This window comes from Cynocephalus volans, chromosome X (genome assembly GCF_027409185.1).
Source record: "Cynocephalus volans isolate mCynVol1 chromosome X, mCynVol1.pri, whole genome shotgun sequence".
Classification (NCBI taxonomy): domain Eukaryota; kingdom Metazoa; phylum Chordata; class Mammalia; order Dermoptera; family Cynocephalidae; genus Cynocephalus; species Cynocephalus volans.
In genome coordinates, this window is record NC_084478.1 from 144,109,249 (window position 1) to 144,181,337 (window position 72,089).

General features: G+C 37.1%; 2 protein-coding genes across 2 annotated transcripts; one reads left to right on the plus strand and one right to left on the minus strand.

Annotated features, from left to right (window-relative positions):
- Positions 1 to 4,720: 4,720 nt before the first annotated feature.
- Positions 4,721 to 5,644, minus strand: LOC134368436 (olfactory receptor 5AR1-like). Its single transcript, XM_063084915.1, has one exon. It carries the CDS (start codon positions 5,642 to 5,644, stop codon positions 4,721 to 4,723), a length of 924 nt encoding a protein of 307 aa, XP_062940985.1.
- A 10,038-nt stretch (positions 5,645 to 15,682) lies between these two features.
- On the plus strand, positions 15,683 to 30,497 carry LOC134368437 (olfactory receptor 1468-like). Its single transcript, XM_063084916.1, has 2 exons — positions 15,683 to 15,752; positions 29,524 to 30,497. Exons 1-2 carry the CDS (start codon positions 15,683 to 15,685, stop codon positions 30,495 to 30,497), a joined length of 1,044 nt encoding a protein of 347 aa, XP_062940986.1.
- The last annotated feature ends 41,592 nt before the right edge of the window (positions 30,498 to 72,089 follow it).

Sequence of the window (72,089 nt, forward strand, 5' to 3'; positions counted from 1 at the left end):
TGGCCATCTGATTCCAGAGCTTGTACTCTTAACCACCACCTATACTGCCTGATAAAGATTAAATTTTAAAAAAAAAACTCTCTGTAAGCAGGGCTGGCTTTGTTGGCATGTGATCAGAGCAGCTGAATAGGGTCTTGAGCTCAGAAGGGCCCCACACTTGGGGTTTAATGTCACTGTCTTGACATTTTTAATAATTTGAAATGTTTTTGTAAGGGAAATCTGAAATCCAATGGTACAATTCAGTATGTACTGGGAGCCTGGAGTCCCTGCTAGCACACAGTCCCACTCTGCACCACATTCCCACCTCCCTGAGACAGATTCTTAGCTGCCCACTCCCCTATCCCTTAGTACCCAGGACTCCATCCAGTCTCTCCCTCTCTGTCCCACATAGTAACAGCTGCAACCCTCCATCCTCAGGGGCCTAGGCATGGACAAAGGGAGGATTGAGGTCAGGCACATGTAATCTGCAAGATCTCAGGGTTGGACATGGTGACAGCCATCCTGCCCTCAGGCTAGCAGTGCCATGGTGAATTTGGCAGGAGACTCAATGGGGTCTATTGCCCACCCTGATCCATGGACCTAGTGTGTCCTTTGTAAAAGTTGTAATACCCTCGGTGGTCACCTATCCACAACGGATTGGGGCAGCCTGCCCATGAGAAGGGGATATAACTGGTTCTGCCTTCTCCCCCATGACCAGGGTATAATGCATCTGTCCAGCAGCTGGTGGGAGGAGGAACTGAGTAGCCAATGAAACACACATGTGCACTGAGTCACAGGGCAGGGTCCCTGGGCACCTATGAGGATCTGCTCTTGCCCCACAAGTAGTATCCCTGTGCCTGAGAGGGTGTGGCATTAAATAGCAAACTAAATACACCATGACAGATTAAGAGAGAGACTCCAGAAGAAAGAAAAAAGCTTTATATTTAAGTACCTTTTTTTAAAAGGGGGACTGCATCTTTTATTTATTTTTCAATTATTTTTGAAATAAGTTCCTCTCTCTTTACATTTTATTTTACTTTATTTTATTTTGCCATTACCCAATGTAAACATTTTTTGAGTACCTTTAGAGGCAATTTTCCTGTCTTTTGAAGAAGGGGCTTCAGATTTACATTTTGTGCTGGGCCTACAGATTATGTAGCCAGTCCTGACGGTAAGCACCATTCATTTACTAAAGCATTTTGATATTCCCTGCTTCTACCACTTCCAATAGAGAAATGATGAAGGATGATGAGGTTGTAGCTGTCTCTGGTTCTTCTCGGGCTATTTGGCGATTGGGGGACACATTTTACTGGCCAAGGAGATAGAGGCTAAGTCACTGTTTGCATTTCACTCTGACAAAGTCTGTTTTGTGCCACCCTCCCAGCTGTGTTAAGCATCACACAACATGAAAGGGTGGTATTAGTATTCTGGGGTTGCAAATCAGGAAACCTGACTACTAATTCTACCTCTGCCACTGACTAGCTGAGTTTTCTCCAGGTTAGATTAATTAAAGTTTTCGGACTGTCAATGAGTTTCCGGAGAGGTGCCTCAGTAAGAGAGAGGTGAGTGCTAGGCTATGAGTACCTCATACTTGCCAAACCTCTTCCACTTTTATGTTTTCTATATTTTTGTTCTGCATTGAAAATCACTTAAAGAAATCATTCAAGTGTTTAAAAAATTAAAATCTATAATTCTCGATTTTCCTTATGGGCCATTCTGATTTCTGATTCTGAGAGTCTCTAACCTTGAACCCCACAAAGAAGATGGTCTTGTATTCTAGAAAAAAATCTTCCATGTCCTTGGGCTAGTGACCAGAGAAAAGCAGATCTCCAGGGAGGACAAGAAATTGACCTGAATGGCATAGAGCTGAAAGGTAAAGATGAAGAAGGAAAAGACATTCAGGATACAGCCACAAAACCAGGAAATTCAGCTGAAAGATGGTGCCCCAAGAGGTAAAATTTTCTACCTTTCCTCCATTATGCAACATGATATAACAATGCCTGGTGGAGAAAATGGACTGAATAAGGAAGAATGTTAGTTGTGAGTGAATTTCAACTCTGCTAAAGTTTTTTGAGCTTTTACTAGGTAACCAAGCCCTATGCTAGGCCTAGGGTGGGAGATGAAGAAATTAACCAACTATGACTCCATCCCTCCAAAGGGTTTCAGTCTAGGCGGGCAAAAGAGAAATTCAGAAAAATGCAGAGTACTCATATTTCATTAGAAGGCCAAGTGTCATAACACTACAACAGATGTGCAAAGTGCAATGGGAAAACAGGGGATGAGTACTCACTTCCTTCTGAAACATCAGGAAAAGCTACCTAGAAAAGAAGATTGGATTTAAGTTTGGACTTTAAAAATGAATAGAACATAAACAGTCAGGGCTTGGAGAAAATTACATGCCATATTTAGGAGTCTGAAATTGATCTAATAGGCAAAGAAAGACATGAAAAATTTTAAGCACTGTGGAGAGCAGAAGAGGGCTGATGTAGTCCAATTTACATTTAAATGACTGTGGTGATTGCACAAAAAATAGATTTGCTAGGTCCAGGGTGGATTCAGGGAGAAAGGATAAAAGACTATTTAGCTACTTCTGGCAAGAAAGGAGTGTGCCTTGATCTAAGACAGTGCCAGTGCAGTGGAGAAGATACTAATTCAAGAGTCATTTGAGAGGTAGAATTGACAGGATTTGTAATTGGTTGAACGTAGGGAGTTGAGGGAGAGGGAAATGTCAAGAATTGACACTTTTGGGCTTAAAAAACCGGGTAGTGCCATTCACTTAGGTAGGGAGCAGGGTAAGAGGAGGAGCAGATTTAGAAGGGTTGGGTTTCTGAAACATTAAGTTTGAGTGCCTGAGGGACTACCAAGTGAAGTTTCCAGCTGGTAGCTGGATATAAGTATCTAGAGCTCTAAAGAAACTGGCTTTCATATGGCTACCAAGTAAGACACACCTTCTGAAGGAAAGAAAGACCACAGTGCTGCATTAGACTTGCAGGGGAAGAGAGCACACCAAGGAATACAAAGTGGAGTGTGGGAAAAGGTTATGGGGAGGGAGGTCGGGGATAATTGGGTGGGGGACATGGGGTATAATCACAATTTGTGGTAATGGGCATGCTGCCAGTATGGATCTGGCCATCACATCTTGGGCACAAGTGGTGACAATCAACTTTGTGTCTCATGAATATTCATAAACAATTTTTAAAATGTTCTATGCAAAAAACAAAACAACAAAAAAACCACACCTTCTCCCTTGTAGCTAGGGTTTAGGAGTTCTTGGGAGAAGGCTACTAAAAACGGCTACTAAGGCTACACAGTCTCTGGGAGTAGGGACAGAAGAAAATGTATTCTTGGGGCCCAAAGCTTGTGCCTGACCTAGATGTAGATACATACTACTTTATGTTTTTCCTTGCAGCTTGAGCCAATTTGATTATTTCTTCCCAACTACTTGTTTGATTTTGGTGACTTTTCTCTAGGCCTTAGCTTTTTCATCTGTAAAAGTAAGACATTAAGGTTTTATATTCTTCAGATATATGATTTTATGGTTTTATGCATAGCTTGTTGTTCAATATATTTAGACAAAATAGCAATATCCATGAATTTCATGCATTTTTACAAATTCTGAGGACTAGCCATGGACTAATGAATTAATTGGAGTTATACAAAAAATTTGCATTGCTTGTTGGAAGTATATTCAAGAATAGCAATGGACCTGATACAGGTCCACTCAGAATTTGCATACAAAAAAATCATAACTGCAATTCAGGCCTGGCATTCCTGCTAACCAATGACCCACTGCCCTTTACAAAGGATCTTCAAATTTTAATTAGTGAACCCAGTATATTGTTTAGTTGAGTATCACCCTGTTTAAGATTTACCCCTATAAATATCCAAAATCGCGCGTGAGAATTCTTGTATATGAATTCTTCATGTATATAAAATTCTCAAATTTTATAGCCTCACAGTTGCAGTGGTGGCACAGCATTTGGAAGACACAAATCTATGAGTCTCTTGAATCCTTGTGAGAAGAACGAACTGAACTTAATTCTGCCTGTGAGGCACCAGGTAAATCGTCAATATAAGCACATACGTGATATAGTAAAATTATTTACATCCAGTTGCCATCCATGTTCTCTTCTATAACGTATAGTCACATTATATTGCTTTTTTTAAAACTTTTTTTGGCTTTATTTATTTATTTTTGATTATACATATTTATGGGGTAGAGTTGACTATCAGTATTTGTGTACAGTATGTGATGATCAAATCAATATTATTAGCATGTTCATCATTACAAATTGTTCTTTGTAATGATCTGTGTGCTTTACCCAATTACTCGGTAACTCTCTCCCCTTTTCCCACCTCTAGTAACTACAGAGCTATTCTCTCCTTCTTATAGTTCACCGTTTTATTTTGGTCTGTTATCTTGGAATTATTTTAACTCATGGCTAATGTTATCGTACACATTCATCATTCAGATTGACATATTTATACCCACGTACTTACATATTTCCTTCTTAAATATTTCTTATCAGACATTTGTTTCATAAATTATACATTATTTTGTCCATATAATTTCCACTTACTATGTTGCTGTTAATCTGAGCAACTACTTCTAAACACTTAGCCAAAGTAATTCAATTGTTCTTAACAAGACTTCATTTGCAGGCAAGGAAAAACACTACAAATAAAACTGTGAGCAGATCTTCATAGAACATATTACATTCTTGAGGAACACAATGGAAGATTAGGAACTGTGCCTCAATATTTTCTGTAGGGCAACTTTCACTTCCTGGTTTCTCAAACTGTAGATGAGAGGATTTAACATGGGAATCACCATTGTGTAAAACACTGAGACCATCTGATTTCCTGTCTGGGATCCACGTCGAGAAGGCAGCAAGTAAGTGTACATAGTTGTTCCATAGTACAGGCCGACAGCAGTCAAGTGGGAAGCACAGGTGGAGAAGGCTTTCCGTTTTCCAGAAGCTGAGGGAATTCCCAGAATAGTCAGGAGGATAAACATGTAGGAGGCAAGGATCACCACAATGGAGGTGACCAAGGTGAATCCCCCGCAGCCAGCAACCAAGATCTGGGTGTCCCAGGGATCTGAGCAAGCCAGTGCCAACAGTGGGGGAATGTCACAAAAGAAGTGGGGGAGGATACGCGGTTGACAGAACGATAGTTGTGTGATGGAAGTCGTCACAGCAACCATGTTAACTAACCCACCAAGGTAGCATCCTGCTACCAAGAGGAGACAACGGACTCTTGTCATGGTAATATGGTAGAGAAGTGGGTGACAGATGGCAGTATAGCGGTCATAGGCCATAGAAGCCAAAAAATTGCATTCAGCAGAGGCAAAGACAATGAACAAGCCCATTTGAGTCACACATCCAAGGAAGGAAACATCCTTCAGCTTAGATGACAAATTTGCTAAAGTCTTTGGGATTGTGATGGAAGAGAAACAGACATCAAGGAAGGACAGATTAGAGAGGAAAAAGTACATGGGGGTGTGGAGGCGGGAGCTGAGTCTGATCAGGACCAACAAGCCTAGGTTCCCCAATACGGTGACAATATAAACAATAAGGAAGAACCCGAATAGCAGAATCTCAAGCTGAGGGTTATCTGTCATGCCAAGAAGGATGAAGTCAGTCCCTACAGATGAATTCTCCATTGACACAAGCGGAGAGTTATTCTTGACTACAGTTAAAAACTCTTTAGACATGCTTTAAGTGAAGAGATATTCTCACTTTAAACGCCTTCCCAAATAGTACTATCATTTCTCAGGCATAACATTAAAGATGTAAAGGCTGAAAAAAAGGGGGAAGGAACAAAAGGAAGTAAGGAAAATTCAGAAAGTAAAAAGACAAATGGAGAAAAAGTAAAGGCCTAGGATGCAAAAGGCACTGGACAGTATTTGTTGAAGTAATGAATTAGTGTGGGAGAAAGAAAACGAGGTCATTAAGAGAGCTCTTTACTGATACAGGGCTATGAACTCTTAGAAAAAAATTGGTGCTATGGAATTCTATCTCACTCTCCCTCCTTTTCCAAATCATATCCAAGGAATTATTTGGAATGAGGTAACAATAGGGTAAATGTGTCAACTGATTTCATCTTCACAAACAGCCCCTCCCTTCCGCCACCTTTAGTATTTGTGACATTTTTTTCTGAAACAGTAGAAATCACCAATACTCACTATTCTGCTTGGTCAGTAGAGGGTTTTCCAGGACCATGATGATCTCTTCACCGGTAGATTTTTGCAGAAATGAGAATGCCCAAAATGACTATAAGAAACTGAGCTCAAGTTTAAAGTTATCACATGTATCCTATGAAAGAGCAACCAAAGAAGGAAAAAACCATCAGGAATCTCAAAGATCATCAACTGAATGATTCCTTTAACCATGCTTGAGGCTAAGGTAATGCAGCTGCAAAACTAACTGCAACCTCCACAAGGACTTATGGAGCAGATATGTCTAAGCAAAGGACCAGGTCACACAACGGTTGAAGTTAGGTGAAACTGACTGCAAGGGCTCTGTCCCTCTCTCTTATGGTCACAGGCTATCTCTGATGCTGGTTTGCTGCCTCACAGAAGTGCTGGGGCCTTGCCCTGGGTGAAGCACCAGACAAGAGAAGGGACGAGTCCTTGCAGACCCATCTCCATTTATAGAATCTAAACTAATTTAGAGCCCCTATGGCTCACTGGACAGTCATCAGTAAGTTGTATCTGGAAGGGATTCATGTATTTGGCTAGAGGCTGAATAAGGGGACCTCTGTGGGCTCTCCCAACCTTGATTAAAAGAAATGTCATGTCTGTTTCAATTTACCAGAAAACACAGGTTCTTTACTTGGTGTAGTGGTTAAGATCTCCAGTTCTGGAGCCATATGGACCTACTTGGATCCTGGCTCAGGAGATCACTGGCTTTGTGACCTAGGACTTAATCCTTCTAAGCATTAGTTTAATAATCTGTAAAAGAGGGGCACCTGTAGGACCTCTGTCATTGGGTAATTGTGAAGACTAAGTAAAATATTGTAAGTAAAGCCCCATGAACTCTACTTTTTCCATTCCTTCATGACCACTCGCATTTATATATTTACTACCTTTTTTTCTCCCTCTCTATTTTACCATATGGAGGCAGAGGTATTGTGTATCTACATTATTATCATTTTAGACGGGCAGAAGTGAACCTTAGAGAGACTAGATAAAGTATAATCTCCATGCTCCATTTCCTAATAGACAGACACACACACACACACACACACACACACACACACACACACACACACACACACACACACACACACACACACACACACACACAGTCTGGCCAGAGCAGATGAAATAAGGGTCTTTCACTTGTGGTAGTAATTCACTCCTTTTTGCTCTACCCAAACTCTTGGAGTCAATTCCTGCTGCTGCCTCTGCTCCCGCTTGACATAGCAACCTGCTGAGGCGAACATTCAGCAACTTACACCTCCAAATGGGGAGAATGAAGAAAAAAATACTGGGCTGAATGGAGGTAATGGAAAGAGAATTGCTTTCAGAGACAAAGACGTGAGTTCTAGTCCTGACACTAATTTATATTGTCATTCACCTATAGGAAAACCACTTCACCTCTTTGAGCCCCATATTTCTCATCTCAAAATGGAAAAAACCAATACCCTTTTTGTCTCTCTTTTAGGGCTGGCATGAGGATCAAATAAGATAATGAATGTGAAAGCACTCCGTAAACTCTGAAGCGTGATATAATACACATGGAACGGATCCCTGTTATTATTCCATCGTGGAAGGTGGGAGAGGGAGGAGGAATGTGTCAATATGATCATTTGCTGCCACCTGCTCCAGCTCCAGCTGCACTCTTTGCCCTCCCACTCACCCCCTACACACACATCATCTGCTCTGCTTCTCCTCTGTGAAAGTTTCAACCTGCGAAGCTTTAAACAAACAGCTCCAGGTTGTTCACATACCTTGTATCATAAGAAAGACAGGTTTTTAATGTTAGTTTCACGTTTTTGTATAATTTTTAAAATCTCCCATTTTAGGGTAACTCTACTGTTTCATGTCTGTGTGCCTTTTAGGTATTCAATAAATATTACTAGAATAAATAAGTGACTATTAGTCCTTAAACCATGGTGAAATCTTTTTTTTATTTAAAATAAGATTGAATTGCTTTTTCTTCCCAAAGGAAATAAACATACAAAATTAAGACTTTATGAAGGGAAGGAGTTTATACTTCTATCCATACATGCAGCTGCATTAACTACTGTCGTGATAGCAGCCAGAGCAGGTTTATTATCATCTTGGCAAATGTGTCCTGGATATTTACTTGTTGGAAATAATCAGGCACTCGTATTTGTTGAAGAAATGACGTTTTGTATTTTTTAAAAACGTATTTATGTATTTGTCCCTACAGGCATTTAAATTTACAGTACTGGTTTCTTTAAAAAAAAAATAGTTACCCCTTCTTTGAGTTCTTCAGTTATGTAGTTCACTGTGAATCTTCCAAAAATAGCCTAACATTTAGAATTTAAGTAAAGGTTCACTTATTTACCTTTTCAATAAAATTTCCAAAGAGTTTAATAAGTGCCAGGCTTCCAAAAGATCATCTATTACAACCCACCCATAAACAGAAGTCTAGAGAGAACAAGTGACTTGTCTAAGGTCTCACAGTGAATTAGTGGCAGAGCTGGTTGTAGAACTCAGATCTCCTGACCTAATTCGGTGACCTTTTCATAACACTATTTGCTTTCTTAATTCATTTTCTGAAGTTATTCTGGAGGGGACTTTCACCTTTAGTACGTTCATTCTTCCAATAACAGATAAAAGGTCATTCTCTGTCACTATATTTGAGCTATATAATCTTGAGCAAATTGCTTGCTCTTTCTGGGTCCCAGTTTCTTCATTAATAAAATGGAGCAACTAGACTAGGTAGTCTCTGAGGCTCTTTCCAGCTTTGAGCTCTAATTTCCCATGGCTCTGGGTCAAACTTTATACAGATCTCTGGTTATTCTCAATATCTGAAGGACAGAAGATGGGAGAGCAAATTTCTGTGGTCCCATGAGTCTATGCTATACAAATCACTCCACCTCTCTGCTCTTTTAGCCCTCACAGGGTCAGAAGTGTTATATTGGTGTTTGTCTCTGACGCAAGAGCACGGGAGGGATGATTCCCAAATTTCCTAACTACCTTAAGGCAGAAAGAAAGTGCTCAAAAGATCTGGTCAAAGCATCCAGGCACATCCTAACAGTATGATTAGGCAAGTTGCTCAACCTCTCTGACATCAATTTCCTCATCTACAATGGACATAATATTACCTAACTTAAAAGACTATCTTGAAGATTAAATAAGAAAAAATATAAAGTGCTTAATAGTTATTTAGGTGCTTAATAAATGTTACCTTTGCTTCCCCTTTAAAGTCTATTTGTATTGTATGAATCAATTTATATGAAATGTCCAGAAATAGGCAAATCTATAGAGACGTAATGAAGATTAGTGGTCTCCAGGGTCTTGAAGAGTGGTTCAGAAATAGGAGGTATTGGATTTCTTTTTTGGTGATGAAAATATTCTAAAATTGATTGTGGTCATGATTGCACAGCCCTGAATATACTAAAAACTATTGAATGGTACACTTTAGATGTGTGAATTGTATTGTATGTAAATTATATCTCAATAAAGCTGTTACCAAAAAAAAAAAAAAAATATGATGAATACTGAGAAAAAAAAGTCCATTATAGGTCAGTCATCCTTGGCTGCATCTAAATCCTTCTACTGACCTACAGCAGTGAGTCCTGGTAAGCATCAGATGACATCATCAGTTTAAAAGTACTATGAAAAAGTTAACAATAACAAAAGAAATAAAGAAAATGATAAAATCGTAATTGGAGAAATAAAGACAGACATGAATAAATGGACAGAAACACCTTATTTCTGGCTAGAAAAGCTAAAATATAAAGATGACACCCTTTAATGTACAGCTTTAATGCAATATCAATTAAAAATTCAACAGGATATTTTACCTACCATGACAAATTTATAGTGATATTTACCTAGAAGAATAAGAAGACAAAAATGCCAAAAGATATTATTTTAAGGAATGATAGGTGGTCAGATTTTAAACTTTATTACAAAGCCATACATATAAAAAGACTGTTTGGCATTGGGTTAAGAACAAAAATTGATCAAGGAAATAGCATATTTTAGAAAATGAGAGCCAAACTCTTATAAAACCTTCTCTGGTAGGCTAGAACGAACACACACACACACACACACACACACACACACACACACACACACACACACACACACACACACACAAGTAAAGAGAACACTAACAAAAAAATATTGTTGGGAAAACTGTATTAGTAAGAAGAGAAGTGAATTTGAATATGTAACTCACATCATATGCTTTAATAAATTTCAGATGGATCAAAAAGTTTACCATAAAAATCTAAGCTATCAAACTAGAAAAAAAAAACAAACCCCTAAATCCTTAGAACAGCATTTTTCTATCTACTATTGTGGCTGTTGGAAAAAAAATGAGGTCTCATTAAAGCCAGAATAATGGGTTCAGAACTGGGATAAATAGGCTAGCACCTTGATCTTGGACTTCCCGGTCTCCAGAACTGTAAAAATATAAATTTCTGTTGTTTAAGATGAAAAAAAAAAGAGAAGAACCAGAATGATGTGTTTAAATATATAATTAAAAATCTTTTGCACACTGCACTGTAATAAAACGGTCAAAAAGGAAATAACCAAAAGTGAAAATATATGGAATGAGCAGAACTTTTAAAACACACTGTTCAAAACATATAAAGAAATAATAAAATATATGCTATCAATGTATGAAGTTCCCTCGACACATTCTTTTGGTCAAAGGGAATAGACAGCATGCACAATAGAGAACACATTGAGTATGTAATCCCATAATAAAACATATAATCTCAGTAAAATACAAATTAAAACACAAAGTTTCCCCCAACTTGGTAGATATGTATGTAACAAAGACTACTGTTAGGAAACAGGTCACCATATAAAATGCTGGTGGCAATGTACATTTCCAGAACATACTATGACAATGTGTAACTGCTGTTTGCCCAGGTAATTCCATTTTCAGGAATAAATCGTCAGGTACATTAATCCAAAATAAATGAAAATAAATTATACAAAAATGTTCATTACATTGCTGTTTAAATATTCTTCTACTGTACATCTGTAAATCACCATATTATATGCTTATGGTATTCAGTTATGTATAAGATCCAATCCATGCCCTCAAGGAACCTATAATATATAGGAGGGAGGACAATTGTTTATATAACATCTTCTTTCATGGAAATAAAGACAAAGAGCAGGAGGAGCAAAGAAGAGGGACTTCCTTCCTTCCATGGGAGTGGAACAGGCTGGGGGTGGGAAGAAGAAAGGTTTCATGGAGGTGGTAGCACTGAATATGAACCTTTAAGGTGAGTAGAGTTTGATGAAAGATGGGAGTTGTTAAAAAAGGAAAGGGCATTCCACGAAAAATTCCAAATACCCAGTAATTAGGGGATGGCTCGATACACTATTAGATAGTTACAGGCTAGATGGCTATGTAATTACTAGAAACAATCAAAAGAAATCTATTCGTGAAATAACCTCAAGACACATAAAACCATGACCGTACCTTAAAAAGGTCAGACAGGCACTCAGAGTGCTGGATATCCACAACGTTTGATTCAGTAAAGTTGTTCAAGTTCCACAATTTTAAAAAATCAACAACACTATATAAAGGTGAGTGCTCACTCAAACCTACAAGCATTTGCTCTGATCCTCCTCTGGGATTAAACTCCCAGAGTTGGGAGAGCTGTGAGCATTGGGTTCCTGCAGTGTCTTCAGGACAGTAAGAGCGGTAGTTGCTTGTGGTTACTGCAGGGGACTGGACTCTGGGCTTCCTACACTCTCATATCTCCTAAGAACTCAAGTCAGGTGTTTGATGTGCTGCTCCCCCTTCCTGCAGCCTCTCTTCCCCTCACACCTTAGCCCACTAAATCCTCTTCTATTTCAACAAAGCAATCACAATGCCCAGTCTCCAAAATCCCTGAGTAATGGGACAGGAGTTAGGAGGACTCAGAACATCTGTCTTGTTTTACTAAGCCTACTGACAGGGAAAAAGAAAAGCACCTAGGACTGGGAACCTTAGTTTATGTAAGCTTAGAATTCATCAGCTCTGATTTCTGCCTGCTACATTCTTATCCAAATTTATTGTGTTCCCTCTGCAGGCATAAAATAGAAATGTGAAAAGCAATTTTGAATTACTCAAAGAAAAACTTGTCTTTCTGTCTGAAGTTTTTCAAGTTATAGGCCCCAGGCAGACACATCAAAATAGATCAGTTTTTATTGTATGGTTAAAATCAGTGGCTCAGTGAAAGCGTCCACCCCATTGTTTGCTCCCCTCCGCTCTCTCTGGGATTTCAACAAAATGCACAAGGACACTATACTCACCTGCAGTTTCTTATTTTTTTTCAAGGAGACCCTCAGCATTTCACTTGTCTCCCCGAATTGTTTCTTTTAGAAAAACTGTGACATTTAGCTTCTTGGACTTCTCTCCATATAAATGGCCACTCATGGGCCCACTGTGTGATTTTCAGCACAAGCAATGAACATATATAATAAAGAATCATTCTCTCCTGAGGGAATCTGGGGCTAATTGAAAGGTTACTGTGTAAATAGGCTCTCTTTCCTTAATCACATCTTATGTTTATGCAAACTTTAAAAAATACTCCTTCCACCAATGTTTTTCCATCCAAATGCCACTCAACTCTATTACAACACTTTTACTGTCCTAACACCCCTGAGAGATTAGTAGGCTGGTGATGGAACACACTTACACATCTGTGCTGATTAGAATCAGGCACTATCTTCAGGCTCCTGAATTAGAAAGAAAAATTGGGTAGAATGCCTGAAGAGATGGGCCCTGGTCTCAGCTCTGACACTAACTAGCTATCTGATTCTTGGCCAATAACACCCTTTCTCCAGTCCTCAGTTTCCTCATCTATAAAACAAGAGCTTGGACAGACGATTTGCAGAGATTTTTCCCATTTCTAAGATTCAATGAATAAAAGTTCAGAAACTTGTTTCAGAGGCAGCTTGCTATGCACTAAAGGTATAAAGTAAAAATATATTGGCCTTGTAGTAAAAAAAAAATAATAATAAATAAGGGTCTAAGTCTTGGATTTAACACTAACTAGCAGTGTTACTTTGACCAAGTTACCCTCTCTGAGCCTCACTTTTCCTCTATAAAATGGAAATAGTAACACCTTATGTAGTTATTGCAGTGATTACATAAGAAAACATAGGTAAAGAAAATGGCACATGATAGACTCTCAATAAATGGTAGCCACTGTCAGCTGCTTTTATAGGTCAACACATTGTAACTTTCATTTCTCTCTAGAACATATTTGTACATTACTTATTTATAAATACTCTTTCTAGATCTCAAAATAAATATGGATCTTCACTTTCTCAGAGAATAGATTAGCAAGAGTGTAAGTACTATATTAGTAACCTTACTTTCAATACAAGTAAAGAAAACTGAAGTTATATGACTAGCCCAAAGTCATACAATGAGTTAAAGACAGAGCTGTCTAGAACCCAGGTCATCTAATCCCAAGGTCAGTAGATTTTATGTATCCAACTGAAAGGGACCTTAGCCAGAGAACAGCCAACTTTGGGATAACTAAGACCAAGCAGAACATTTCAGTTAGCTATTAACTTGGGAACTGATAATCATAAATTTCTGAAGTTAATAGAGGAAACAAGAAACTAACCATATGGCTGAAACTGCCCTGAGATGAAATCATGATCCATGATCCAAAAGGATCCTTCTCAGAGGTTTATTTTGGTTTACTTCCCATTACACTCTCCTATGTTGATTTACTTTATATGTTGTGCACCTACAATTAAGGATTGAAACTAAGTTTTGTCGTTTGTCTTACTTCCCTAATCAACTGCAAACAGAGGAAATACAAGAGAAAGGCAAAACACCCTAGCTGATTATTAACTCACCTTTTTGCTTAAAGGAAAATTGCATCCACATTAGTTAGAGGTACATATCAGGTATTTTTATGTTCCAGTGATGCTTGACTGAGGTTATTGTCTTTGAGCTCTCCCTAGGAGATAAGGACTCCAACCCCAACATAATATCAAGGGTTTAAAGCTGACCAGTCCGCCAACTGTAGACTTCATGACACCAAAGCACCCAGTCCATCATGGGACCCTGACATCTGACTCAGACCCTCTGATCATGTGACTAGCCTCCCCCTTTTCCCTGTAGGACAAAACCTTTACCTCACCTTTCCACCTCTTCCCCTTTATAAACCCCAGAACAGGCATTAGCAGGTGGAATGATTTTAGCCTGGTCATCTCCCAGATGCTGGTTATCTGAATAGACCTTCCAATCCTTGCACCAACTTTTGGCCTTTTGAGTCATTTGTTTAGTGCAAGAGGGCAAGCCGCTCCTGTCTGCCAGTAACACGACTGATACTGAGGAGTACCTAATGAGATTAGGCTACACTGCTAGCTAAGTCTGTGGTGTTAGTCAAAAATAATATTCACTCTATTGCTTAGCTAAGCACAATAGAATACTGGAAATCTGAGTAACTCAAGCTAAAACATTTTTTCTAAATTTTGAGGCAAAATAGCCAAATGAAAACATTTGGGCATTTGAGGAAGCAGCAGGGGAAATTAATGTCACTATTTGTCTCCCGTATCTATTCTTGTCTTCTTCCAAGTTAACCTGACCATCTGAGAGAAGGGTACAGCAACCATCTAGCCAGAAACCTACGAGTCATTTTTAATACCTCCTTCTTTCTCACCTCCTACTGTACCCAAAGGTACCCAGATTTTTCTAACTCTAAGCTTCTAAGTTCCTCTTGATTCTGGTCAATTCTTTCTACCCCCTCTCACAAGTCACAATCTTTTCTCATCTGGACTACTGCAACAGACTGTTAACTGCTTTCCATTTGGCTGTTCTTACTTCCCTAAAATCAATTTCTTATGTACAGCCAGTTGATTTTTTTAAATAAAAATCAGAACATGCACTGAAAATTGAAATGTTATGTACTATTTTTATGTATCTTGTCTTGTACACATTTTTTTCCCTTGAGTCACTAATTATCTCATTTTATTTGACTAATTTACTTTATACCTATTTTTATTTTTTCCCACAAATTCCATCAAGTGTTATGACTACAAGCATGTATATATTTTTTCAAATAACAAAATATACAAGATTGATTTATTCAACAATTATTTACTAAATGTCTTGTATGTCCTAGGTGCTAAGGGTGCATAGTGAACAAGACAGACAATGTCTCTAGTCATATAAGCATGTATACTAATGGACAGAGACAGATCATAAACAAACATATGAATAAATAATATAATGGAAGTGCTATAATAAACATGTTAAATTCCATGATGAAAAATAAATAAGGATATTTTTGAACTTAAAAAAAAGAAAAAGAAAGAAGGGTTTATAATTAAAGAGAGTGGATTCGGCACTCATGTTTATCTATACATGACTAGATGCATAGACCTGTGAGGGGGAAAAAGCAAAAAAAAAGAAAAAACCAGGAAAGAGTATGAAGACAGCAACATTTTAGGACTAGGAAAGCAGTAAAGCATATATTAACTGATTAGAACAGCCAAAAAACCTGAGTTTTCTTGTTACCTGAGGAAATGAATAACACAATTTGCATCAATGAATTCCCCAAAGGCTCAGAAATTGGCAACATCAGTTCAGCATCAGGTAAGTCTGTAAGTGAGGCTGAAAGTGGAACTGAAAACAGAGGGACTGGTGGAAAGATGGCTTATGAACCAAGAGCCTCAAAATCCCCTCTTTCATTCTTCATAGGTGGATAATTCCCCCAAATACTTCCCTCTCACAGAAGACTGGAGATTTGTTCTCTGATAATTCAGAAAGACGGTGTTTGGACTGGGTGTCTCAAATAGAACTGAGTGTGAGATTAAGTGGTAGTCTAACTATATACTACAAGCTGAGACCACCAACCCTTCTCTCCTACTTGGTTCCCAGAAACCTATAGTCAAGGCTTATATCCCCCATGTGGAAGATTGGAAAATGATCTTCTTAGAGAATATGACCAGCCTTACAGAAAATTATCTAAAAATAATTAGGAATTCACCAAAGGAAGGGATCCAGCCAAATCATACTGTAGTGAGGCTCACCATGACAAAAACTTTTAATCAGCCTTTTTGTATCCCATTCGAATGTAACCAAACATCCAAGGATTCCAAGGTATGTGATTTTTAAACATTCTGTCATAAAAGGAAGAGATCAAAACAAATAAGAAAAAAACTTGAAAAAGGAGATTGCAGGAAGATGAGCACTTTAAAAATCATTAAGATTATCAGAAATAAATGATAGCCCAAATAAAATTTCAATGAGTAGTGGAAAATGAATTTGAGAAATTATTACAAAAACTAGACCAAAGAAACAAAAAGATAGAAAATAGAAAGAAAATATATATTTTTTAAAATTAGAGGATCAAACCATGAGGTCCAACATAGGAATTACAGGTTTTCTTGAAAGAGAACAGAGAAAAATGGACGGGAGGAAATCATCAAAGAAATCATTTAAGGAAAACTCTGAGAACTGAAGAAACAGTTTTCAGATTAAAAGGGAGAATTTCAGTGCCTAGAAAAACTGATGAAAGTAGACCCACACTAAGACACATCGTATTACAATTTAAGAACACTGGAGGCCAAGAGAAGATTGTATTTGAATGTCAGAAGTTGAGTAGAAAGGCAAAGGTGAGTAAGGGCCACAGAGATGATCATAATTACATGGCAATGAATGCCACTTCTAGATCTAGCCCATTAAATTCTGCCTACTCTACTCTAAAAGAACATCCAGTATCCAAAGACTTCTATCTCCAATTCACCATCTTAGTCCAATCCACTATTACCTTTCTCATGGAGTACTAGAATAGCCTGTAACTGGATTCTCTGATTTCACTCTGACTCCCTATAGCCCATCCTCCAGACAGCAGCCAAAAGCATCTTTGCAAAGTATAAATCAGATCTTTCCTATCTCCTTTTTAATCCCCTCTATGACTTTTCATTGCATCCAGAATTAAATCCAAACTCTTCACCATAGCCTTCTAGACTCCCCATAATATGGCTCTTGACTAGCTTTGGCCCTCATCATCTGTCTCTCTTAGTACTTTTAGCCACACTGATCTTCTGTTCTATGTATATGCCCAGCACATTTACAATGTAGGACATTTTCACCAGCAATTCTCTTACTTAAGATCTTTGCATGGCTAGCTCTTTCTCATCATTTAGGTCTTAGCTCATTTGTCACTTCCTCAGAAAGATTCCCTAATCAGCTTATCTAAAGTAGTCACTGACCCAACAATTCTCTGGTCTATTTTATTCACAGCAGTTATTACCAGGTAAAATTAAGTTTAAATATATGTGCCTATATATTTATTGTCTGCACTGCACTGTACTGTCTGCAAGCACTGTAAGGGCAAAAATAATGAATTCATTTTTCTTACTCATCATTGTATCTCAGCATCTAGAACAGAGACTTGCATGTCATAGGTGCTCAATAAATATTGGCTCAATTAATTTCTTAATAGATTATCCAACAAGAGTTCATAGTTCGTAAAGAACATGGTAACAGAATACAGTTTCAGGATACACATGGTGACATAGTGGCCATATGCCTGCACTCCCATGTTTACTGCAGCTCTATTTACAATAGCCAAGAATTGAAACACAACTAAATGTCTATTGTCAGATGACTGGATAAGGAAAATGTGGTATATATACACAATGGAATACTACTCTGCCATAGAATGAATGAAATTCTGCCATTCACAGCAACATGGGTGAACTTAGAGAAAATTATTTAAAGTGAAATAAGCCAGGCATAGAAAGAGAAATACTGCATGTCCTCATTCACGAGTGGGAGCTAAAAAAAATAAACAAACAAATAGAAAGAAAGAAAGAAAGAAAGAAAGAAAGAAAGAAAGAAAGAAAGAAAGAAAGAAAGAAAGAAAGAAAGAAAGAAAGAAAGAAAGAAAGAAAGAAAGAAAGAACATTCACAATAATATGCTGAATTTTCAAAAGGAAAGAACAGAACGGAGGTTACCAGAGGTGGGAAAGGGGAAGGGGGAGGAGGGGTAAAGGAGGAACTGGAAAAGGGCCATGAAGAGCGATTACACTGTGTAATGCTGAATACACACAGATATGTACAATCAACTATGATTTGATTAAAAAAAAAGAAAAACCTAAAACAAAACAAAACAAAACAAAAAAATAAAACAAAAGTAGCCCATGGCGGAGGAGAAGAGGATAAACAGACTCACCATGGCCATGTCCAGAAAGAAGCCAATAGTTTTGAACTTGGCTATAATGTCCTCCATCTTTTTTGTTTACATGACTGAAGAATAGCAAATGCGGAGAAAAGAAAAATTAATGAGGCTTAATGGACACAAAGAATGATTACATTTTGTAATGAAGAACATGCTAATTATCCTGATTTGATCATCACACATTGCACACAGATATCGATAGTCAACTCTATACCCCACAAATATGTATAATCAATTATGCTTTAATATTTTAAAAAAAGAAAAATTCGTGATGGAGAAATACACAAATGGAGGGAAATGGAGTATGTGTGTGGAAGGGTTGTGTTTGATTAAGAGGAGGGTGATCAAGCCCAGTTTCTCACTTCATGGAACGAATAACTTGGATTGCCCCTACAAAAGAGACCCCTGAAGAGACAGGCTCTCCTGGATTCCCAAGAACATAAACTTAGATTGGTGATATTGGACTGCCTTTCTACACAGGTCACATGACAGGCCCTGTCTAGGAGATAGCAATTGCCTTACTCTACTTGGGCTGCCATAACAAATATCATAGACTGTGTGGCCTAAACAACAGAAATTTATTCTCTCACAGTTCTGGAGTCTGGAAGTACAAGATCAGGTTACTAACATGGTTGGTTTCTGGTGAGGGCACTCTTCCTGGCTTGCAGATGACCACCTTCTCAGTGTTCTCGCATGGGGGAGAGAGGGAGAGAGAGAGAGAGAGAGAGAGAGACAAAGAGAGACAGAGAGAGAGCACAAGCTCTCTGGTGTCTCTTCTTATAAGGACACTAATCCTATCATAAGTGCCCCACGCTTGTGAACTCATCTAAACCTAATTATCTCCCAAAGGCCCCAGTCTCCAAATACTATCACATGGGGAGTTAGGACTTTAACAAATGAATTTTGGGGAAACACAATTCAGTCCACAACAGTAATGAAACTGACAGAGGAAAGAGGCAAAGTGACAGGATGAACTATTAGGGGATGCACTTGACTGGATAGTCCATAATCCTATTCCCTTCTAGATTTGTCTATCTGTGGAGCTCTCTGAAGCACTTCAACATTTCTAATTTTCCAACACCCAGCACTTCCTTTTCCTATCCTTCTACTATCCTTCCAAACTAGTATATGATAAAATAAAGATTGTTGTATTCTAAAGTCATCCAATGGGATCAGTTTTATAGCCAGGAAAAGAATTTCCTTGTGTTTAATAGGTATGAAATCCAATACCCATATTAGGGAAGTAATGCATTCAAAGTCACACTGAAAATAGATTTCAAGCCAGATTTGGGATACATGGCTTCCGTCTCCCAGCAGACAGCTTTTCCCTCTAAGGACTTGGCTATTGTCCCAATAGACCCAGGCCTCAGGTTAATTCTAAGGAAATTCAACAGAGATTTAAGGACTGCTAAAATGCTGGGTCACTGTGACACTCATTCTGTACTTTACTGTTAATTCCATCTTTCTGGACACTCTATACAAGTAACTGAAAATCAGGAAGACCCCCCACCCCCCAACCTTCTCCACCAACCTTTAAATCTCATTAGGGAAGAAGTATACTGTGAACTTGTTCCCTTGGCACTTCAGGTAGCAAAATCTTATCCTTTCCCAGGCCAATTAGAAGCTTGCAAGCACCTTGTTCCTCTGCCAGCTGTCTTTGAGGACAGTGTGTTCCCTAAGACCCACATGACAATAAATATTACTTAACATAGACCAGTAATTCCATGTCACAATTGAAAATATCAAGATTACTACTGAGATTGAAACGTTGAGTAGAGAAGAGCCCCAATGATCTTCTGCTTATGAAGCAATTGTGGGTTTTGGAACCGTCACCTTCCCAAAACTCAAGTTTTTTAGGAAGCTTTTTTTTTTTTTTTTTTTAAATTTTTATTTTTTATTTTTTTATTTTATTTTATTTTTTTTTTAAATTTTATTTTGTCGATATACATTGTAGCTGATTAATGCTCCCCATCACCAAAACCTCCCTCCCTTCTCCCTCCCCCCCTCCCCCCCAACCATGTCCTTTCTGTTTGTTTGTTGTATCAACTTCAAATAATTGTGGTTGTTATATCTTCTTCCCCCCCCCCCCGGTTTGTGTGTGTATGTGTGTATGTGTGTGTGTGAATTTATATATTAATTTTTAGCTCCCACCAATAAGTGAGAACATGTGGTATTTCTCTTTCTGTGCCTGACTTGTTTCACTTAATATAATTCTCTCGAGGTCCATCCATGTTGTTGCAAATGGCAGTATTTCATTCGTTTTTATAGCTGAGTAGTATTCCATTGTGTAGATGTACCACATTTTCCGTATCCACTCATCTGATAATGGGCATTTGGGCTGGTTCCAACTCTTGGCTATTGTAAAGAGTGCTGCGATGAACATTGGGGAACAGGTATACCTTCGACTTGATGATTTCCATTCCTCTGGGTATATTCCCAACAGTGGGATGGCTGGGTCGTATGGTAGATCTATTTGCAATTGTTTAAGGAACCTCCATACCATTTTCCATAGAGGCTGCACCATTTTGCAGTCCCACCAACAATGTATGAGAGTTCCTTTTTCTCCGCAGCCTCGCCAGCATTTATCGTTCATAGTCTTTTGGATTTTAGCCATCCTAACTGGGGTTAGATGGTATCTCAATGTGGTTTTGATTTGCATTTCCCAGATGCTGAGTGATGTTGAGCATTTTTTCATATGTCTGTTGGCCATTTGGATATCTTCCTTTTAGGAAGCTTTTTATGATTTAAAAAAAAAAAAAAATCCACCCAACTCTGACTATTCAATTGCTCCACTTTGCATTCTATCGTTTGCTCTTGTTCAGTTGTTACCTTGAAAACACTGTTTCATGATGCAGAATTATCAATGTGCAAATGTATGCTTTCCCTAACTTATGCGTTCCATATAACCGCTTCTGAGTATGAGCTTGACTACCTGTGCTTTACGTGTTCTAAATTTCACTTTCCTGCATCTCTTTTCACTGACATAACAATCTGAAGTGTGGGGAAGCATAACAGCTAAGGATTGACAAAATATGTCTCATGCACCAAGTATAGCATGCTGAACAGTAAAATGTAATGATTCTCTTCAACACTGGGAACTAAGTAGTTTAACTTTGATGCCCAAATACTTTACTACCCTTCAATAGTCTCCCTATGTCTTGGTGTCTCCCTTGTGTAGCTGCCAATAAAATCTTGATAAATCTGATCATTACAGAGTGACCTAAGAATGAAAGAAAAAATGATTTTTCTCAAGGACATGTACACGTGGAAACTCTTCTGTATGGAATGGTAAGCAGTAAACTTCATGTCTGGGACTGGATGGAGCAGAAATGCTATAGGTAATCTGGCTGTTGCTCTCCCACTCTTCCCACTGTTTTTGTTTCTGTTTTTGTTGCTTTGGGGTTTATTTTGTTTTTTTTTTGTTTTTGTTTTTTGCTGTTAAGAATGTTTGTGGGAGAGGAAAAGAAGAAGCTAAGAAGGGGAGTTATTGGATCCTTGGGCCTCCTCTGCCAACTGGGTGAGAGTTGAAGGAAACAGAACACCTACGGGATGCTTCTCTTGCTTCATTTCCTCTTCCCTAATCCTGAACAAGAGCTTCAATACACCTTGTTCCCCCATTAATGAAGCAATGAATAAATAGATATCCTGGTGGCCTGCCTCAGAGAGGTAGCGATGTGGGTTCAAGCAGAAATTGGCTCTGATTTAATTGACAAGCTGACAACCATTTCTAGTGTTTTTCACAATCTTTCATTGAGCATATTGCTTAAATTTGTTTTATTCCTTTTCTCCCCATTCTCCTGTTTTCTCATCCCAGACAGAAGCCTACCTCCACCACCACCTCCAGGTGACCTCTCTTAGCTAACACACTCTTTTTGTTATAAGTCCCCTACCCACACACAATAGCATAAGTGAATGGATTAGGCAGAATGTGATTTTATTGTCACAAACCCTCTCCAAGCTGGAAATTGGGAAACTTCATGAATTATACATAAAAACACATACACAAAACTCACTGTGATAGTTGAAAGAAATTGTGCTATCTCTACTACCCACCTTCTAGTCATATAAGATCACATTTCCACCACGACATGCATGAATGTATCCAATTAGAAATCATAGAATTGTCAAATGTCAGAGTGGGAAGGAAGTGTAAAGATGATTTTATTGTAACCCCTTCATTTTACAGAGGATGAAACTAATACCCAGAGAGAGGACTTTCCAAAGGTCACTCAGGTAGTTGAGAACAGAAGTGAGACTAAAACAATGGGCATATTTATGATCCTCTGTGTCAAAACAAACAAACACATATTCAACCAAGATCTTAAGTGTATATGGATCCATCCTCCAAATGAGGAAGCACAAATCTTTTCAAAGCAAAAATGATCCCATTCATCATCTCTGAATGTCCCCGTTCTTTTCTGCACTGCTTTGCTGCTTGTTGTCAATTCCCAGGACACTTTCCTTTCCCTGCCTCTGAACAGCCCCCATGAATGAGCAATTCCTAAATGCATTTGCTATGACGTATGCAAAGACAGCCACTCAGAGAAAAGGTCAGTGTCAGTGTCCTCTGTTTCCAAATATGTCTCTTTAAAAAAATCAGACATTACAATACTGAATACCAATTGCCTGAAGACTTACAAATCTCCTCTAGGAAAGTCCAAGGATCCTGAAGAAATAGAAAATCCAATGAAAGTTGTAGTGTGATTTACCAGACTGAAAAAGGAACACAAGAGGGGCATGAAGAGACACCGTTTTTCTACTGGCCTGGGGAATTGTGCTGATGGGTCTGTAAAAGCGAAACATGACTCCTCATTCCCCTGTCTTTATACTCAGCCATTTCTCTAGTGCCTTAGAAAGCCAGGCAGGTCCCAGACATGCTCTCTGGTCACTAGAAATAGGGAGTCAGGTCTCTAGGGAACCTCAGAACAGAAAAGTGGAGCCACAAAGGAAAAAAGCAATTATTTCTAGTCATTTTGCTTTGTATTTCTGATGTTAGCCTTTTCCTGTCAGTGTGCTCAGAACTCTCAATTTTCCACAGCACAAAATCACACTTGCTGTTTTTCTTAGATGTTGCCAGATGTTATTACTCAGATGATACACACAAAGACCTTCACATCATGCCCACCCCACTTTGCTAGTCTCATCTTCTATCACTCTGTCTTGTGCTACAGCCATACTGAACAACTCTAAGTTCCTGCACACATCGTGTATTTTGAGGCCTCAAACTTGCTGCCTCCTGTATCTTTACAAATGGTGTTTCAAATCCTAGAATACCCCACCCCCCCTTTTCATTCTTCAAGACTCAGTTCAAGTCATTTTCTACTTAAAGTCTTCCATGATCCCTACTGTCACCCCAAATTAATTCTCCTATATATAATTTCTACTTTTCTATTAAGTAATTCACAAATAATTGAGTACCAACTATTTTTTAGGTATGTGCTAAGCATTGGGAATAGCAGAATATAAACATGATTCGCATCCTCACAGGAATTTTTGAATAATGGGAAAGATAAATAGCTGCAATAAGTATTTTTTGTAGGATAGGTATAGGTGGCCATGGGTATCACTCACTTCAAGGGATCTATCCTAGTTGTGAGAGGTCAAAGAAGGTCTATTTGAAGAAGGAGCATTCAAATTGAGTCCTGAAGTTAGAACATGAGTTAGTAAGATGAGGAGGTTATTACCTTCCAGGCAAACCATACAGGCATAGGAAAAAACAATGAGGCAGGAAAAAACTTGGGCTGTCAAGGGAACTTAAAGAAGGGGAGGGGGTACAACATAAGAATTCAGAAAAAGGCCTGGCATTATAGTCTAAACTAATAATTCTGGACCTTAAACTAAGAGGAACAGGAAGTTACTGAAAAGTATCAGCACAGGGGCTGTTTGGAGGGAACAAAATTACACACAGAGGCATGATGATGGCTTGGAATAGGATGATAGAAGTGGATACATTTGAGAGATATTAAAGATGAAGAACCTATAGGACTTAAAGAGAGATGGAAGGTGTCAAAATGACAAAAATCAATAGTGCTATAATTTACTGAGGTAAGAAAATATGGAGAAGGGTCAAGATTGGTTCCAGGCAATGAAGTGGGTTGACAATGAGTTTGGTTTTGGAAATTACTGAATTTGAGGTGCTTTTGAGATATACTAGAGGACTTCAAAAGCTTCTTGGAAAATGGAATTAAAAGATAAAAATTAAAAATATACACTTTTTTACTCAATATAAGTTCCATCAAGTTCAAGACACTTTTGTAAGAGGTAATTCCAGCCATTTAGTCCATCCTTAAAGAACTGAGAATCCTGGAAATTTAACCATGTCAATGCAGTGTTTTCTACAGTATTAAATGGAGAAAAATGGGTACCCTTTAAAGATTTTTTAAGATTACAAAACAAAAAGAAGTCAGAAGGAGACAAATCAAGACTGTGAGGTACACGCCTAATGGTTTCCCACTGAAACTCTCACAGAATTTCCCTTGTTTGATTAGAAGTATGAACAGGAGCATTGTGGTGAAGGACTCTCTGGTGAAAATTTCCCAGGTATTTTTCTGCCAAAGCTTTGGCTAACTTTCTCAGAACACTCTCATAATAAAATGCCTTGAACATCCCCCAAAACTGTTGCCATGACCTTTGCTCTTAACAGGTCTGCTTTTGCTTTGACTGGATCACTTCTACTTCTTGGCAACCATGGCTTTGATTGTGCTCTCTCTTCAGGATCCTACTCGTAAAGCCATGTATCATCTTCTGTTACAATTTTTCAAAGAAGCACTTCAGGATCTTGATCCCACTTGTTTAAAATTTCCATTGAAAGCTTTACTCCTGTCTGCAGCTCATCTGGGTGAAACAGTGTTGGAAGCCATCAAGCAAAAAGTTTGTTCAACTAATTTTTCAGTCAAAATTGTGTAAGCTGAACCCATTGCCATGTGTATGGTGTCAGCTATTGTTTCTACTGTTAATTGCTGGTCCTCTTCAATTAGGGCATGAACAGGATTAATTTTTTCCTCACAAATTGATGCAGATGGTCTGCTGCTGTGAGTTTCATCTTTGACATTATCTTATCCCTTCTTAAAATGAGTTATCCATTTGTAAACTGCAGATTTCTTTGGGGCATTATTCCCTCAAACTTTTCTTAAAGCGTCAATTATTTCACCATTCTTCCACCCAAGCTTCAGCATAAATTTGATGTTTCTTCTTGCTTCAATTTTAGCAGAATTCATGTTGCTCTGAGAGGGGTCCTTTTCAAACGGATGTCTTATCTTTCTCAGTGCCTTAAGCAAGATCCTGTTCAAACATAACAAGTTTGTATGAGTTTATTTTGGTGCAAAATTTTTTGGAAATCCAGGCATAGCTTTTTAAAAAATAATATGTGTTTTCCATGAACTTTTTGAAGACCACTTGTACAAGTGGAGACAGCAAACAGTAAATTAGGTGTATGGCTTTGGAGCTCAGAAGAGAGGGCTAACCTAGAGATATAAAACTGAGAATTATCAGCATAAAGACGCTAACTGAAGTCATGAAATAGGTAATTTTATTGTAGGGAGAGAGTAGAGTGAGCAAGGAAAGCTTTATGACATCACAACAAACACTTAAAGGTTATATGGAAGAACCATGAAATGAGATGGAGAAAGAATGGTCAGAAAGAAAGAAGGAAAACCAGGGGAGTGAAAGTTCTACAAATCAAAGGAAAAAGAGTAAATTAAGAAGGAGGATTATCATCTGAGGTGAATGCTGTTGAGTTGCCAAGAAGGGTGGATTTAGCAATATGTGTCATTGTGACCTTATCAAGAACTATTTCAGTGGAGTTGCGTGGGGCAGAAGACAGATTGGAGTGGGCTGAGGTGAAGAAATGAAGATGTAAATGTAGACAATTCAAGAAAATTGTGTTTAATGGTAGGAGTGAAATTGTTCAGTAATTGAGGGAGCTGAAGAAACTGGGGGGGGGGTTACTTGTCTGTTTGTTTGAACATTGGAAAGAGTAGAACACGTTTAAAAGCCAAAGGAAGAATCCAGTAGAGAAGGACTCATTGAAGATCTAGACAAATAAGAAGTTACCTGATGACATAAGTCTCCTGAAGGCAAAAGTGTATGGGACCCAGAATATAGATTGAGGGATTACCCTTTAATAGAAGGAAGGATATCCCTCCATACTAACATGGAATGTTAAATGTTGAAATGTCTGCAGTCTCCAAGTTTGGAGGTAGAGTTGTCTCTAGGTTTAGTAGTAGAGGTTTGGAGGTAGAGTTGAGTAGGTAGTGAGGATATTTGCTGAGATTGGAGGGAGAGAGAATGATAAGAGGGAAGTTTGAGAAGATAATTTTTGGTCAAGTTTTCCACACGCCATTTTTTTTCTAGAGCTCCCCCATGATTATTAAGAGATAGTGCAATGAAGGGGTTAAGAACATGGGATCTAGAGTAAGAGTGTTTTGGTCCAAACCTTGGCTCCATCACCAATTACATGTATGACCTTGAGTAAATCACTTTACCTTTTTGTCATAAGTTTCTTCATTTGTGAAAAAGGGATCATAATTTTACCTACCTCATAATTTTATTATGGAAATAAATTGTGTGTTGATGCACGTGAAGGGCTTAGAACAGTGCCTGACAAATAATAGTGTTGCTGTCATTATTAATGCTCTCTAAATAGTATCTGAGTCCATTTGTTATTGGAATTCATGGAGATGCAAAAGGCAAACTACTGGGTATGAAGGAGGGTGAATTTTTTCTCCAAAAGTTGATATTTTAGCTTTATAATTAGATCAAAACTACACAAGGGATATTCTTAGTCATATATATTTTTTACATCCCAGGATATCAGCGAATACCAATATATCCCAGTAGGGAGGACTTGGTCCATAGAGGATGGGACTGAGAGTGGTTTCTAATAAGGAGCCTTGAGGATTGTGTCCTGAGCCATAGAGTGATAATTTTTCTAAATCCAGAAGCATAGACAACACAACCAGTTGAGGTTTTCAGTCTTGCTCCAGCTCTCTTTTCTGTCTTTTTTTTGTTATATTAGGAGGAGAAAATGTTCACATCTGTGCCTGCCTGGAAAAATCACCATTTTTTTTTTTAAGTCGATGAAGTGGTACTGCTGCTTTCTGGAACAGCTTTGGAAATAGCCACAAAACATCTAGGTAAGTTCCATAGGAGGGGGGACCTCAGCCCCCAAACACAAACATTTGCTCCCTACATTCACTGAAAAAGTATTGTGCCAACTTAGTGACTTGAATATAAAGATTGAAAGACTGAAGATAAATATACGCTTGGTTGTAAAAGATGTGGCCAGCTTGGGAAGAGTAGATGAGAATAATCAGTTAAATGCAGCTAGCTGATATAGTGCCTTGAAAGTCAAATCAGGAACGTGGGCTGTCAAACTTTGCTAATATAATCTGCATTAGTGGAAAGCCTAAATTACATGTACATAATAATATTCCACTTTGTTATTTTCAGAACATCCTGTACATATGAAATGGCGAAGTGTTGCCTAGCAGAGGTTCCACCAGACCTGATCCTGCCTGATTTATAATTAGCACATTTATTTGTTAGTATGCAAATGAGTACTGCTATAGTACTTAGGAAAAATTGTGTTATTAAATAAGTGTAGCATTCTTCCCGCAATCTTGCTCCAAGTATTCATTAATGCTACCAGCCTTTTTATTTTGTAGATGGTACAAAGTTAAACAGCAAACCAGCAAAAGTATGTGAATTTACATGATGGCAGTCTAGTTGTGTTAGACTGGGAAAGCGGTATTAAGACACGGCAAATCTTTGAGTGAGTAGCAATCGTGTAAAATGGACCTCACAGCAGCATATAATACAGTTTAGAGAAGGTGCACACTGGAATAAGCAAATACAAAACTTCCCATTTGTAAGCCCATTTGTTCTAATTTAGACTGTTACACAGGTAAGGCAAAAACTCTTTGGAGTGAAGATTCAAAGCCTAGCTCCACCACTTACTCGCTGTGTGACTTCAGCTGAGCATGATTTTATGTACTTAGAACATAGGTGATTCTCAACAAATATTAATTGTTGACTTCCTCTTTATATATATGAAGACATAAGCAGTATGGGGCAATATAGCATAGTGGTTAAACAAGAGGGCTCTGAAGGCAGAGTGACTGAGCTCAGAATTTTGACTCCACTACATTGACTATATATCATTTTGATTTACTTATTCAACCTCTTTAGTCCTTGATTTCCTCATATGTAAATTGAGCATCTTAGTAGTCCTACTTAACTCATGAAGTGGTAGTGAATATTTGATAAGATAATCCACACAAAGCACTTAGCAGAGCTCCTGCAACACTGAGTCCTCAATAAACACTATCTCAAAGTGTTATCCCCAAACTTTGTTTATTTTGGCTTAGGCCCAATCACCTCCACTATAAATGGTCTTCTTAAGGACACTTAACATTACCTCTATGTTGCTTAATCCAGTGGACATTCCCACATGACTTTTCTGCAGCATTTAATGTAGGTGACTCATTTCCCCTTGTTTAAATGTGAAAACAAGGAAGATTTTAAGAAGATATGAGGAGGTGGTAAATTACTTTGAGGATAAAATTTTGAATCAGATGCTGGAAGGGGATTGTGGAGTCTCTGTCTCCAGAGCACTAAAAAGTGACCAGCTAAACCATCACATGCGTTTTGGATACTTACCTGCCCAAAGGCGGGGGCTGGTTCAGATCTTCTCTGGAGTTTTCTTTTTGCCTTTAGAGTCTGTGATTCTTCCAAATTAGTGAATGGTAGCAGCTTCTATTTGTGCAGCAATAGCTAAAATACAGACCTAGGCATTTTGCATGTGTCCCTGCAATCCTCACAACACCCCTCTATAGTAGATATTCTCCACATCTTAAAGTTGATGAAATAGACTTAAAAAGGACAGATAACAAGGTCATGAAGACAGCGAGTTATAAATCTAGAGTGTATATTTATTTCATGTATTCACTCATTCTTGTATAAATTTAACTGATTTGTTGGTCACCTCTTATGTGTCAGGTGCTGTCTTTAGCACTGATGTACAGCATTGAACATACAAGATAAAATTCATGCCCTCATGAAATTTGCATTTTAGTAAGGGAAGAATATGACCTAGGACTGTCTGGTCCCAATACCTCACTCTGTTCTATAATCTCGTATAATGCAGAGGTGCCTTTGTGTCATGTTACCATTTTACAGTGAAGTTAAATTTTTCCCTTTTTAGACACAGCAGAATGTTGCACCAAGAAAACCGAACTACTATCTCCAAATTCTTCCTCCTGGGACTAATGGTGGGGTCTGAACAGCAGCAGCTCATCTTCATGCTGTTTCTATGCATGTATCTGGTCACCATGGTAGGAAACTTACTTATCATCCTGGTTATTATCAGTGACACTCACCTCCACAGCCCCATGTACTTCTTCCTTGCCAATCTATCCTTCACTGACATCTGCTTCATAAGCACTACAGTCCCCAAAATGTTGGCCGACATTCAAAGCCAGAGTCCAACCATCTCCTTTGCAGGATGCCTTACACAAATGTATTTTTTTATGTTCCTGGTGGACCTAGACAATTTCCTTTTGGCAGCTATGGCATATGACCGGTACATTGCCATCTGTCACCCATTACACTATGCTGCATTACTGAGTCCCGAGCGCTGTGCCCTGTTGGTTGTGACTCCATGGGTTATCTCCAACCTTGTGTCAGTACTGCATCTCAGTCTGCTGAGCCACTTGACTTTCTGTGATCAGAGAGCAATTCCACACTTCTTCTGTGACCTGGAACCCATTTTAAGACTTGCTTGCTCAGACACCCAAATCAACAACTTGATAATCCTAGCCATTGGGGGAGCAGTTATCTTCATCCCCTTCACCTTAATTCTTGTCTCCTATGCCCTTATTGGCAGAAGTGTGCTTGGGGTTTCATCTGCCAAGGGGAAGTGGAAAACATTCTCTACATGTAGCTCCCATTTCTCAGCTGTGTCCCTTTTCTATGGATCCATTGTTGGGGTCTACTTTCTCCCCTCTACTGCAGAAAGAGATAAGGTGGTTGCTATCATGTATACAGTTGTGACCCCCATGATGAACCCCTTCATCTATAGTTTAAGGAACAAGGACATGAAAAGAGCACTGAGGAGACTACTCAGCAGGAAAAGCTTTTTCTGGAGATGGTGAGCCCTACGATAAGAGATACCTATGTCAGCTTCCTAGACTTGGATGAGCACGTGGAGGATCCAGAACCTCAGGCTACTGTGCTTCCTTGGCAGTTTCCTTTCCGTCCATTTCCTACCCCCAATCCAGGCCCAAGACTGTATATTAGAGATTCATCTCCCCTTAAAACACACACACACACACACACACACACACACACACACACACACAAAACAAAACAAAAACTCTCCTTTATGCCACAGTCTTCACCACTTATGTACAGAGTTTTCCCTGAATTAGCTCTCAGTTGTGTAGTCAATGCTTAATAATTGTTCTCTAATTTTTGGTTTGTGTCTCCTTTCTCCCTCTAGCAAACATTAAATGGTAGATCATAGATAGGAAGAAAAGGAAGAAAGGAAGGAGGGAAGGTGAAAGGGAGGAATTGATGATAGCTCAAAATACAACTACGAAACAGTAACTTGATTTTCACAGTAACACTTTGGGGTAAATATTATAGTGTTCCCATGTACTAGGAGAAAAAAAATGTACTAAGAGAAGAAGAGAAAAAAACTGAGGCAAAAATAATCATGTCACTTGTTCTGCTCTGAGCCCTTCAGAGGCTCCCCACCAAAGTTAAAGTTCTTCAGCATTTAAGATCCTCTATCACCTGGATCCTCCTACATTTTCAGGGATATTAGCCATCACTCACTACACCCCATCATCCTTGGCTCACCCTGCATTCCACCTACACTGGACATATTGTCATTCCTTGAGAAGTCTATGAACTTGCATGACTCTTGTCTTTGTACATGTTATGTCCTTTCACTGTGTCTCCCTCTCCATTCTCTCTTCCTACAGACATTCAACACTTTCTTGAAGGCTCGATATCAAGTGTTACATCTTCTGTGAATTCTTTCATAATTCTCAAACCTTTCTAGGTAAAATTACTCCCTTTTCTCTTCTAGGCTCCTATTGCACTTTATTTTGCTATTATGTCACTTATTGCTTATTATAATTATCAGGGTATGTATTTCTCTTATCCAAGATGCCCTGAGCTCTTTGGGAGGGGGGCAACACTATGTTTTATTAATCTCTGTCGCACTAGCCTAAGTATAATGCCTAGAACTGAGTAGGTACTCAGTAAGACAAATCGAATAAAGAAGCTGTCATTTTTCAGAACAGAAAATTTAGCTTTAGTTTATTTTCTTCTGGCTTTTTGAATAATCCTAGATGAATCAATTAATGTCTTTGAGCCTCAGTGTCCCGTTGATATAATCTGTGAATCAGTTGTAAACTTCTGACTCCTCGATACCCCTTTTGACCATATAGGACACTCTGGTGTTAAAATGTTCGGATAGAGGGCTGTGAAAGTGCCATAATGGATAGGTGCCAGGAGTCCAAAATAAATCGAGAGATATAAAGAAAATCAGGCATTAAAAATACACAAGAAAGGCTGGCCCGTTAGCTCACTTGGTTAGAGTACAGCCTTATAACACCAAGGTCATGGGTTCGGATCCCTGTACTGGCCAGCCACCTAAAAAATAAATAAATAAAAATAAACATACACAAGAATATGAGGGCTAGAGGAATCTAAGAATTATTGTTCGAGTATGGGAGTTAAGACATAATGCCTTGGCCATTTTATGCAGTCCCTATATAATATCCTAACATTTGATCATGGAGGAAATTTCAGGCTTTTCATTCATGTGGTATTGCCACAATGTATGCCACTGAGTTATACTCTCCAGGTTGAATGAACCTGGTTCTTCTTTTTATGACATCTTTCAGGGCTGAGTTTGTGGCTTTGTGGTTACACAGGCACCACAGTGGTCTAGTCACTGCTACTCAAACTGTAGTTTGCAGACCTGTGCTAAACATAAAACTACTTTTTATTGGTCCACAGAGATATTGGGGTGAGATAAGTTTAGAAACTGAGGGTGAGCATTTGGAAACACAGAGAAATTTCACATTGCCATAAAATTTTTATTTTACTTTGCAAGAGTGTCAGTCGACAAAAATTTGAAAATTAAAAAAAAAAAAGAAAGCTGGTCATTTAACACCATTTGACTAACACTGGATTCTTCTTCTCCTTCTCCTTTTTCTTCTTCGTCTTCCTCTTCCTTTTCCTCTCCCTCTTCCCCTTCCCTCCTCTTTCTCCTTCCTCTCCTTTGTCTTCTTCAAGATAAAAAGTTAAGCAGCACCCTGTATGATGAATACCTTTTTAGCCAAAACAGTCAGGATTTGATATTTGCTGGTTAATTTTAAAAGTCAATTTACGCAGTCTTTAAACATCCACCACACACACACACACACACACACACAAACACACACATTTATTTTTCTGAATATTCTATTTTGACTTACGTCATGCAAAGATTCATTCTTTAGCTAACCTTTGGATGTAGGGCCAAGACACTTTCTTGACTGTGGGTCAACTGACTGAGTTCTGTGTAATCGTTCTCACATAAATCTCACCCATAATGCATTATCTTTAACTTCCAATTTTAGTTTCTTTAAAGTGAAGCAAGAACTTAAAGACACTCACGAAGCAAGCGAAGTGTGTAGTCTTCCCTGGGTAATTTTCAATTTTGTCCCCATCGTTTTGCATCCAATTCAGCAACACTCTTTTTAGTAGCCTGCCTTTATTGGGTCTTTTCAACACATCTTGTGCAGTTCTTACCCAGACCAGCCTTGAACTTTATAAAGGAGCCTTTTCAAGAAATACATCATTTCCATTTTTAAAAAACAATAGATAATGGGGCTTAACAAAACAATTATGACCATGTAGAAAATGGATATGGCCTGCTCTTGGTCTGGAGAAAGGTTGACAGAATGTCACATATGCATAAATATAAAGGCCCCATAGAAAAGAATGGCAGCAGTCAGGTGTGAAGAAAAGTGGAAAGGCTTTGGATTTGACTGGAGCTGAGAGAATCCTCAAGAGAGTGACACTGATAAACATGTAGGCAATAAGGATCACCAGTAGAGAGCTTATCTGGATGAAGTCCCAGTAAAAAAGAACAAATAATTTATTATGTGGGTGTTTCAGCAAAAGAAGACCAAGAGTGGGGAAGTGTCACAAAAGAAGCTGCTCCTAATTTGGACCCATATAAGCTAAATGTAAAGGTTCAACCTCCTAAAAACACAGTATGATTAACTCCATGCTTGTAGCATACAGTCACTGTTTAGATGCAACAAACCTGGGACGAGGTGACAGGATAAAGCAGGGGATATCTGATTGAGATGGAAAATAGCATTCATTTGTCACAAAGAGCAAAAATACCAGCATTTGGATCACACAACAAGAGAAGGAAGTGGTCTTCTCCTCCTGTGGCAGGGGACAAACAGAAATCTACGAAGAATAAGCTTCAGAGGAAGAAGTATGCGGTAGTATGGAAATGGGACTAATACTGATGAGGACCAGGAAGCCAAGGTTTCTTACCAAAGGGACTCATATACCAAGACAGGGGAACACTTGGATTTGAGGATCATATGTGATTCTAGATAAAAAGAAAAAAAAATTCTGTCGCCAAACTTTGTCAGCAAACTGTGATTTTTTTTGTGGATCCCTGACCACAACTGCTACATCTTATTAGCTCAACAGAAGAATGTTCCATTAGTAGAAATAGCAACAGTTTGAATTTTTGTACACATACACACACACACACACACACACACACACACACACACACATACACAGACGTCGATGGAGATGTGGAGTTATTACCCTGGAATATAGACTGTTGCTAAATACAAGAGTTCAGGTCTTTATTTCTGGAAGCCTGAAGCATAGGCCTCCTATAGATCTCTTCTGGGAAAACAGTCATTAAGGTTGTCTGTGATGTCAACCAGATCATTTCATTGTCTCAATACATTAGTTCCATAGGCTCTTAATCTCCTACATAAAACATAGCCCAATGTTTTGTGTGCAGTAGATGATTTGAGAAATTTTCATACTATTTTGGCTATGCAATCCAGCTTTGGGAAGATAACTAAAAAAAAATACAAAAGAAGGAAACAGTGTTTAGTACAAAGGCATTAATTGCAAAGGTCACTGAATTTTGTAATTCACTTCTATTTTATATATTCCAATATGTAGTTACGAGCATTTGGCTTCTGAAGTTCATTAACTCATTCCACGTGCGTTTATTTATTCAGGATTTTGCCTAGGCCATGCACTGTTTTACGAGCTGATAGCACAGATATAAAATATACAGTATAAAAGAGCTCACAGGTTTGAGGTGAAGATAGTCACAATACAGAGTAAAAAGAGCATGTAACTCAGGGTAAATATGAGCACTGAGTCCAGATAACTTGTGCGAGGCTTTGGGACCCAGTGACTCAAGATTCCTTAGGATATTAACCGACATTCTCACTACTTTGGAATGATATCATTCTGACATAAAGTATCTGCTATTCAGCAGGACCATGGAATTGAACTAATCAATGTCCTCTAAGACCTTGTGACAAAGTACTTTCATATATAGTACCCTACTTACTTCTGCTAAAATCTTACACTTTAAAAAACTGCATATTTTCTTAGGATTAGGGAATTCTAGCACACCCCCCAAAATGCCCCTCAAATACTCAGCATTCACTTGAATATATTTTGTATAATTGGAACAGTGATAGGAACAGAAAGCAATGAAAATGAAGCAGTAATCCAGGATAGGGCAATAGCCTACATCCCTGGGAGAGGAGCACAAAGCTAAGAGAGGGGGGAAAAAAGACATGTTCACTTTGGATTTCACAGTGGTCAAGGAAGTCTTTGCTAACACTATAATGGTAGGCCAATTAAGTTAAATGTGCCTCTGAAAATGATGTTTTATGGTGTTAAATGTACAAGGTAAAAACACTTGATATGAAATCTCACAGGGAGAGAAAGCTTACCTTAGACTCTAGTATCTAGAAGAGAAGTTCTCATCAATGGCTGCTCATCAGAATGCCATATGCTGTTACTAGAAACCCATTCTAGATCTATTTATTCAGAATCTCTGTGTGTGGGCCCTCATCACATGTTGTTTGGTTTGTGGGGTAATCAACTTTATTGAGGTATTATTTGTATCCAAAAATGCACCCATTTTAAGCAAACAGTTCAGTGGATGGGGACTAATATATACACCCATGTAACTAACACCCCACAATTAAATATAGAACATTTCCATCACTCCAGAAAGTTCTCACCCTCCCCATCCCAGTCAATTCATCCCGTCACTGGTCCTAGATAATCACTGTTCTGCTGTCCATTACTATAGATTAGTTTGCCTAGAATTTCATATGAGTGAATTAAGTCATACAGTATCCCGAACATATCATTTAAAAAGTTTCCACAAGAGATTCTGATGGGCCGTCAATGTCAGGAACCACTAATATAGAGGACAGAGTCAAAGGTGACCAGCATAACCTGGATATAAGCCAAAGAGTTTGGATTCTAGAAGCATACGTTTATTTAAATTATGATTGGAAAAATCATTCCCATAAAATGCCTATGGTTCAAAACTGAGGGCCACAAAAAATTATTGGATGAAGATTGAGATTTAGATTTAACTATATTTTGGAAACCTATAATGTGTCAATTACTACAGAACTAAGTGAAACACCTGTCTCTCAGATTCATTGTCAAATGCAAAATCCGCCCCCCTTTTTAAAAATTCTGCCTCGAAGGGAAGTAAACCAAATACCAAAGCACATTATTTAGCAGTATAAGACTACAGTGTGGCAAAGAAATGAGATCTGGGGTTGAGGATATATTTTAATAGACTCAGCCATGAGCACCATAATAGGGCTTACTGGCGTGAGAGGAATCAGTAAGGATGTATAAAAGGCCGATTACCTGTTGTCATGGAGCAATGGTCTGGACTCTGCCACTCGCTCCATAGGTAGGTATCTTAGCCTCTTTATTCTCAAGATTCCCCATTTGAAAATAAGAAGATTAAAACACATGCTTTCAAACATTGCTTCTGACTCCGACATTCCAGGATTCAATTTTAGTCAATTTCTCGGTAAAACTATTGCCTAACACCAATGCTTAGTATTAGTTTGTAATGTTTGTAAGAGGAAGCTGAACAAAAATCTCATTGCAAGAGGTTGTGAGTTCAAGTTATCCCAGCTCCTAGGGTGACTGCAGCATATGTGTCAGAAATAAAATCTTAACGCCGGCTCTCTTTTCTTGGAGCTAAAAATATGTTCTTTGAACATTACATAGTATATCATTTTAATATTCTTTTAGGAGTCAAATAGAAAGCCAAACAGGATGTCAAACTTTATTTGAAGAAATTATGCCATCAGGCATTTGCCTTGGCTTTACATCTTTTCCTTGTTATCATGCAAGAAGAGAAAGGCCTACAAAAATAACAGATGAAAGTTTTGAATGTGTTTAGGCAAGAGCATTTTTCTCTCTTCTCCCAAGTGAAGCAGAATTTTATGAACCATTCGCAGAATAGACATTTGAAATCCAAATTCAGGTTAACTTAATACAGATCTTCCAAGAGTATCCATAAATTCACTGGGTCATCAAATTCACATACACAAGAAAGTCTATGTAACCCCCAAAATTGTACTTCTATTTAGGTAATCGTCTCAGAGATCTGTGTTCACAGTAAAAGAAGGGGCCAATCTAGAGAATTAGGCCAACGTAGATTAAAAAGAAAAAAATTCCATATGCACTTAGGTCCCAATGTAAAAAGTCCATCCAAATGATAGTGGTATTACAACATGTAACTGTATCCATAGTGATAAGAATATCACACAACTCTATTAAAACCAAAAGACCATCTTCAGCTCTGTGCTCATTTACCTGTGACATAGCTCCCTGCCCCCTCAGGCTCTGGCCTTCTCCCTAGAGAAACCCTCCTCTCTGGAGAAAACCTCTAGATCCCTACAGTACAAAGACAGAGCCCAGCTCTGCGGGACTCCTGGTAATTGCTGGGGGTCAGGGGAGCGAAGGGGGATGGAAGCGAAGGGAGGCGGAGGATGCTGCTGTTCGTGGGGATCGCACCAGTGAATTCGGTGAAGGGAGCCTGGTGCCACTGGGAGAGGTTGGGGCAGGATGTCTCTCGTCTCCTCCTGCGTCTGGGTGGGGCTGTGTCCGGTGATGGCTGCCCTTTCAAAAAACGTCCTTTGCCAGAAAGCACCAATTTTCTTGCTACGTGAACAAGAGCTAAGTGACGCAGTGACAAAGCAAGGGCGCTGCTCCTGGTTCAGTCTCTCTCGTCAACAGCGATAATGTGCCACATCATCTTACCTTCCCAGACACGAAGCATCAGAGGATTGGCTATTAAAAGAAAGACATTTTCTCGCTCATTACAGCCTGCAATGTAAAACGTCCAGAGATGCAAGGAGGCCTGTTTTCACCATTAAAGTAGAAATTATTTCCAGCAGCTTTGGGAGAAAATGCAATTATGTTCCTTCCTGTCACAGTGTTTCCACACTCACCTGGAGATGAGAGTGCCCTATTAAAATGGACTCATCTTCTTTTGAATAATGTCAATAAATGGTCTTCTCTGACCTGGAGGTGGGGAGCTGCTCCTGGACTCCTCATCCCTGGGGATCCAGGGTCACCAAAGGCAGAGGTAATGAGACAGCACTGAGTCACTGCCATTGGCATGCAAATTGCAGGAAGAAGAAACTTTTCAGAGAAAAAAAGTGAACGGTTCCAAACAGAGCCCATCTGTTTGCCAATGGCCAGAGCCCACTCCGGCCAGAGTGCTACAGACGTTTTGGGCTGCTTTGCTGGAGAGGACCAGTACCCCTTGTCCCCCATGAAACCTCATAGTTTGAATCTGCTTAGCCACAGGTCTTTTCCCACTTGTCTGCTGCCACAGGGAGAGACGCCTGGAGTTCCATTTCCACTGATACTGAGCTCATTGGCTTAGTGCAGATCTCTTAGCCAACTTGGCTGTTAAACAAAGTTGGCTGAGGTGGCAATTTGCCTCCCTGCAGATCCACTGGGATTTGTTCTGGCCACTGGGCTGGTAACAGTCTCAGCCCCTGACGCAGACCCTCTTCCCCTCTGTATCTTGGAGAGGAACCTGGTGAGAGAGTGTTGATATCTCAGTGCAATTTCATCCTTATAGATTTAGGATCAACATTCCAAAGACGAATCATTGACACCATCTGGCATCATGGACACTCATATCACCACCCAAGATGCATACCCAGAATAGGTGAGCAACAGAGCTCCTCCCTACACGCGCACACCTTCTATGTTTTTACTTTGGTATTTTCTTATAGTGGAGTGAGAATCTTTCCACTGTTATAAGCATAGCAGTGATGAATTGTGATATACGGTTTTTTGAAGATTGTTCTTTTTTTGTGTGTGTGACCGGTAAGGGGATCGGAACCCTTGGCTTGGTGTCGCCCGCACTGTGTTCAGCCAGTGAGCGCACCGGCCATCCCTAAATGGGATCTGAACCCGGGGCCTCGGCGCTCCCAGCGCCACCCTCTCCGGAGTGAGCCGTGGAAGATAGATTCAAAACGAAGGGAAGGGAAAAATTAGAGCTGCAATGGTTGAGGTATGTATAATAGTGTAAGAGAGGTACATAAAGAGACATGTCTGTATTCAAGACAAATTTTATAGATAAATATACAGTATTTGCTAATTAACTTCAAATAAGAGGTAAAGGGAAAGGAGGGTAAAAGGATGACTTCTGGTTTTCTTGCTTCAATAACCGATTTTATGAGCATTTCATTTACTAAGATACGAAAGACTTGACTTTGGAATAGGTTTTAAGGTAAAAATTGGAAGTTCCATCAGGCAACTATCTTTCTTACCATTCCCCTTCACTCTTAGAAATCGGGTGTAACAGATCAACTCCATCTTGTTAAGGCCAGCCATGCACGACCCAGTGTTTACAAAAAGTAGTGCTGTATTATCATTTTCAGGTGGATATAGCACAGACTGTGAAGGGAATAAGTCACCAGGCTGGCAATACGAACACAATGACAAATAGGTTGATGCATAATTTGATCCACCATGCAGAAGTTTCCAATTAAAAAAAAACACAGATGTGTAAAATCACATGTTTAGATGTATTTTTTCTTTTGACCCAGATATTTCGTATCCTGTGGACCATATCTTGCGCACATCAAGGAAAGCAAAGAATTGCATAGTCATTCTAAAGACCACTCAAGAAAAAAAGGTTTTCTTCCTGGAACACACATAAAGCAAAGGATCAGAGTTATTTGGCCACCTGCTTCACCAGTGATGCAAGTGCCAGAATCTCAAGTTTCTGGGCACATTATTACACTTTTTCACGTCAAGGGAGAATTTGTCGAAGCTGTCACTCTTGAAGACATGTAATAAAAAGTCATGATCTGCTTCCTTCTTAAGCAAGAGACAAAGCCTAGGTTACCATGACACTAAACAATTTAATAAAAAGTAGAAAATTCAATCAATCAATCAATCAGTTGGTCATTTTTTTTTCACTTCCAGAAGGATCAAGCAACTTACCAGGCATAATATGACCTATTCTTTTAATGTCTTGAAGGGACAACCAGAGCTTTTCCATCAATTTTCTGTATGATGATACAAATAATTGAAACAAACAATCATACTTTGTTTCCTATTTAACCGGATATTTCAAGCAAAAAATGTTAATGTTGCTGAAATGAGCTGATAAGTGTTCTGAAATCCCCACATCACTTGATACTTCTGGGCAATTTAAGCTGTCTTCATGATTAAAGCTTATAATACTAATGGAAAACATGCCTACAAAAACAGAGATTCACTTTCTGCACCTGAGAGCCCAGCTTCCCATCACTGATTAATAGGACATAATATGAGAATGCTGATGGTAAGACGTATATGTGAGTTGAAACTCCTGTCATGTTATTTCGATGCACTAAGCCAATCATAGAATCTTATGCTCACCCCCCTTTAGGCAACAGTATGAATTTGTGAAATGTTTTTTGCAGAGTCAGAGTAAGTTTGTGGTTAGCTTGTTGAATCTTTCTAACACCATGGCCAGGATCTGTTTGTCCACCCATCTTCTCTATCTTAATCAGTCAATCCATCTATTAGTCTATAGCAGGAAAAATTATTTGAAGCAGATTACAGAGCTAAACATAATACATTATATACATAAAGCTACGAGTAAGGTTAATGTGCAAAGTGCATATAACAATATCTATACGGTGGTAAGTAATGTCCCACAAATTTGGCTTGGACCTACACAGTAAGTACCAAAAGCAAAAAGGAAAATACAATCAATGATGCGTCACAATGTTCACAAGAGAATTATGAAACAAAATTGTCGTGAGAAACAGTTTCCCTGGTATTAAATCCAGAGAGAAATTTGTGCTGTGGGTCTTTATAAAATTGGAAAATGTATTATAGAAAACAACGTTCTCAAAAGCATCTCGCAGTCAAGTACAATATGTAACTAGTTTCGTGGGGCTCTTTCTGATGAGATACTTTAGCGCAGGCTGATAGCATTATGTCAAAGAGTAATTTCATTAAAGCAATTCTCCAAAAGACAAAATAATGTGGTCTAAACATACATCTCTCTGATAATTTACTTTGATTACTAAAATACAAATCTGGAGAAGTGAGTGTAATGTCCTTTATTTAAGCTATTATACTTAAGCTGTTCTTGCTTAAGAAGGAAGCAGATCGTGCTCTTCTCTCACGGCTCAGCTTTAGATGAGATATAGCAGCAAAAATTCAAACTCTAGTATCTGATGACAAATTGGGGTAAAGATTTTTCAGGCTGCCAGTTAAGACCAGCTATTGAGTTTTAATAATTGCTTAACTAGCTTTGAGGTAGCTATCATGGCAGGAAAATTATTCAGTTTATTTAACGATCACTTCTGAATGACACATTGGGTATTCTCCAAAATATAAGAAAGTGGGCTGACAAGGTCACACAGTTCTACGACAGGGGCCCAAAGTATATATTTTAATTAAAACAATTTTAACCTGTATAATTCAGTGGTTTTAAAATATATTCACAAGGTCGTCAAAGCATTACCGTTATCTAATTTTAGAACATCTTCATCACCCCTGAAAGCCACCCCAGACAAATCAGCAGTCACTCTCCATTCCCCCATCCCCCCAGACACTAATCTACTTTCCATCTCTGTGGATTTGCCTATTTTGGACATTTCATATAAATGGAATAATACAGTATGTATTTTGTGACTAGCTTCTTTCACATAACATCATGTTTTCAAGTTTCATTCATGTTGTATGTATCAGTAATTCATTCCTTTTTATGGTTGAATAAGGTCCCATTGTATAAACATACCATATTTTGTTGATTCATTCATTAGTTGATGGACATTTAGGTTTTTCCCACTTCTGGATGTTTATGATTAACATTACTATGAACATTCATGTTCAAATTTTTGTGTGAATACATGTTTTCAATTATTTTGTATACATACTCAGATGTGGAATTGCCAAATCTTAAGATAACTTTGTGGTTAACTTTTTGAGGAACTGTCAAACTATTTTCAAAAGTGAATACATCATTTTACACTCCCACCAGAAGTGTATTCGGGTTCCAATTTCTACATTATTGCCAACACATGTTATTTTCCTTTTTATTATAACCATTCTAGTAGGTGTAAAGTGGTATCTTGGAGCTTTGATTTGCACTTCCCTAATGGCCAGTGATGTTGAGCGCCTTCTCATTTGCTTCCTGGCCATTTGTATATCTTCTTCAGAAAAATTTTTACTCAAATCTTTGGCCCATTTTTAATTGGGTTATTTGTCTTTTTATTATTGAGTTGTAGAAGTTTTTTTATATATTATGGACACATGTCTTTTATCAGATAAGTAATTCGTTAATACTGTTTTTTTCATTCTATCCACTGTCTTTTCACTTTCTTGATGGTAGTCTTGGAAGCACAAACATTTTCAATTTTGATGAAGTTAGCATTTATCCTTTCTTGTGTGTTACTGTTGTGGCTTGTACTTTTGGTGTTATATCTAACAAACCATGACCTAATCCAAGGTCATGAAGATCTATACCTAGGTTTCTATCTAAGAGTTTTATAGTTGTAGCTCTTATAGCAAGATCTTTCATCTGATTCGACTTAATTTTTGTAGGTAGTGTGAGGTAACAGTCCAAGATCATTCTTTTGCATATGGATATCCAGTTGTCCCAGCACCATGTATTGAAGGACTCATCTTTCATTGAATTTCCTTGGCAGCCTTGTTGAAAAATAAATTGATCATAAAAGTATGCCTTTATTTATGCACCCTCAATTCCATGCCATTCATCCACATGCTTATCTTTATCCTAGTACCACACTGTCTTACCATTACTATAACTTTGTAATAAGTTTTTAAATCGAGAAATGTGACTCCAACCTTGTTCTTCTTTTTCATATTGTTTTGATTGTTGTGGATCCCTTGTACTTCCACATGAAATTTAGGATCACCTACTCAGTTCCTGCCCAAAAGGCAGGTGGGATATTAATAAAGACTAGGCTGAATCTATAAGTCAGTTTGTGAAGTATTGCTATTTTAATATTAAGTTTATAAAAATAGTTAATAAAACATTGACTTAGGTCTCTTGAAATTTCTTTGGGTGATATTTTGTGGTTTTCAGTATAAAAGTCTTGCACACATTTTAAAAATTATTCCTAAGCATTTTATTGTTTTTTATACTTCTGCAAATGAATTTATATTCTTATTTCACTTTTTGATTTTTATTGCTTGTGTGTAAAAATACAGCTGATTTTGTATATTGATCTTGATACCCGTAACCTTGGCTTTACTACCTCTAATAGTTGTTCTGAGGGTTCCTTAATATTTGCTATATAGAAGATCATATCATCTGTGAATAGAGGTAGTTTTAGTTCTTCTTTTCTAATCTGTATGCTTTTTATTTAATTTTATTGCCTAAATGCCCTGGCTAGAAGATCTGCCACAGTGCCAAATAGAAGTAGTGAAAGGGAACATCCTGGACTTGTTCCTCATCTTATTGGGACAACCTTTCATTGTTTCACCATCAAGTATAATGTTAGCTATGGGTTTTTCATAATTCCCTTTATTAGGTTAAAGAAAGTTCCCTTTTATTACTATTTTATTTTATTATGAAAGGATGTTGCATTTTGTCAAATACTTTTTCTGTGTCAATTGAAATGATCTTGCAATTTTTGTCCTTTATTCTCTTAATATGGTGTACTAATGTATTAGTCAGGGTTCTCCAGAGAGACAGAATCAATAGGATATGTTATAAATATATGAGAGGAGATTTATCAGGGGAATTAGCTCACGCGATTGTGAAGAGGAGTCCCACGATAGGCCGTCTGCAAACTGGATGCCAGTAGCGTGGCTCAGTCCACGTCTGGAAGCCTCAGAACCAGAGAAGCCAATGATGTGATTCTCTGTCCAAGGCCAAAGGCCTGAGAGCTGGAGGTGCCACTCGTCCTGGAACCCAAAGGCTGAAGAGTCTCGAGCTCTGATGTCCACGGACGGGAGAGAAGAGTGTATCCCAGCGCCAGCGGATAGAGGGAGAGCTTCACCTTTTTTCTCGGTGTTTTGTTCTCTCTGGGCCCCCAGGGGATTGGATGGGTCTTGCCCATATTGAGGGTGGATCTTTCCCACCCAGTTCACTCAGGCTCTCGTGCTAATCTCTTCAGGAAATACCCTCATGGACACACCTAAAAAGATAACTTTACCAAGTTTCTTGGAATTCCTTAATCTAATCAAGTTGACACCTAGAATTAACCTTCACAAGTACATTGATTAATTTTCATATGTTGAACTACCCCTGTATTAATGGAATAAACCCCACTTGGCACAATATATAATCCTTTTAATATATTGCCAGATTTGTTTTGCTAGTATTATGTTGAAGATTTTCTATCTATCTTTACAAGGGATATTGGTCAATAGATTTTTTTTTTGTATCAATGTATTTGTCTACTTTGACACCAGGGTAATACTGGCTTCGGAATGAGTTGGGCAGCATTCCCTCCTCTTCTATTTTTAGCAGAAATTGTCAATAGTTTGTGTTAATTCTTCTTTAAATGCTTGGTAGAATTCACCTATGAAGGCCTTAGGTTTGGGATTTTTTGTGTGAAAAGTTTATTGATTACTAATTCAATCACTCTATTCATTATAGGTCTATTCAGATTTTCTATTTCTTCTTGAGTGAGTTTCAGTAGCATGTGCTTTTCTATAAATGTGTCCATTTTATCTAGGTTATCTAATTTATTGGCATACAATTGTTATTAGCATCCCCTTATAATTCTTTTCATTTCTGTAAGGCTGGTAGTAATGCCACCCCTCTCATTCATGATTTTAGAAATTTGAGTTTTCTCTTTTCTATCTTGGTCTATAAACTAAAGTTTTGTTTATTCAAAATTGTTAATATTCCTAGATAACCAACTTTTTGTTTCATTGGTTTTCTTTCTAGTTTTTCTATTCTCTATTTTATTTATTTCCATCTAATCTTTATTATTTCCTTTCTTCTGCTTGCTGTGGGTTTAGTCTGCTCTTCTTTTTCTCCTTTCTTTTTTTTTAAGGTGCTAATTCACTTTTTAAATTATTTTTATTTACACATATTTATGGGGTACAGAGTTAACTATCAGTATTTGTGCACAGTATGAGATGATCAATCAATATCATTAGCATGGGTAACATTATTGATTTGAGATCTTTCTTCTTTTTTAATATAGGTATTTACAACTTTATAGTTCTCTTTAAGTACAGCTTTAGCTGCATCCCCAAATTTTGGCATGCTCTGTGTTAGTTTTCTTTTTGTTTTATTGGTTATGAATATTCATGAGATACAAAGCTTATTGTCACCCCTCGTGCCCAAGATGTGAAGGCCAGATTCAAACTGACAGCATGCCCATGACCAGAAATTGCATTTGTGCCCTGTGTCCCCCACCCAATTATCCTCAACATCCCTCCCCTTCCCCCTTCCCCCCCAACTCCACTTTGTAGCCTGAGGTATGTTCTCTCCCTCTGCAAGTCGAACATACTACTGTGGTCTTTCTTTCCTTCCTTCTTTCTCTCTTAGCTCCCACTTATGAGTGAGTACATGCCGTATTTATCCCTCTGTGCTTTGCTTATTTCACTCAACATAAATTCCTCCAGGTTCATCCATACTGTTGCAAATGGGAGAATTTCATTTTTTTTTATGGCAGAATAATATTCCATGGTGTATATATAGCACAGTTTTCTTATCCAGTCATCCACTGAGGGACATTTAGGTTGGCTCCATGTCTTGGCTATTGTAAACAGAGCTGCAATGAACAGGGAAGTGCAGGTATCACTTTGACATGATGATTTCCATTCCTCTGGGTCTATACCCAGAAGTGGGATTGCTGGGTCGTATGAAAGATCTATCTGTAGTGGTTTGAGAAACTTCCATACTGTTTTCCATAGTGGTTGGACTCATTTACAGTCCCACCAACAGTGTAGGAGCATTCCCTTCTCTCCACACCCTTGCCAGCATTTGTTATTCACTGTCTTTTTGATTATAGCCAGTCCAACCAAGGTAAGGTGGTATCTCAATGTAGTTTTAATTTGCATTTCCCTGATGACTAGTGATCGTGAGCATTTTTTCATGTGCCTGTTGGCCATTTGTATGTCTTCCTTTGAAAAATGCCTATTCAGCTCCTTTGCCCATCTCTTAATTGGGTTATTTGTTTTTTTTTTTTTTTTACTGTATAATTGCTTCAGTTCCTTGTATATTATGAATATGAATCCCTTGTCAGATGCATAGTTAGCAAAAATTTTCTCCCACTCTGTAGGTTGTTGTTTCACTCTGATGATTGTTTCTTTTGCTGTGCAGAAGCTTTTTAGTTTGATATTGTCCCATTTGTTTATTTTTTTCTTTTGCTGTTTGTGCTTTCAGGCTCATGTTCCTAACGTCTGTGCCCAGACCTAGTTCCTGAAATGTTTCACCAATATTTTCCCTTAGTAATTTTACAGTTTCAGGTCTTATGCTTAAGTCTTTAATCCATTTTGAGTTGATTTCAGTGTATGGTGAGAGGTGCATATATAGTTTCATTCTTCTGCATATGGATATCCAGTTTTCCTGGCACCACTTGATGAGGAGGCAGTCTTTTCCCCAGTGTAGATTTTTGTTGCCTTTTTCCAGTATCAGATGGCTGTAATCCTGAGGGATGATTTCTGGGTTCTCAATTCTGCTCCACTGGTTTGTCTATTTTTATACCAGTACCATGCTGTTTTGGTTACAGTAGCTTTGTAGTATAATTTGAAGTCAGGTAGTGTTATGCCTCTGGCTTTATTTTTTTTTTGCCCAGTATTGCTTTGGCTATTTTGGGTCTTCTGTTGTTCCACATGATGGGTAAGATTGTTTTTTCCATTTCTGTGAAGAATGCCATTGGTATTTTAATAAGGATTGCATTGAATCTGTAGATCACTTTGAGTAGTATAGACAATTTCACAATGTTAATTCTTACAATCCAAGAGCATAGAATATCTTTCCATCTTTCTATGTCTTCTTTAATTTCTTTCACAAGTGGTTTGTAGTTCTCATTGTAGAGATCTTTCACCTCCTTAGTTAAATTGATCTCTAGGTATCTTATTTTTTTTCATGACAACTGTAAATAGGCTTAATTTCTTTATTTCTCTTTTTGTTAGTTCATTATTAGAGTACATAAATGCAACTGATTTGAGGGCATTTATTTTGTATCCTGCAACATTACTGAAGTTATTAACCAGCTCTAGGAGTTTTTTTGATAGAGTCTTTATGTTTTTCTGTATATAATATCATATCATCCACAAAAAGAGGAAGTTTGGCATCATCTTTTCCAATCTGAATTCCCTTTATTTCTTTCTCTTGCCTGATTGCTCTGGGTAGTACCTCCAGTACTATGTGGGAGAATGGGCATCCTTGTCTTGTTCCCGTTCTTAAGGGAAAGGCCCTTAGTTTTCCCCCATTCAGAATGATACTGGCAGTGGGTTTGTCATAAATGGCTTTTATTGTGTTGAGATACTTTCCTTCTATACCTAATTTGATGAGAGTCTTTATCATGAAGGGATGTTGAGTTTTGTCAAATGCTTTTTCAGCATCTGTTTGTTTTCATTCATCTTAAACTATTTTCTAATTTCCTTTGTGATTTCTTCTTTGACCTATTTAAACTGGATTGTGTTGTTTAATCTACATATTTTTAATTCCAAAACTTTTTGTTTGCTATTTATTTCTAATTCTATTCAATGATGGTCAGAGAACAAATGTATTATGTATTATTGTAGTATTTTTTAACTTATTGAGACTTTTTTATGGGTTAGCATATTATCTATCCTGGGTAATGTTCCATATGCACTCAAAAGCAATCTATTTAATGTTATTGTTATATAGAGGATTCCATAGATGTCTGTTAGGTCTAGTTGTTTTATTGTGTTTCAAGTCTTCTATTTATTTATTGACATTATATATAGTCATTCATTTCATTATTGAAAGTAGGATATTGAAGTCTCCAACTTTCGTTTTTGAATTGTCTATTTCTCCCTTCGATTTTGTTAATTTTTGCTTCACTTATTTTGGGGCTCTGTTAAGTGCATATATATTTATAATTATAATTTGAAGGATTGGCCCTTCTATTATAAAATGTCTTTCTTTGTTTGTAAAAATTTTTGCATTAAAATCTACTTTTTCTGATATTAGTATAACCGCTCTAGTATAACACCATTTGCACAGTGTATCTTTATCCATTCTTTGCTTTTGACCTATTTGTGTCTTTGATCTAAGATGTGTCTCTGGTATATGGCACATATTTGGATCATATTTTAAATCTATTTTGCCAATTTCTGTCATTTTGTTGGAGAATTTAATTCATTTACACTCAATAAAATTACTAATAAAGTAGGAATAATATCTGTCATTTTAATATTTGCTTCCAATGTATGTCTTGTCTGTTTTATTCCTCTATTTCATCATTACTATCTTCTTTTGGTTAAATAGTTATTTTCTTATGTATCATTTTAATTCCTGTATCATTTCTTTTACAATATATTTTGTGTGTTTTTGTAAATTATAAGCCCATCAACAAAGTTGTATAATTATTGCTTTATGCAATCATCTTTTAAATCATGTAGGAGAGGAAAAGCATTACAAAAATACAATTGTACTGTGTTTTATATTTACCAATGTTTTTTAACCTTTGTTAGTGCTCTTCATTCCCTGTGTGGTTTTGAATTACTGTCTATTGTCCTTGCATTTCAAGCTGAAGAACTCCCCTTAGCATTTATAATAGGGCAGTTCCACTAGTTACACATTTTCTGTTTTTATTTAACTGTAATGTCTTAATTCCTTCTTTGTTTTTGAAGCATACTTTTGATGGATGTACAATTCTTGGTTCACAGGGTTTTTTTAAAAATTTTTTTTTAGTACTTTGACTACATTATCCCACTGCCTTCTTGCCTCCACAGATTCTGATGAGAAATCTGCTTTTAATCTTATCAGTGGTCCTTTGTACATGATGTGCTGCTTCTTCTCCTTTACTGCTTTCAAGATCTTGTCCTTACCTTTTGACATTTAATTAGAGTATGTCTAGGTGTGAATTTCTTTGAATTTAGTCTACTTGGATTTCATTGAACTTGTTCTATGTATACATAGTGTTTTTTATCAAATTTGGGAATTTTCATATATTCATTCTGCTCCTTTCTCTCTCTTCTCTCCTCTGAAACTCTTACTGTGTGTATGTTGGTATGCTTGATGGTGTCCCACAGGTCTGTGAAGCTCTCTTCATTTTCCTTTCTTCTTTTTTCTTACTGTTCCTTAGATCATATAATTTCAATTGGCCTGTCTTCAAGTTCATGGATTCTTTCATCTGCTTGCTCAAATCTGATGTTGAGTCTTTCAACTCTGAGATTTCAGTCTGGTTCTTTTCATATATATAATTTATGTCTCCTTATTGATTTCTCTATTTACTGAAACATCATTCTCATACATTCCTTTAATTATTTAAATATGGTTTCATTTAATTCTTTGAACATACTTGTAATACTGATTTAAAGTCTTGTCTAGTATCCAACATCTGGGCTTTCTCAGAGACAGTTTCCTATTGACTGTCTTTTTTCCCTGGGTATAAGACACACTTTCCTGTTTTAGGTGTATCTCAAAATTTTCGAATGAAAGCAAAATACAGTCATGGGCCACATAATGACATTTCAGTCAATTACGGACTGCATATACAATGATTGTCCTGTAATATTAGAACTACTACACAATATAGCCTAGGTGTGTAGTAGGCTATACCATCACTCTATGATGCTCACACAACTACAAAATAGCCTAAGGGCACATTTCTCAGAATGCATTCTTGTCAGTAAGCAATGCATGACTATATTTTAAACACTATAAAGTGGAAAATCTGGAAATCAGATTTCTTTCACCCCAGGGTTTGTTGTTATGACTGTTTATTATTGCGTTTGTTGTTGTTGTTGCTGTTGTTTATTTGTTAAAGTGACTTTCTTAAATTAATTCTGTATGTTCTATATTCTTTGTCACATGTGGCCACTAAATTTTCTGTGCGGTTAGCTTTTAATGGTCAGCTCTTACTGGACATTTTCTTAAGTGTCTTAAACCAATAAGTCTCCTGGTCTTTGTGGAGAGATGCTATGTGTAGTAGGGTACTCCTTACATGCTCTGGCAGGCAGTTTACAACATTTCTATACTCTTTAATTTCCTGCTTGTGCAGGGCTTCAAAGTCAGACAGAAGTGTGAGATTAGGTCTTTCTCAATTCTTTTCTGAACATGAACGAAGTCCTGCCCAGGCACATGAACCTTCTAGAATTCTGGGAATATATTAGAGCTTTTGAACACCTTACTCCCCAGTTTTTCCTTTTAAGTTTGTTGGTAAGCTTCTTGATTGCCCCAACTGATATAACCACCTCATGCAATTGTAATGTTAAACAACTGGTACTGATTATTTTCAACAAATGTCCTGTGTATAGGGCTGTTCATACAGAGGGGTCTCTGAGTCAGGTCAAATACAGAAAAACCCTGTGGGTAAATCTTTTCAAGGAGTTCCAAGAGAGGTCAAATAGTGAACTTTCCCCAGGATGGAACTTTTAGAGACATGCAAACCTTTTCTATATCCCTCCAGTTACTTATAGGCTTCTGGTTTTCACACTTACCATGATTGCGAGGCTGTTGGTTTTCAAGCATACTGTGGAGTTGGAGAAAGGGGAATGGGACAAGAGGAAGTTAAAATGCCACAAACCTTACTGTTCTTACTGATGTTCTGCTATCTTTATGCAATAAATACTCCTCAGATTTTTGTCAGCCTTTGGTTAATTTCCAGAATTCAGAAAAACTTAATTTTGACAATTGTTGCCAGTGTTCTTTTTGCCTTTATACAGGAGCAAATTTTCCAAGATCTGTACTCCACCATTCCAGAAGTGGCTCAGTCCAGTGGTTTTTAAACTTTGATTGGCTTTAGAAATTTCTTTTGAATGAAATTTCATACAGAAACATGCATGAACACACACACAGACTCACACATACCGAACTGCTCTGGTTGAAACAAGAAAGCTAACAGCTTATTCTTGTTTTTCCTCATGTGACAACTTCTCAGATACACAATAATCCTCATTTAATAATGCAATTTGAGGGCTTTCCTCTTCCAGTCTGGCATGTAAGGAGCTTGGAAGTCATCACTCTTATCCTCACAACAAGAAAAAGCTGAACTAACTAAATATCAACAACTCTTGTTAGATCCATCAAACAATTGAGGTCACAAGGCAAACCAATTGTCCCACAAATTGGAAAGTCAGACAGGCAAATACAGAGAATCACAATTTACTAGAGCAGAAATCTCCATGGGAACCAGTACTAGGCTGGAAAAATTAAACCATAATTGATGAACTACTGGAGTATGAGTGTGGAAAAGTTTGAGAGTCAAAAATCCACAGGATCTAATCTTGGGGGTGGGGGGAGACACTTTTGTGAGTTTTTCCTCTATTAGCCCTACCAAGTACTCACAGTGAAGACCTGAGGAAAATCCACTTGTGCTTCTGGCAGGAAGAGGGAGAAAGTAGCCAGTTTAAAATACTCCCAGATCATTTTGTTCCTGTTAACAATGCCAGCCCTCCAATAAAACTATTTTACTTGAGCTTTGCCAACTGGAGTTTTCCCAGAGGCTAACCAAACTAGGAGAAGAGTAATACCCAACACAAGCAACATATAGACACCCTATCTAACATAAGGGAGGAGGGAATAAACGAGAATCTATTTTGAAGGTCAAACCTCAAAGACACAGTCTCAGTAAAAGACTGAGACTGCTATGGTCTGAATGTGTATGCTCCCCACACCCCCAACCACACACACACGGATTCATAAGTTGAAGCCTAACCCCCAAGGTAATGGTATTAAGAGGTGAGGTATTTGGGAGGTGATTAGGTCATGAGGTCTCTGCCTTCATGTATGGGATTCATGTCCTTACAAAAGAGGCTTGAGGGAATTTGTTTGCCCCTTCTACCATGTGAGGATGCAGCTAGAAGGCCCCATCTATGGGGAACAGGTCCTCACCAGACAGTGAACCTGTTAGCACCTTGATCTTGGACTTCTCAGCCCCCAGAACATTGAGAAATAAATTTCTTCCCAAATTTATCTATAAACTCAATGCCTAATCAAAGTCCCAGGAGTTATTTTGTGGATATTGATAAACTGATTCTAAGTTTATGTGAAAAAGCAAAAGACCAAGAATAGTCAACACATTATTATAGGAGAAAAACAAGGCTGGAAGACTGACAGTATCCAACCTCAAAACTATAAAGCCACAGTAACTAAGACAGTGTGGTATTGGATAAGGAATAGAAAATTAATCAACGGAACAGAATAGAAGGCCCTGAAATAAACTCACATCAACAGTCAACTTATGGACAGAATAACCACAAAAAGTCCTTGAACTATTTAAGTCAAGTGAACAGATATGATGGGGGGGGAGTGGAACAGGTAAAGGGGGATGAAAATCAACTACAATGTATATTGAGAAGTAAAACAAAAATAAATAAATAAATAAAACAAGATCCACTACAATTTTAGTAAGTTAAAAACAAACAAACAACAACAACAAAAACCAGTCAACTTATGTTTAACAAAGAAGCAATGGGAATTCAATGGAGAAAAAGATAGTCTTCACAACAAATGGTGCTGGAACTATGGGACAACCACATGCAAAAAAAAAAAAATTGATCTGGAAACAGATCTTACACATTTCACAAAAATTAACTCAAAATGGATTATAGACCTAGAGGTAAAATGCAAAACCATAAAACTCCCAGAAAATAACATAGGAGAAAATCTAGGTGGCCTTGGGTTTGGTGATGACTTTTTAGATATAACAGCAAAAGCCTCATCCATGAAAGAAAAAATGGGTAAGTTGGACTTTATTAAAATTAAAAAATTCTGCCCTGTGAAAAATACTATTAAGAATATAGAATAAAAAGACAAGCCACAGGCTAGGAAAAAATTTGCAAAATGTACATCCAATATAAGATTAGTATTCAAAATATACAAAGACATCTTAAAACTCAACAATGAAAATCAATCAATCCAATTTTTTAAAAGGGCAAAAGATCTGAACAGATACTTCACTAAAGAAGATACACAGCACAGGCAACAAAATTAAAATTAAACAAATGAAATTACATTAAACTAAAAAGCTTCTGCACAACAAAGAAAACAATTAATAAAGTGAAGAGACACCCCATGGAATGGGAGAAAATATTTGCAAAGCATACATCTGATAAGGGACTAAGATTCAAAATATATAAGGAACTCAACTCAAATAGCAAGCAAACAACGGACCCGAATAAAAAATTGGTGAAGGACCTAAATAGACATTTCTCAAAAGAAGGCATACAAATGGCCAACAAGTATGTGAAAAAAAATGCACATCATTATTAATCATCAGGGAAATGAAAATTAAAACCACAATGAGATATCACCTCACACCTGTTAGAATGGCTGTTATCAAAAAGGCAAAAGATAACAAGTGCTGTTTAGGGTGTGGAGAAAAGGGAAACATGATGGAAAACAGTATGGAAAACAGAAGTCATTATGGAAAACAGTGTGTCTTTGCATATTTTAATTCCTCAAAAAATTAAAAATAGGACTACCATATGATGCAGCAATCCCACTTCTGAGTATATATCCAAAGGAAATAGAATCAGTAAGACAAAGAAATATCTGCACTCCCATGTTTTGCATTATAAGCAACATAGGTGTCTATCAATGGATGAATGAATAAAGAAAATATGGTGTATATATACACAATGGAATATTATTCAGCCTCAAAAAAGAAGGAAATCCTGTCATTTGCAACAACATGGATAAACCTGGAGGACATTATGCTAAGTGAAATAAGCCAGACACAGAAAGACAAATACCAAATGGTCTCACATAAATGTGGAATCTCAATGCGTAGAGATTAGAATGGTGGTTACTGGGGGATTGGGGAGGGGAGTACATGGGGAAAAAAGATGTTGATCAAAGGATACAAAATTTCAGTTAGGCAAGAGGAATAAACTTTAGGTATCTATTGCACAAAATGGTGACTATAAATAATAATGCATTGTATATTACAAAATTGCTGAAAGAGTAGATTTTAAATGTTTTCATCACAAAAAATGAAGCATGTAAGGTGATGGATTTGTTCATTAGCTTGATTTAATTTTTCCACAACGTAAACATATATCAAAACATCACATTGTACCCCATAAATATATAATATGCATAATTATTATAATTTGTCAATTAGAAATAAATGAAATAAAAATAAAAAGAAGATATGCAGATGGCAAATAAGCATATGAAAAAATGCCCAACATTATACATTATCAGGGAACTGCAAATTAAAACAACAATGAGACACTACTACACAGCTATTAGAATGGCTAAAATTCACAACATTGACAATACCAAACACTAGTGAGGAGGTGGAGCAACAGGAATTTTCATTCACTGTTGATGAGAATGCAGAATGGTACAGCCACTTTGGAAAACTGTTTGGCAGTTTCTTATAAAACTCAACATAGTCTTACCATATCATCCAACAATTGCACTCCTTAGTATTTACCCAAATGGATGTTCACACAAAAACCTGCACACAAATCTTTATAGCATCTTTATTTATAATGCCAAAACTTGAGAGCAACCAAGATGCTTTTCAATATCAATAGGAGAACAGATAAACTGCGGTACATCCATAGAAAGGAATATTATTTAGCAATAAAAAAACAAGCTACCAAAGCACTAAAAGACATGGAGGAACCTTAAATGCATATTGCTAAGTGAGAAAAGCCAATCTGAAAAGGCTACACACTGTATGATTCCAACTACGTAACATTCTTGGAAAAGGAAAACAATAGAAACAGCATAAAGATCAGTGGTTGTCAGAGTTTGGATGGGAAGGAGGGAGAGAGAGAGGGATAAATAATCGGAGTAAAGGGGATTTTTAGAGCAATGAAACTATTCTGTATTATACTGCAATCATGGATATATATCATTATACATTATCAACATCCATAGAATGTACAACACTAAGAGTGAACTCTAATGTAAACTATGGACTTTAGTTAATAATGAAGTATTAATATTGGCTCATCAATTGTAACAAATGTACCATACTAATACAAAATGTTAATTAGAGGAAACTGGTAGAGGGAGGAGATGAGGAAGTATATGGGAACTCTGTACTTTCTGTTCAATTTTTTAGTACACCTAAAATTGTTCTTAAAGAAAGAACAGCCTATTAATTAGAAAACGTAACATAATTTGAAAACTACACTCATACAGCATATCTGCAGTTATTTCAGTGTGGAAAATTTACAAAGTAAGTGTTACTAATTATCCACTACAGTAATAAAAACCTCAACAAAGCAACTATAAAACATCCAGTTTACAGCAAAAGCAAAACAATGCAATTTCCTGGTGCATGTCTCCCCCCCCACAATATAACTAAATACATGGCTGTGCTGTATAAGGTTGTTATTCCTAAGCAATTTAAATATTAGAGGACTTCCAAAAATAATGGCTTGAGTTTGGATATAGCTGATCTGAAGCTATTATTACTTACAGTAATTATAAAGCAGGGCCAGTGTCTATTGAAACCACTCTTAGTTTTCTGCACTAAAACTAAGTCATCTGCATTTAGAAGGATGTTTATCCTTCTCTTTTTTATTGCAGGGTTTATGTATCCAAATTATCCAAAGTGGTACCCAGTTATTAAGACACAATTTAAAAAGAAACAGTGTCCAAAACACGTGCCACTTTACTCTGTTCAAAATTGTTATGTATCTGTCAAAAAACTGTTTTTTACTGACTCGACTTTCTTAGTGGTATTACAGAAGAGGCTCTGTATAAGAATCTCTAGCTATACTATGTTCATACACTTTAACTTATACAATTTCATTCCATGCATCAAATACTAAATAATGATCAATAATATATAAAAATGATCTTATATTTTTCCTGGTGAATAATCCCACTAAATGATAGGAATATAAAATTTGTCATTCCTGGATTGCCATTCTGAGACCTTACCAACTCATCTTGTAAAACAGTTGCCCAGGAATCCCAGATTTGCATTTTGTCAAGAAGAGGACTGGAATACATTATTGATGGATTGTTAATAAGGTCTATTGTTTGTGAGAGTGATGAAACTGCCCTTTTAACATAATTTAATAGTCTACATTCTGAGTTCAAAAATGAGACTCTAGTGGTGCAGTTATAAGGGTAAACAAATTGCAAGTATTTAAGACCATTATTTGGAGTAATATTTAAATAGTTTGGAATTAAGAATCTTCATTAGGTACTTTATTTAATTGTAGCTACAAAATCTTTTGTGTAACATGAAGGAATATTCCTGATACAGTGTAAATTAAGAAGACCGAAGAATCTCAAATCAGAGGAAAGTCTGTGGCCATACACCAGAGCAAATTGAATGGGCTGTGTGGAGGCTCTGTCCCCACTTTTTGAACCAACAGAGCTAAAATTAGATGAGCAAACAACTGCCTACATTTAGTTATTTTTGAGATAATGAGAACTTGCATAGGACCCTGCCCAGTAACCATTGCACCTCCTGATTTTTTTTTCAACGATAGATAATAAGATTCATCATTAATCATACTGTAAATAATAGATTATACCTGGTTCAAGTTGAGCTATAAGACGAATTGGGTCTTAAATATGTAAGTACTCCATTAAAAAATTGTTGACAGTGCAAATCATAACGGACAAGTAGAGGAGTCTTTGTGCTTCTCCTTAGCTGAGTAAATCCTTAGGTTGACCACAATGATAAAAATTATGGGGACCAGGACTCTGATCAGGAAGCTAAACTGGAGATCAGAAACTCACAAATGTGCAGGATATAAAAGTAAGAGTATATATCTGAGAAGAAGCTGATCACCACATTGAACCTATAGAAGAGCCAAAGATATGGTACTTGATGTTGTTATTGAAATACATATTCTCTCATCGTAACAAGCAGTCACCAGTGAAATAAAAAGCTTAGTTAATGTGAGTACTGGGTACAGAATGAGTTAAAAATGACAGCATAGCAATGGTAGGTCTTGGAGGCCAAAAGCTGCAATTCTGCAATAGCAAAGAAAATGAACAGAGTTTTGACACATACCAAAGCATTGAAGTATCCTTAAGCAAAAGCAAAATGTCTACTGTCCTCCTTAGGAAAATTATTGAGAACTAATAGGAGTTCAGCAAGAACATTTAGGCAAGAAATGAGCACGTGGTAATGTGGGGTTTATGACTGATACCAATAAGCAAGACTAGGCTCAGAAAACACATGTAAGAAGAGGCAAACAGGAGTTTCTACTGTTCAGGTATGCTCAAAATTTTTGAAAGTATGAAATTGCCAAATATCTATTACTCCCTTCTATCAGATTAGGATGCTCTGTCATATAGAAAATAATCTCCAGCTTTATTTATTTTTTTATTTTTTTGCTCAGCATTGCTTTGGCTATGCGTGGTCTTTTATTGTTCCATATAAATGTCTGGATAGTTTTTTCCATTTCTGAGAAAAATGTCTTTGGAATTTTGATGGGGATGGGAGCTAAAAATTAATATATAAATTCACACACACACAAACACACACACACACACACACGAAAAAAAAAAAAAAACCGGGGGAGGAAGAAGATATAACAATCACAATTACTTGAAGTTGATACGACAAGCAAACAGAAAGGACATTGTTGGGGGGGAGGGGGGGAGGGAGGAGGGAGGGAGGTTTTGGTGATGGGGAGCAATAATCAGCCACAATGTATATCGACAAAAGAAAATTAAAAAAAGAAAAAAAAGAAAATAATCTGATTAGAATTCTCATCAGCAATAATGAGATAAGAATGTAGGCATCTAAATCATCCAGGTGAAGATTTAATTCCTAGTTCTTGATCTTGTGACTAAGTTAAATTCCACGGTTGTCTCATCTGAAGAATGAGGTTGACAGGTTGTGATAAAGATTAAATGAGATAATATATGCAATGTTCTTTGAATAGAGCCTGGCACATAGTAGGTTCTCAATAAATGATTGCTACAATAAAGATCATATCAGCATCATTTTATTAGAACAAACATTATGGAAAATGGTATGGAAGTTCCTCCAATAACTACAGATAGAACTGCCATATGACCCAGCAATCCCACTTCTGGGTATATACCCAAAGGAATAGAAATCATCATATCGAAGGGATACCTGCACTCACATGTTTATTGTGGCTCTATTTACAACACCAAGATATGGAACCAACCTAAATGTCCATTGATGGATGACTGGATGAGGAAAATGTGGTATATTTACACAATGGAATGCTACTCTGCTATAAAACGGAGTGAAATACTACCATTCACAACAACATTGATGAACTTAGAGAAAATTATGTTAAATGAAATAAGCCAGGCACAGAAAGAGAAATACATCAAGTTCTCACTCATATGTGGGCGCTAATAAAAATAAATAAGTAAATAAACAGACAAATAAGTAGAAAAAAAGACAAAACAAACACAATAATTCCATGAACTTGTTAAGATAAGAGAACAGATATGATGTTGATGGGGGTGGGAAAAGTGGAGAGGGAGGGGGGAAAGGGAGGAATTGGTAAAGGGCCCCGAAAATCAACTACATTGTATAATGATAAATAAAAAAAATTATAAAAAATTTTTTAAAATAAACAAATATCATTTAAAATATGCAGTTCATCCCTCCAAAGTAGTTAGAAAGGTCATTTTAGGACCTTTTGTAGCCTTTGACATGTGACAGCAGAACATTTTAATTTGTACTTTTTCAGTTCTAGCTTTAATATCATCAGTTCTATAACGTAGTTAAGATGGCTTCTTCTTAGAACTTTTTTGTAATAAGTTATTATATTCAGCATTATTAACAATAGTTTTAGACCTGCCTCCTCAGGTTAGGAAGTTTTCAGAATCTTACAATAAGAGCACAAAATTCTATGGTGCTCTATGCAGCAAACCTAAGTGAGCTTTTGTGAAATCACTGAAATAAGCTAGAGAAGCTGAGTGTCCCTCACACTTTCATATTTTTTTGATGGTGTGGATAGAATATACATATATATATATTTTTTTTTTAAATAAAAAAGGAGTTTAGAAGGCCTTGGCAGAGAGTAGTGTCTGCAATTTTGATTATTTGTGATTATTTGAGAGGGACACTTCAGACATGAACAAAAACACAGCAGCAGTAAAATATGGGACATATTTGAAAAAAATGGAAATCTGATAAGGCTAAAAGTTCAGGGGGGGAAGAGTCTCTGAGGGACAACATGTCAGAGGTTGTTTCTAGAAACATCACAGAGGGTCTTAAATGTCATTTTAAAGGATTTAGACTTGTTTTTGTCGGCAGCAAGTAACCAGTGAAGAACTCTGAACAAAAAATGGCACATCAGAGGTATGATTTAGGAAAGCTCACATAGTGACAAGTGGAGTGGATTGTGATCCAGAAAGACTAGAGAAAACAACAACAACAACAAAATAAACCCCAAATTACCTGGCTACTTTGATAGTCTCATGAAAGCTTACTAGACTGTGAACAAGGGGATTAGAAGTGGGAAGAGAAAGGAGATGAAAAAGTCAAGAGATGTCTAAGATGCCAGGCTTTGGCAATGGATGAGTTGTAAGGAACATTAGAGACGGAGGTGACAAACACGACTGATGCTTTCAGCCTGGCTGACTGGAAAGATTGCAGTGTCATTAATGGAGACAAGGAACACAAAAAGAAGAAAAGGTATGGGAGGTGTTGATGATATGTTTGATTTTTTTAAAAGAGCTCTGGAGAGGAACACTTCTCAAACTTTAGGTACATATGAATCACCCAAGGATCTTGCTAAAATGAAGATGGATTCAGTAGGTGAGGAGCGGGGCCTGAGATTCTACATTTAAACAAGCTCGCAAGAACAGGCAACATCACTGGTCCTCAGACCACACTTTAAAGCAGCAAGACTGCAGAGGATGGAAAGCCTAGTACTTAGGGAGAATTTTGGTAGAATGAGGCAGGCCTGCCTAGTAGATGTACCAAGAAACAAGTTTGAGGAAAACGTTAATTTTAAAAATCTATATAAAAAAGGAAAAACAACATAGTAGGGGTCAAATATGTATTATTAAAATTAGCACGTTTATTTTTTAAAGTAGTTTAAATTTTTTGCTACTTATTTAAAGTATCCATATACACATATGCACACTCACTTTTCAGATACATATACACACACAAACACATACAACTATTTTACTCCTTACATTATTTTGTTTTTTCCAAGTAAAAACTTCTAATGAACAACTAAGTGTCCTGGCATAGGCCAACATCTACACTGATAAGTTAAGATGTAGAACTGAGAAATTAATGCTCTTCAAAATACCATCTTTATGCAAAGGAGCCATGTAATTAACTCCAAATTGCTCTTTCTCCGCCATCCCCCAATTAAATGATAAATTTAATGGTATGGACAAATGACTCTCCATGTAACTCTCAGACAGAAATGGAATTACCTCTATATGGTACCTCATCACTAGTCATTAAGTAAGCATTTCTGTCACACATACTATTTAGTATGACGTAATACAAATTAAATAGTTCACTAACTTTGCATCTTCTCTAAACAATTTAGTTTTCTGACTAATACATGGAGACACAGATAGATCCTATGTAATGGACAGGGAAGGTACCTTCATATAACATGAACGTTTGACTCTGCATAGCCTCTCAGAGGAATTATCTCAGAAGATTATCTTTTAGCCAAGAAGTTGGCTTCTCTGCTATCTAAAAGAAAGGACATCAAAACAGCCAAAAATGCATGCTGTGGAAATGACTCTTTCATTGGTCTCTGAAATCTCTATTTTACACTGACTTTCGTAAGAAGATTCAAATCTTCCCTACTCAGTCACCTGGGAAGCTGTGATGTTAACTGCCAAGCACCTGCGTGACAAAAACGCTGAAACCAAAGGGCAAGAAGAGGTTCCATGGGGCTGAGCAGGCAGAGATGGTGTGAGTCCCATCCTAGGCAGGCACGGTGAATCTGCAAGAGGAAATACAGAGCCCTGCAGGTGGCATTTGCCCTAGCCCTTAGTTTTCAGAAGGCTGCCTGTGACTTCTCAGCAGAAGAAATGGCAAGAGTGATAAGCTTATTTCCAAAGCCCTTTCCAACAAACTTCAGATTTTATGCATTCAGATTGCACTTAAAAATATCCATCAACTCACCAGGCTTTTTAGGAGCCTTCCAAATGGGTCACCTTTCAAAGAAATGATTGGAGGCAGGCTGAGAAAACAGCAGGCACTCAACAAATGCTTCTATGAATGGATGAGTGAAATGAATGAATGTGTGAGGGAGCAAATGAAAAGCCTACAAACTTGAGCCTAAATCTATTAATGACCAGAAAAGTACATTTCTGGAGTGACCTATTTCATCTCAATTTGGAAACACTAATCTTTGGCCTCAGAAAGTGCATATAATGTATTTTCTCATCCAATCAATTCACATTTATGGAAGTAGTTTGTTAGAAAAAGCCCATTATATATAAAAAAAAATGTTAACTTTTTCATATCTTCTGCCTGAGCACTTGAATCTCTTGGTTCAAATGAGAAACCTGGTCTTGCCGGCTTTCGTCCAGTTCTTGCACCACTTCAAAGAAGTTTCAGCTGCATCGGACTTGGTCTCAGCCCATTACAACCCATAAACCCTAGGGGGGTTTGAGAAGGACCCAAAATAGAAAGGAGAATAAGTCCTCTTCTGCTGTTCTCCAAACCCATTTTCCATGGTCAGTATAATTTCACACAAAACCAAATGTTTTTTTGTTCTTTTTCTTTTATCTTTTAAAGAGGAACTTTATTTTATTTATTACTGTTGTATATATTTAAGGTGTACAACATGACTTTTTGATATACATATATATAGTGGAGTGATTACAACAGTCATACGAATTTACATACTCATCACTTACCATAGTTACTCTTGCCTGTGTGTGGTAAAAGTACCCAAAATCTACTCTCAGCAAATTTTCAGTGTGCAATACAATATTACTAAGTATAGTCCTCATGCTGTGCATTAGATCTCTAGACTCATCCATCCTACCCAACTAAAAATTCGAGCCTATTGACCTACATCTTCCAATTTCCTCCCCTTCCCTGATCCCGGTAAACACCATTCTACTCATTTCCTTTTATTCAACTTTTTTTTTTTTTTTTTTTAGATTCTGCATATCAATTCTTTTCTTCACTGAGCAATGGGCATGCTCTTACAATAAAATATTCTTTGATGTGTAGAATTCATTAAATCATGAGCTCTAATTTTTTTCAAAAGCAAATGAGGTTCATGAGATAACTTTGGAAGTCCTCTTTAGAGCCATTTTTAGTAATCCTGGTAGACTATTTTAAGACTGATAATAAAATAGTACCTAAAAATTAATTTTTATACATAACTTTTGAAAAGAAACAGAAAATGTTTATGTGTTCAAGTATGTCATCATTGAAGAGATATTCATGTCAACTACTGAGAGCACTAAATTGCAGCCAACTCCATAATGAGCCATTACTGGAAAAATAAATGATGTATGATTCTGCTAAAAATTAATAGAAATATGGTATATCTAAACTTGTTAATGTATTCAACACCTGAAATGCAGGACCTAAAGAAATACTTGTTATGAAATAAGTGTCACAGTAAAGGGACATCAAAAAATATCATAGAAGGCTCATTATAAGCATGGACACCTCCTCACATGAAATGTGAGCCAAAGAGAAGGTTAAAAGCAGCTTCCACTCATATAAGAAAGAAGAGGAAGGCAGGCATTTTTAGCTCAAAGAGCACCTCAACTTTACCTTGACGTGCTTGTAAAACAAATATCGTAACCACAAAAGGAAAAAAGGCCCCTAAGGGACAGGAGTTGGAAGAATGGGAGAAGGCCCAAGATGCAATTGATCAGAGCTGGTTGCAGGGAACATGGTGACTCTGGGTAGGTGTTTCTGAGGATGGACCCTCTTCAGCTCTGTGCTCATTTACCTGTGACATAGCTCCCTGCCCCCTCAGGCTCTGGCTTTCTCCCTAAAGAAACCCTCCTCTCTGGAGAAAACCTCTAGATCCCTACAGTACAAAGACAGAGCCCAGCTCTGTGGGACTCCTGGTAATTGCTGGGGGTCAGGGGAGCGAAGGGGGATGGAAGCGAAGGGAGGCGGAGGATGCTGCTGTTCATGAGGATCGCACCAGTGAATTCGGTGAAGGGAGCCTGGTGCCACTGGGAGAGGTTGGGGCAGGATGTCTCTCGTCTCCTCCTGCATCTGGGTGGGGCTGTGTCCGGTGATGGCACCCTTTCAAAAAACGTCCTTTGCCAGAAAGCACCAATTTTCTTGCTACGTGAACAAGAGCTAAGTGACGCAGTGACAAAGCAAGGGCGCTGCTCCTGGCTCAGTCTCTCTCGTCAACAGCGATAATGTGCCACATCATCTTACCTTCCCAGACACGAAGCATCAGAGGATTAGCTATTAAAAGAAAGACATTTTCTCGCTCATTACAGCCTGCAATGTAAAACGTCCAGAGATGCAAGGAGGCCTGTTTTCACCATTAAAGTAGAAATTATTTCCAGCAGCTTTGGGAGAAAATGCAATTATGTTCCTTCCTGTCACAGTGTTTCCACACTCACCTGGAGATGAGAGTGCCCTATTAAAATGGACTCATCTTCTTTTGAATAATGTCAATAAATGGTCTTCTCTGACCTGGAGGTGGGGCGCTGCTCCTGGACTCCTCATCCCTGGGGATCCAGGGTCACCAAAGGCAGAGGTAATGAGGCAGCACTGAGTCACTGCCATTGGCATGCAAATTGCAGGAAGAAGAAACTTTTCAGAGAAAAAAGTGAAGGGTTCTAAACAGAGCCCATCTGTTTGCCAATGGCCAGAGCCCACTCTGGCCAGAGTGCTTCAGACGTTTTGGGCTGCTTTGCTGGAGAGGACCAGTACCCCTTTCCCCCCATGAAACCTCATAGTTTGAATCTGCTTAGCCACAGGTCTTTTCCCACTTGTCTGCTGCCACAGGGAGAGACGCCTGGAGTTCCATTTCCACTGATACTGAGCTCATTGGCTTAGTGCAGATCTCTTAGCCAACTTGGCTGTTAAACAAAGTTGGCTGAGGTGGCAATTTGCCTCCCTGCAGATCCACTGGGATTTGTTCTGGCCACTGGGCTGGTAACAGTCTCAGCCCCTGACGCAGACCCTCTCCCTCTGTCTCTCAGAGAGGACCCTGGTGAGAGAGTGTTGATATCTCAGTGCAATTTCATCCTTATAGATTTAGGATCAACATTCTGAAGACGAATCATTGACACCATCTGGCATCATGGACACTCATATCACCACCCAAGATGCATACCCAGAATAGGTGAGCAACAGAGCTCCCTCACCACAAGCACACATCTTCTAACTATGTTTTTACTTCAGTATTTTTCTATAGTGCAATGAGAATCTCCATTGTTATTATGTAAGTATAGCAGTGATGTATCCTTATTTACATCTTTTTGTGTATCGTGGATGTTATTTTTAATGCATATATTAACATGAGTACTTTTTTTCTTTTTTGTATAATGCCCCATTGGCCCTACCGCATCTTAAGCAAACCCAAAAAATTGAAGCACAATTTAACAGTAAATTAAATGACTTTTGAGTCCTTCATTATGGCTGACTAGTTGCTCCACGGCAGTTCTTCAGTTACATTAAACTTATACTCTGGACAACACTCTGAGTCTTGGTAGTCTCACAATTTTTAAGGTAGGTTTCCAAGGACCCGTCTTTCCCCTGCCAAAAACCTGTGTGCTGTGTCCTAAGCAGTGGGAAGCCTAAAAGGGCAGAAGGCTTTGTGAAAAGGATTTTTTTTAGCATTACTACTATCAGAATTCTGAGTTTTGGGCTAGTGACATGGTGAGAAATATAAGGGCTCAGTCATTGAACTCAGAATATCACAGGGAGGCTAACATGGCTCTTGGACCATGGTATTCCCTAGCTGCCAATAGTAGCAGAAGCAGATAAGATAAATAATATTCGGAGCACACAATTCTCACAAAATAAGATGACAAAATGAGTTCACAATCAAATATCACTAATACGAGAGAAGACTAGTATGAGTAAGAGTAAGCAAAAGCAACAAACATTGGATTTAGGTACCTAAGCGTTGAAGATATCGCAATTGGTATCTCATGTAATGTTTGATGCTGTTAAAAACAATTAGACTAACAGTAGACTTTACCACAGATATAATGAAAGGCAGAGGATGTCAAATGTTGAAAGAACATAATTGCCAACTTCAAATAACGTAATTAGCAAAGTCATTTTTAAAATGCAAGGGAAAAATAAGGGTATTTACAGATAAAAAAAAAAAAAAAACGGGAGCTTACCACAAAGAGGACCAAAGGAGCTTTTATAGGATATATTACAGGAAAAAGAATAACTCTAGAAAACTGTCTGAGATGCAAGAAGTGATGGTGAGCAAATAAAATGTTAACTAGATTTGCAAATACAAGCAAGCATTGTCTGTATGAATGATAATAAGTAGTAGTACTTTATGGGATTACAAAAAGGTCAGAAATAAAATATTGATCAACAATAGTAAGTTAGCGAGTAGGTAATCTAAGTTAAAGTGTATTGTTTAGGAGAAGAATTAAGAATTTTAATGTCAGATTTTGTTCAGGTGAATAAATATGGGAAATTTTTAGTGTTACCAGTAAAATGATGGTAATAGATATAACTTTCGAGCAAATGGAAAGAATAAGAATGGAATAAAGGAAAATGTGAACACACAGAAACGTTCAATAAACACATACACATGCATAGCAGTAGAAAAAAAATGTGAAAAGTAAAACAAGTTGAAGTAAAAAAGCAAGATTGTATAAAATAGGTTCAAATATATCAATAATAACAAACACTGTAAATATACTGAAAAACATTGAACCTTACACTTCAAGTAGGTGGACTTTATGGTATGAAAATTATATCTCAATAAAGCTACATAATTTTTTAAAAAAATTACAGACAAAAAATTTTAAATGGACCAAAATTGTTAGCTAAAAGACAGAGATTTAAAGAAAAAAATAAAATCCAAACATATGCTATCACACACCTAAAGCATAATAGCATGAATAGGTTAAAAACAAAGTGATGAGAAAAGATTTATCATGCAAATACTAACCAAAGAAACCCCTTATATATCTATATTACTATTAGAAAACTAAGCTTTAAGACAAAAAACATTCATCACTAGATAAAAGGTTGCTACTTAATCAAATATTCAGTCTACCAGCACAATAAACAATGCTGAGATTTTATGAAACTAATAAATTAGCTTCAAAATGCATAAAGCAAAAATTTATAGATCTACAGGAAAAATTGGCAATCCTGACATTCTACTGGGAAGATTTCAACTCAACTTTTCTTGATTATTGACAGGCTGTTCAGAGAAAAATTAATCATTAATGATTTATAAAATTTTGGTAAGGGGCAACAATAATCAACCACAATGTATATCGACAAAATAAAAGTTAAAAAAATAAAAAAATAAAATTCAATAACAAGTTCTAATGGACATAAATCGAATTCTGTACCCAACAATTCGAGTTTACCAATTACTTTTATACCTACATGGAACATTTACAAATATTGATTATAGTAAAGGGTAAAGGAAGTCAAGTTTCCAGAGAATTGGTATCTGACTAAAACATAATTAAGTTATATGTCAATAATAAAAAGAAAAATTTTTAAATTCCCTTACATTTGAAAATGTAGATTGGCTTTTCCCTCTATTAATTGTTTCTTTGCTGTGCAGAAGCTTTTTAATTTGATATAATCCTATTTGTTTATTTTTCCTTTTGCTGCCTGTGCTTTTGGATTCTTATTCATAACGTCTTTGCCCAGTCCTACTTCCTGAAGTGTTTCCCTATGTTTTCTTTTAGCAGCTTTATAGTTTCAGGTCTCATATTTACGTTTTTAATTCATTTTGAGTTGAGTTTGGTATGTGATGAGAGCTACATGTCTAGTTTCATTCTTCTACATATGGATGTACAGTTTTCCCAGCACCACTTATTGAAGAAAAAATAACAATGATAGTTTTAAAACACTTAGAACTATATAATGAAAAATGCTTCATATAAAGCTTTTAAATATAGATGAAGTGGTACTTAGGAGGAAAGTTATTGCCGTATATTTTTAATTAGAAAAATAAAATTGTCCCATGATTAATATGCCTACCATCCAATTTAAGAGATTTGGATAAGGAACAAGTAAAAAAAATAATAAAATGAAGGAGATATAACTTTTCGTATGTCAATCACACTTCAATAAAGTTGTTTTAAAAAAAGAAAGGTGATAATAATGATAAGAACAACAATCAATGAAACAGAAAACAGACAAAAAGAGAATATACAAAACCAAACATTGCTTCTGTGCAAGTTTAATAAAATTGGCAAAGTTTTGATAAAACTTATCAAAAAGAATGAAATAGAAGGCAAAAACTACAATTCTAGAAATGAAAAGTATGCTGTCATTACAGATACAGCACAGATTAAATGTATAATAAGCTAATACTAGGAACAAATTTATGTCAAAAAATGAAAGTGTTTTTATAGCTAAATCTTAAAAACGTAATGTTAAATAAGTAAAGAAAGTCTCAAAAGATTGTATACAGTGTGATATCAACTCTAGGAAGGGCAAAAGTATATAATACATTATTTAGACACGTATATACATGGCATAAAACTAAATTTCAAAAAGCAAGGGGGAAGTAATAACAAGAAATTATCCAGTTCACTTTCCAAACTACCAGCGGCAAAATCTTTTACTTTCTTAGGCAGTAAAGTTATTTGACCACCTGCTCTACCTGCAAGTACCATAACCTCATTCATCTGGACACGTAATTATACTTTCTACATCAAGGAAAGATGTGTTGATGCTGCCATTCTTGAAGAAATGCACTAAAAATGTCATGTTCCAATTTCCCCTTAAGTGAAAGATGAAACTTTCATTGTTATGACACCAAACAACTTAATAAAAGGTAGAAATTTATAAATCAAGTAATTGATTCTTTCATTTCCATAATTATCAAACAACTTTCTAAGAATGATGTGACCACTTTTTCGAGGTCAGATAGATACAACTAGACATATTTCAGCAACTCTTGAAATAATGATAAAAATAATTTAAGCAAGATGGAGTTAGATTGGACAAGTGGCATAAAGAATTAGTATGATTTGTAACATATATACTAGTAATATTTGATCAACATATCTCAACGTTGAACCCCCAAAATATGCATAATCAATTTTGATTCAATAAAAATTTTAAAAATAATAATAATTTAAGCAAATATTGACCAGCTTTTCCATTTAACTGGATATTTAAAACAAAAGTGTTCATGTTAATTTAACTGATTTGATAAATGTCTCCAAATCTCCACATCATTTTTTTTTTTTAATTCTAGGCAATCAAGTTGCCTTCCTGTCATGCAAAAATTGTTTTTTTCCCCATTTTCCTCCCATTCATTTATATACTTAAATGGCTCAGTTTTCAACAGGCGCACAAGTATACAACGTACCATAACTACAAGGTGGAAAATGAAAAATTCACCCTGAGCATGCATATGGCTCCATATGGAACAAATTTGCCTCCTATTGCCAATGTTATACATTATAGTGTATAAAATGTATTTTATTTTTAACATGCAATTGAATGTTTTGCTTTCTGTTTGATTAATTTTTAGTCTTATCATTCTCTAATCAGAACATGATCGATATTATTTCTACTATTTTGAATTTACTCAGTTTTTCTTTGAACTTGAATTATCGCAAATTTAAAGAAGCTATATTCTCTAATTTCACGGTATATACTTTAATGTTTATTTTATTGTCATTATTATTTTTGAATTTGAGATTATATAGGTCCTACGTATTCTTACCTTTTGTCTATGTGATCCATCATAGGCTGAGAGAAATTTGTTAAATATTCCTAGTATTTACTGCATTTATATTTTTCCCTATGTTTCCTATAATTTTTGCTTTATACATTCCAATGATAGTTTATTTTGTGCATAAATGTTCATGAGAATGAAATCCACCTTGTCTTGTTTACAGCTTTTTGTCTTGATATCAAACTTCTATGATGTTAATAGCATGCCCTCCCTTTTTAATTTGCATTCGACTACTATGTTCTTGTCCCTCTTTTTTAGTGTCAACCTTTCTTCGTTATTTTTAACAACTTTATTGAAGCATACTTGTATACAATAAACTGAACATATTTAAAGTGCATAATTTGATAATTCTGAAATATGTGCTTACCTGTGAAAAGCAATGAAAGCAATAAAGATAATGTACATATCTGTCACCCACAAAAGTGTTTCATGCCCCTTTGTAATGCCCCCTTTCAGTCCCAAACCTTCCCTATCCTATCACATGTAAACACTGTTCTGCTTTATTTCACTGAAGAGTAATTGGCATTTTCTATGATTTTATATAAATCAAATCATACAGTATGAACTTATATTCTGGCTTCTGGCATTCATCATAATTATTTTGAGATTTATCCATGTTGTTGCATGCATCATTAGTTCATTCTTTAATTTCTTTTTGTTACTGAGTAGTATTCCATTATATGAATTCAGCACATTTTGTTTATCTATTCACTTGTTGATGGGCATTGTAGTTGTTTCCACCTTTTGTCCATTAAAAACAAAGCTGGTCTGAATATTAGTGTATGAGTTGTCATATAAATATGTTTTTATTTCTTATGGGTAAATATCTGGCAGTGAACTGGCTGCATCATATGGCAGGTGTATACTTACCTTGTCCAAAGTTGTTATACCATTTTACATTCTCACCAGCTATTGATTTTACTTTGACTGGATGTTGAATACTTTTTTATGCCTTTAAATATTTTTAAGCTTTGCTCTGGGACACAGTTAAGTTGCTTGGGGAAAGTGTAATCCGTTTGCTTATAGGGCCTTGCTTATAAGTTTTATTAGGCTTTTTGCTAAGTTTTGTTAGGCATGATAAGAACAATATTTATTCTGGGGCTAATTTTGCCCTATTACTGAGGCAAGTCCTTTCTGAGTATTCTACCCAATGCCACATGAAATGTGAGGTTTTCCAACTTGGCTGGTAGGGACAGGAGTTATTCCTAACTCTGTGTGAACTCCAGAGATGATATTCCATGATTTTTTCAGATAGTTCTTTCTCCAGCCTCAGGTAGTCTCTTTACACACTTGTGCTGATCGCTTCTCTCCTAAATATTCGAGAAGGACCTTCTGCAGTTCTCTGAAGTTCTCTTTGTACAGCTCTCTCTTCTGTCTAGCTCTAGCTGTTTTGGTCTCCCTGAACTACCAACTCTGTCTCCACGATGCAAGAGTCAGCCAGGTTCTGGCTGAGTTTCCTCTCAGGTCATTATGCTGGGACAATTGTAGAGTTCAATGTATTTTTTTTCTCATCTTTTAAAGATAACTGTTCTTTGTTGCCTGCTATGATCTGAATGTTTGTGCCTCCCCCACCCCCCAATTTATATGTTGAAACTTAACCTCCAATGTGGTGGCATTTGGAGGTGGGGCCTTTGGGAAATGATTAGGTCATGAAGGTGGAGCCCTCATGAACGGTATTAGTGCCCTTATAAAAGAGATCCCAGAGAGATGCCTTGCCTTTTCCACCATGTGAGGATACAGCGAGAAGGTACTATGAACCAGAAAGTGGACCCTCACCGGACACAGAATCTGCTGGTACCTTGATCTTGGACTTCTCAGCCTCCAGAACAACTGTGAGAAATAAATTTCTGTTATTTATAAGCTATCCAGTTCATGGTATTTTGTTATAGCAGCCCAAATGGAGTAAGATATTGTCTAAGGTCCAGTGCCTTGAAAATTATTATTTGTTATATTTTATCCAGTTTTTGTTGTTGTTGTTGTTGTTGCAGAAAGGAGAATATATCCAGTACCTGCTACTCTATCTTATTTTGAGTGCATTTCTGGTGTTGTGCATACACACACACACACACACACACACACACACACACACACACACACACAGAGGCACATATTCATATTCAGCTAAATGTCTTTCTTTTTTAATGGACAAATTGCCTCATTTCTACTTATTGATATGCCAGTTTTTGCTTTTATTTCTATTTCAGTTATGCTTTGTTTATAATGGTTCCTTTGTATTTTGTTTTGTTTTTTCTGTATTATCTACTTTTTCTTAGCTTTAATTCAATTGTGCTTTCTGAAGTTTATACAGTTTTTAGTTTCAAATGCTACCTTAATAAGTATGGTTTTATACAATACACTTAAATCATGATTTATTTAATTATCAACTGCAGAAAATATGTTAGTGACTACCCACTATGGTAGATGAGAAAATTACTACATAATACTTCTTCCCACTCCATACCCGCCTCCACCTCCTGATTTTAGTTGTTTATGTTCATATACTTAGCTCTTTTAATGACTTCCTTTTTCCAGACAAATGATATACTTAAAGTAATTTTATTTCATTGGCTTTTTAAGCAGTTACTACGAAAGGTAAAAAAGTAATATACTTAAATATTCTTCCAACTTCTCTCCCAGTTTACACCTGCTGATTTACATCATAAACAGAATTAATGTTATTATTTCTATATCATTAAAGGTTATTGTGGCCAAAATTAGATATACACTAATCTTATGTTCTCTTCCTAGGAACACAGAAAGTCTTCATTTCCCAGCCTCCTTTGCAGTTAGTTTGGCTCATGTGACCAATTCTGCTACAGGAATACAAGCAGAAATGATGTATACAACTTCCAGGTACAGCCTCTAGAACTCTGGAATGTCCTGTAAGTCTGTCTGTCTCTCTCTCTCTTTCTCTCCCCCCTCTCCCTCTCCCTCCCTCCCCCTTTTCATTTAATTGAAAGTGAAGGACTCAAAGACAGTGGAACCACACATTGGAAATATCCCTGGATTCCCGAGTCACTATTTGAAGAGTAGCCATTTAGGAATCACTTAACTTTAAGCAAACAGTGATGTGAACAAGAAATAACCCTTTAGCGAGTTAAACCTCTGAGATTTGATGTTGCTCATTATAGCAGTTACCAATCATTTTCCTAAATACAGTAATGCAATTATTTTTATATTCTGGTCTGTAACTATATATCCCATGCTCTATTTTAAAATGTATT

Bases quoted from the DNA above. Each gene is read 5' to 3' on its own strand.
- LOC134368437 (XM_063084916.1), top strand. From the start codon at position 15,683: ATGAATAACACAATTTGCATCAATGAATTCCCCAAAGGCTCAGAAATT. The intron at 15,753-29,523 runs GTAAGTCTGTAA...ACCATTTTACAG, and splicing joins CAACATCAGTTCAGCATCAG to TGAAGTTAAATTTTTCCCTT.
- LOC134368436 (XM_063084915.1), bottom strand. From the start codon at position 5,644: ATGGAGAATTCATCTGTAGGGACTGACTTCATCCTTCTTGGCATGACA.